The sequence below is a fragment of the Dendrobium catenatum genome, unplaced genomic scaffold (genome assembly GCF_001605985.2).
Source record: "Dendrobium catenatum unplaced genomic scaffold, ASM160598v2 fragScaff_scaffold_1557, whole genome shotgun sequence".
In the NCBI taxonomy this organism is placed as follows: domain Eukaryota; kingdom Viridiplantae; phylum Streptophyta; class Magnoliopsida; order Asparagales; family Orchidaceae; genus Dendrobium; species Dendrobium catenatum.
The window spans coordinates 8,741,737-8,806,001 of NW_021320019.1; the positions used below are offsets into that span (position 1 = coordinate 8,741,737).

A 64,265-nucleotide genomic window follows, 5' to 3' on the forward strand; every position below is an offset into this window, starting at 1 on the left:
AACCGGTCAAACCATGAACCTCTCCTTTTTTCGGTTCATTGTCCAGTCCAGTTTTCACAACCTTGTTGATTATTACATCTTTTGGATATTTTTTTTGTTGATGAATTACATGGGTGAAAGTAGATGGTTTGGTCATCCTGGGATTTTCTTACATACGTGATATGGTTGAATCATTATAAAAATTAGTTTAACTTGTTCTATATGTAATTCTTATATTTAAAATCATAATCAATAATGTGATATTGAGTTTGAAGATTATATAAAATGATAGATGAAACAAATTGAGTGGGTAATAGTCATTATCCAATATCCACGTAGGAGGAGAATTATCTTTTTCCATCCAATTTGATTTTAATGTTATGACATTATGCCTGATGCATACCTTCCATTCTCCTTAACATCATTAAAACTAGTGGCATGTGTGATTTAAAGAATTTTTAAGATCCTTTGATAAGCAGTTAAATGCTTAAAAATCTTCATAACGGATGGCCATAATTGCATGAGAAAATTACAGTTTCAAAATGTCGAGACTTTCAAATGACTTGTGATTGAAAATAGGATTTGTTGATGATTTGTTGCATTATTGGACTGTTTTGATTGTCAAAATACATAGGTAAATTAAACTTTTAAAAGAACTTTTATATACCATTTGATATTCCGTGTTATCCACATACTCGATGAATTGTTAAAGCGTCATGAAAATTGATGAATTTAATTGCTTATGTAATATCAATAATGCACAAATGCTGACCTTTCCGTCAGTTTTGAACTTGTAAATGCATGACATCATCTGTTCATCTGTTTTTAAACTTGTAAGGACCAAACGTTTTCATGACATCTCATAAATTTCCATTATGCACGCCCATGCATGGTTATTATATATTTCTCTTTTTTCTAAATGTGCATCTCATGCATGGTTATTATATGTTTATCTTTTTTTTTTAATGAGCATCTACATGCATATCTGTGATCACACCTGATCTCTGCTTGTTAGTTTTGTATGGTTCATTACATCCTGCACAAAAATGGGCACAAAAATGGGTATTTGAGAACCTATTGCTTACCTGTTTGCTCTTTGTTCAGCGAATTATACAAACAAAAGAAAATGTTGAGAAGAAGCAAGCCTTGACATATGAGGAAATGGAAGCAGAGCGTGAGGAGGTAATGAAATTTGTTGTATTATGGATTCTTTAATATATGTGTCTCGGGTCATGACTATTTTTTAACAATATTGAGCATTTCAAAGGCTTGTTATTTATTGCTGCTTTCGTTAATGGCTGATGCAAGCCCGAGTCTACAATCATTTTGTTGCATATGGTACTACAATTAAGTTCTTAAGTGCTTTTGAATTCATTCTCTCTCTCAATATTAATACTATAGCTGACGCATAAAATTGTGTGATTTTAGTTCGTGCTAGTATCAAGTTAGACCCTGATATTAACATAAATTTAATTTGTTCACCGAAATTGCTTGTTCAAAGTTTGGTTCATAGGCTGTGTAAAGTTTTATCAGTTTGGTTCTTTTTGGCGGTTACTATGTTAAATATTTTAGCAGCATCAAGTTCATCAAAACCGGCTTTGCTGGTCTCAAGCATAGATGAGAATTATTATGAAGGCATTTTTTGGTCTAAGGAAATTAATAATAAAGAGCAGAGAATTTTTTTTGTTTAATTTTAATTATTCTTGAAAAGACGTGATTTGATATCACATGAATTCATTTGATGTGTATTAATAAGAAAAAATGTGCGTTTTCAAGTTGTGTTGAAGTTATTAAAGGTATTTATGAATACGATATGTAGATTTTGCCTTGGCATGCAGTTGCAAAATTAAGAGATAAGAATACGATAAGACAATTTAGAAATTATCACAATAACACTATATATGCTGTAATTAAAATCCAAAATTTAATATATAAAAAGTTCACCAAGAGTTATCGTTCTCACTCACAGTCAATCTAGGGTTTTAGCGGAGAGAAGCTTTCAGCACACTAAACGACACCACTAAGATGGTAGCAACAACAACGACTTTGATCCAAGAGAAGGTCGTCGGTGGTGGAGGAGTGGATCGTCCGATGAGAAGCCAAGGTGCTCGGGGTTCTTGAATCTCAATCGTCTCGGCGAGGCAGTAAATGATGCGGTTTACGTAGCTTTCTACCGAGTCTTCGTTCTCAATCCAGTTTGTACAAAGGTGACTAGAGGATGTCGATTTCTCCACGTGTGTTGTAGGCAAAACAGTGGTCGATCTCAGGATCGGCCATACAACAATGAGGAGAAAGAGGGAGGATCTTGTCTTCTTCTTTTGGCTTCAATGCTCATGAGGGAACTGGGGTTCCCAAGGGAAGAGAAACAATGGAAGGAGAAGAGGGGGAGATGGTTTGGATGAGGGGGGAGAAGGGGTCGGTTTAGGTTAGAGACTAGGTTGGAGGGAAAATCTGAAGTTAATTTCAGATTTCCCTAGTTTAATTGGGTTAAAGGAATATCAAATTATGAATTTGAAATTAAGGATTTGAGAAGGAAAGTTGGGAGTAATAGGGCTTTAATTGGAGCTTTGATTTAAGCTTCAATTAGGGAATTAATGATGGGGGCGGGTGTAATAGGTGAGAGGGGGGTGGGGGCATGGGCACGGGGCCGACGACAATTAGTGAGAGGGAGGGATTTTAGGGAGAGGTTTAAAGTTTCCTAAATTAGTTATCTAATTTAGGACTAGAAATATTAAATCGCATCTAATTTAAATTTAAATTAGAATGAGATTTAAAACTTTCCAAAATTAGAAAGAGTCATTAAATAAAATATTTGAAATTCAAATATTGGATTAATTTCAAATAAAGATACTTCCCAAAATTAACAAGAGTATTTAGGAAAGTTTTTAAGGGAGGTTTGAATTTTGAAATTCAAAATTCATGGGATTTGGGAAGGAGTGGTGGTGGCGCCCAAGGGCCGACAGGTCTATAGTGGTGGTCGGGTAGGAGAAGGTGAGAGGGGCGATGGGGTGGAGTAGGCCGGTGGTTTGGGGAAGAGGGGGAGATCGGAGGAGTAAAGAGGAACAAGAATTAGAGCTGCTAACTTTGGACCCTTCCGAAGGTTGACAAGTATTGCGATTTCTCACACCTTGGGTCTTCTTATTCTCCCAAACACTCAACTTTTGAGGGAGACAAAGAAAACTCAAAATTTTATTAATCAATCATCATCCAAATACATAAAAAGGGGCCATATTAATACTTTCCAAAATTAGAAAGAGTCATTAAAGAAAATATTTGAAATTCAAATATAGGATTAATTTCAAATAAAGATGCTTCACAAAATTAACAAGAGTATTTTAGGAAAGTATTTAAGGGGGTTTGAATTTTGAAATTCAAAATTCATGGGATGGGAAGGAGTGGTGGTGGCGCCCAAGGGTCGACGGGTCTATAGGAGTGGTCGGGTAGGAGAAGGTGAGAGGGGTGGTGGGGTGGAGTAAGCCGGTGGTTTGGGGAAGAGAGGGGGAGATCGGAGGAGTAAAGAGGAACAAGAATTAGAGCCGCGAACTTTGGACCCTTCCGAAGGTTGACAAGAATTGCGATTTCCCACACCTTGGGTCTTGTTCTTCTCCCAAACACTCAACTTTTGAGGGAGACAAAGAAAACTCAAAATTTTATTAATCAATCATCATCCAAATATATAAGAAGGGGCCATATATATAGGCCTTGACATGACTAAAGGAAATAGACTAGAATGCCCCTTGGGCTACAAAAGCAAACAAACTACCCATGGGGGTAAAAACGGAAATAAAAAAATAACTAGTACATAAAGTGCATCAAAAGTAAAGGCTCTCCATCATGGCCATTGATCTCCGATGTTTCCTCTGATAAACGCGTCAGAATCTCTTGTCGATGTCCCCATCATAATATGAAGGAATTAGAAAGGAAAGTAGATAGACCAAAGTTAACATTGGTAAAGCTTGTATAAAAAGATTTATGAACAATAAATTTAACATATAAAGTAGTATTCAACAAGATTGAATGAAGAACTTGGATTCATAAAGCCTATTCAAAATTGTTTGGATAAATTTAATGATGATGATTATGAGGATGACGAAGTTTTTGACAGTATGTTTTAGTTTTTGTTTTAAACAGTTAATTTTTTAGGCCTTTTTACCACAGCATCATAAAAATTTCGTCCATAAACAGTTGTTCTGATTGTCCTTCCCATCGTGCTTCACTCGTTACTATAATGCGCTTCACAATATGCTTTTGGTATTTTTATGCAGAGGGAAGGGTCTGCAAGGGAATTGCTTTGCTTCTAACATTCATGCCTCTGATTGCTTTTAGTAGCACTCATGTCCAATGTTATAATACTGGATAGGAAATTTGATTGCTTATTCAGTCTAAAGTGAAGTGTTTCAGCTGGTCTGTTTAATAAAAAGGAGCAGTATTATGAACTCTAAAGATCACGTCATCACTAACAATTTATTTTAACCTTATTCAGCGGCACCCCTCCCCTACCCATGCATTACTTGTAGCTGCCATTATCATAATTTTTAAATCATGTAAACTTCGAATCTTAAGCTTCACAATGCCATTTTGCATGTGCAAGACAGGCAGAGATGAAGATCGGTAACTGCACAGTTCTCAGGGATCAAATAAACAACATGAAAACAGGGGAAATAGTTTCACTATATACCCATTAGGCTTAGCAGAAAGGCCAAAAGAGGTGAAATAACATAGTTTGCTTTTACTTGCAAACGTTAATCTTCTAATCAAAACTAGAATTTACTTGTTATATGGAGGGATTATAATGTCTAGCGTTGAAGAAGCAGCGGCTAAAAAGCCTGGATTGTTTATTCATTCCATGGCTATGTACGGAAAAATGATGTCTATAAATAGGAAATTGTAGAATGTACAAGGAGAGAAATAATTATATTGCATGGACAACAGCCCCACATTATACATATATATATTCCATTCTAGTACTAAATACTCCTTCAAATTACTAATCCGTGGGAGTGCAGGCCTTCCCTTTTTCATTTTTGCTACATGTAGTAATACAATAATTGAATAAATGGGCAATCAATCCATTTAATATGCTTGAGCTGATTTTGTTTATTCTTTTCTTATTTTCACCAAGTCATCAATCCGTGGGATTTTGTATTCTGAACACCCTCAAATTGAATGGTTGAGATCTACCATTCAAAGTTTACATATAATATTTTTGAATGCAGAATTGTAAAGAACTTGGTGAATATGTCGGCGAGTCGACTACCTTTAGGAACATATCGAGTACAAATTAATCAACTTTTTAAATTTTTCTCTGATGAAATGTTTATCGAATTCTACATGTTTGGTTCGAGCATATTGTATTGAATTATGGGTAATGCTGATGCCTAAATTTATTATCACAGGATATTCTCATAGGTCATTCCCATTTGATTTTTAATTTTTCTAGTATAACTTTGATCCATAAAAGCTTATTAGTATCTTGAACTTACTCTTGATTTGGATTTTGCACTTGGGCTTGAGACTATGTTTCTTGCTTCTCCATGTTACTAGATTTTCTCTCATAAGTGTGCAATATTCTGAAGTGGATCTCTTATCCACTGGTAATCCCGCATAGTTAACATCAGTATTTGCTTGCTTCTAGACCCGTGGAGCAGCCTACTACTGTGTGCCCATCAATGATTCAAGAGTAATAGACAGTTAAAAAATTCATGCTTCCATATCCCATGTAAGATTTTCTAAGGGTGGTCCTATATAGCCATCTGCGGATCTTGTTGAGATAAAAATATTTCTTGATGAATGCTGTAGTTCCTTCTAACAGTTGACAATGAGAGAAATTCTAACTCTCCAATATGCAAATTTAGATTCAATTTATAGCTCTTCTTACCTGCCTTGAACATTGCAAATTACTCAATCACTAGAAAAAAAATCTTTAACAGAAATTTGACATTTGTTTTGCGTTGACAGGAGGAGGTGCAGGCTGATAGTGAAAGTGATGACGATGAACAGCAAATTTACAACCCTCTCAAACTTCCTATGGGCTGGGATGGGAAGCCTATCCCCTATTGGCTTTATAAACTTCATGGTCTTGGCCAGGTATGCATTTTTTCGGGACTTGTAATTTAATCACATTTTATAAGTTTTTTAAATAGTTCCACTATTAACATCATTATCTTTTAGTTAAACTGATGCTTATAAGATAAGCATTTGAAGTTCTTTATTCCATGTTCTAATAGTGATGTCTTCATTTGTAATTTATTATGATAATCTTTTATAAAAATATCTATGAAAGTTAGTTTCAGGTTCGCACCTCCCTAGCCTGCTCCTAATGCTGGAGTCTTAGTTGTATGACTTGCTTAGTTTGTGCTCTCTTTTGTGCATGCCCATTGATAGAGGAAAAATTACTTCTTGTTTATTATTTAATATAAGATCCTTTCATATATAATAGAGTATTATTCAATAGTGGATCCTTCTATGTATAATATAGGAATCAATACGATAGGATAAGGTACAATTAAATAGACATGCATTGGTGGCTATATTTAAAAAAAATCTAAAATAATATTTCCTGCTCTATAGTCCTTGAGATGAATCATATATATTAATTAGTTTCAGTTTGTCACTTAGCTTGGAAAACTAAAGTGGTCCCAAAATAATGATCTTTGATAGCACCACATCTCGATGAAGTGGCAATCAACCTCAATATATTTTATTATTTTATGAAACACATGATTACTAATAATGTATTTGCAACAATATCTCCATAATTTAAGATTATGAGTTGTTCAATTACAAAATTAAATTCCCCCTACGAGGCCTTAACTCTCTTCATCTGACAATTAGAGTGTTATGACCATATATTTTGCCCCAACATTTTATCTTGATGCCATTGTTTGTTTCTTACTTTTCCATATAGCCAAGTTGACTTTCACAAATAGGCATCGCTATCAAATGAATCACTATTGTTAACATCTAAAAAGCTTTGACATTAAGATGTCCATTCTTTGTGTATAGTAGTTCTTTCTCAATGACTTCTTGATATGTCTGAGGATACACAAAGCATCTTCCTTGATCGAGAGTTGTTGACTCACAACACTTACAATAAAGGAGATCTTGTTCTAATGATGGAAAAATCAATTTACCATCCAACCTCCTATAATCAAAGAAATACACCAGCAATAGGATGAGAACTGAGTGTCATACAGGATAAAGTGCTACACCATGGGAATCACCTCTTGAATCCTATATGGGATAAAGTGTTATATGACAGGAGCCATCACTTGAATCTATATGGGCCACTTATAGAATATTATCTATCTGGTGGATGATTTTGGGATAAGGATACTAACGAAGATGTTCGTTACTTAAGTGGGGGAGATTATGAAATCCCTTTAGTAGAAAAAAACTAATCTCTTAAACATCAAGGTGCCTTTTGATGTAATGCTTAAAATTTCATTAATAAACTCCATAGTTAAGTATGCTCGTATTGAAGAAATATTGGAATGAGTGACATTCTAAGAAGTTAATTAACATGACAAAATTGTGAGGCTATTAAACCAATGAGAGGCATCTTAAAAAATCATCTGCTTATTTGCATCCTTATGAGTGTCAGCGTGCTTACAATCTAACACTCAAGTCCTCTCAAGCTTGGTGGTGTATTTTCTTTATGATTGGAAAATTCTTTATTTGTTATTTTGTTGTACTATTTCCAAAGTATTTGATAGTTCGTAATTATCATTTTTTTTTATATAACCTTATTTTGATCACTCCTTTTAAGTAGGATGTCATTTATATAGCCTGCCAAGATAATAAAACTAGATGAATTGTCTCTGGCAAAGAGGAGTAATTTGTTTTATTTCTATAGAGGCTAACTTTAGTAAGAACTTTTCAAAATTCATCAAATCAACAGATTTAGTGACTCAAGAGTGATCATCAACTAAAGTAACGAAGTATTTGAATCCTTGGTGGGTGTGGATGAGACTAATATCTATTAGAACTCGATGTGGAAGATGAAAAAGACACTCAATAATGTTCACCAAGCTGATTCAACTTCAATATGGAGGAGAAAGGAACAAACTCTTGCAGGATAACCTAAACAATAACTCTATTAATTCAACGTGCTGGTGGAAAAGCAAGCAAACAAAACAACATTTACGTGTTTTGCAATAGATTTCACCAGCTTAAACATATCATCCAATTGTTTTCGTTGTATTGAGTTCTTGAAACACACTATGAGATGGATAAATGTTGCAGAGCAGCTGTGAGTATTAGTAAGATAGTAAATGAATGATAAATTAATAGAAAATTTGGAAATATATGAAACAAATTAGGATGGATATGCTCTTAGATGTGATATATATCTTTTTCTAGACAGGAGTGAGTAGGAACATAAGTACCAATGACAACTAAGAGAGAAGACATGTTTATGGAGGTGAATAATTGGCGATTACCTGTGGCATACTCGCATGTGAAGAGGCATTTGTCTAGAATCTAGATGGTATTAATGAAGCGTCAACAACAAAACCAGAAATTGAAATGGCATGGGAGGTAGACTCAAATATTTGAAAGTGAAATAAAGATCATAATCTTCCTAAGATAAACTAATCGATTTAGAAGAAGTGGTGCGAGTGGATGTAAAAATAATACTCATAAAGCGGTTAGAGGCAATGAGGCATATAAGGAGTAGTGGAGGGATATCCAAACTTGGCCAATAATATTCTGAGAGATGATTTGTACGGCTGCAATACGTGCAATTGGGAAAATTTCTTTACTCCATGACAACCATAACCACTAGATGCCCTTAGCAATGGTAGATTATTTAGAAACCAATAGAGAGGGAATCAAAAGCTCAATGACTCGAAGAATTTGGGAAGAGAGCATTTGCAATGCAACGACTTCAAGAATTAACCATCATCCAAGATTTTAAGTGCTGGAGAGTATAAAGTTTAGAGAGGAATTTTGCGAAAAAAAACTGAATATTGATATTAAAGATCATAGCTATTTTGTAATATCAGGAAGTATTGTAACTCTTTTTTTTCTTATTAAATATTAGTATGAGATATAACATAATTAGGTAAATTTCAAGAAAGTTTTTTGTAATTTTTAAATATATGATAACAATAAATTTATATGGGAATTAGTGTTCAGGATGAGTTGATAATTATAATGCTAATATTAATTACTTATCATTCTTAATTTTTTTTATGTTGCTAAAGATCTGATATTTGAATAATAAGTTGTTTAAATAACAAATTGATCATTTCTATAATAACTAGTTATTTTATATCAAGTCAAGAATTTCAGATATTTACTAAATATTTTATAAGAATATATACTTGTATGAAGCCATGTTCATCTCAATTCTAACAATTTAATGATGAAAGAATCAAGGTTCATCTGAATTAATAATTATGATAAATATTCTACTGTTACTAAAATATAATTTTAAATTTATTTAATTTAAAATATGATATTTAATGTCATGATGTTTATTTACATCTTTTTAAATTATGTAACTTAAAATATGATGTTTATTTAATGATTTGTTTAAGATATTAATTTTCTCACGTGTACAGATAGTTCTTATTTTATATCACAGCAAAAGTTTTTTTTTTTTTTTTTCGTAGCCATATAATTTTTTTAATGCTTACTATTATATTCCATGATAGAATGAATAATCGGGATATATTTGTATTTAAAAATAACAAATGTTTTCGCGCCATTTTTCCTGGCATGATTTAACTTTTTTTAATGACTTTGGTATGTTTAAGTTCAAATTAATTCTAAATTAGTTTTGATTTAAAATTTTTGTTTATGTTGTATTAACCATCCAACGTGTTTAAGATGCAGACTAATTCTCTTGGTTTTTAAGAGTTTTACCATATATTATTTCTTTTTTTAATTAAAAAATGGAAGAAAAAAGGAAATGGAAAAAAAAACCCTTAACCATACCAAAATAAAATGAGAAAAAACATGGCCTAAGCATTTTTATTTTTGTATTAAGTTAGAGCGGACAAATTTTATGGTACTGTTAGTTGAATTTTCAAATTTTTATATTATGTCTTGCTATGTTATCTTTTTATTTCCCTGCATCTCGCTCATTCTTTCTGCTATCACCTGATATAACATCTATATCAGGCTTGCAACCCATGTTCATTATGTAGTTTGGTATTGTATGCGTTTATCTCAATGCTTCATATGGTTTTTGGAATTGGGGTGCATATACATTGAAAGAAAATGTTTTGCATCTTTTTACACGACTAGAGGCACTGAACTTGGGAATGCTTGCATCTACCTTATCATTATTTTTGCAGTTTTATGGATATTTTGTTTCATTGATCATATTTGATTATCTGCTTACAGCATTTGTTGGCTTTACGAAGTTGACTGCACTGGATCTTCATGTAATATTTCTTCTTATTCTCTATAAGAATTTTAACTATCAAATTGCACTCCATATTTTTCGGTAAATGTTTTCATGTAATATTTTGGGAAAAGAGGTTTCTTAATTCAAACTTTACCCTGGGAAGCTATGTTCCCTATTTGGTAATTGACTAACATTTAGTGCATATTTTTCATATGCTTTGCACTATTTTAGTATTATGCAATTAACAGTTGTCCACTGCGCTTCTCATTTCTACACGCTAAGTTGCTGAGTTCTGCTTCAGGAATTTAAGTGTGAAATATGTGGAAATCACAGTTATTGGGGCCGCCGTGCTTTTGAGCGCCATTTCAAGGAGTGGCGACATCAACATGGAATGCGGTGCCTTGGTATACCTAACACCAAGAATTTCAATGAAATTACTTCTATTCAGGTGCGTTTTTAAAGGTGGTATTGTAGAACAAATCTCCGAGTTATCATGTTTAATAAACCATAAAATTTAGTAAATATGAGCTCTTTTACATATTGATTCCTTGTTTGTGAAATTAAATATAGTTTGACATCTGATTTTCTTTGTATGAAATGTCATATGTGACTTTGCGGTTCTATAATGCCTTAATCTGATAAAATGTCTGTGAAGTAATTTGTGGTTTCTACATCGATCTATTATTATTGCTACTAATAATAATATATCGTTATTATTTTACTGTTATTATTATTACGACTTTTACTATAATAATAATTATTATTACTACTAATTATAGTTTCCGCTCAAATAATGTTGTTCACTCATCCCAAAGCACTCCAGTGATTTTTCATTTTTTTAACCATTCAATTGTATTTCATTTGCATCATATAGGTCCAAGTCACCTTGACATACACCTTTATTGCTTTTTAATCATTTTAATATCCTCCAGAATTCCTTACAACAGAATAATGGTTTTCTACGAGAAATTATTTTGTGCAGACATCGAATCGGTCGGAGACCAATGAGAGCGCGCCACATCACCCAGTGCACAGCAACAATACACAACAAAAAAAATGACGTTGCACGCTCTCATTCGTCTCTGGACGCTGTCTGTCTGCACAGAATAATTGATCGGTTTTGTAAATAATCAATTCAAATGTCGTTTTCTCAGCCGAGCTGGTGAAAAGTGTGATATCATGTTTAATCGCCTTTTTTTCTGCACTTCGTGTATGCAGGAAGCAAAGGAGCTGTGGGAAAGAATACAGGAAAAGCAAGGATTGAACAAATGGCGACCTGACCTTGAAGAAGAATATGAAGACAAAGAGGGCAACATCTACAATAAGAAAACCTACACAGATCTGCAGCGCCAGGGCCTGATCTAGGCCACATCTTCTTTTAGCAAGTTGTCTCTGCTCCTTAAACTTGGTCTTGGTTTTGTAGTAGGAACCTGTAGGGGACAATTTGTGTCTTGTATCATATTGGAGGACTCTTTAAGTGTTCTTCAATTTCATTTTAGGCTTGAAATCTTGTAGAATTGTGCTTCTTGGAACCAGTACCATGATAAAGTTAAGAGTTTAATGAAAGGAATGCTGTTTAGGAACATTTTCCAATAGGTTGTTGTACAAATATTTTGTGATCCAATTGCTCTCTGGTCATCATGTCGCCTTCATTTTGAATCTCGTATGTTGTTTATGGAGGTGAGAGTCGAAGGCTTCATTTGGGACAGCTTTCGTTATGTTTTTTAAAGTGATTTTTTAGTATAAAATTTTGTAAATCAAGAAAATTTTGTACTATAAAGCTGTTTTAGAAAACAATAAAAAAATTGTCCCAAAGGGAGCTGAACTTTATTTATAAATTGCTTTAGTCTGCTGATGTGTGAAGCATTCTTTTGTCATTTAATTAGACTGTTATGGCTAATCCTTTTTAGGTCTCATTTGGTTGTTTGTAGATGAATAGGAAATTTATGAAAATATTAATTTTTATTCATTTATTTTGCGTAAATTATTTTATTTGAGGGATTTTTTAGATATTTATCATCATAAAAAATCATATTCATTTCTAAGTATATTACTTTTTCAAAATGCAGTAAATATTTAATAAATATTCAACAAAAATTCATTAAATACTCATCAAATACTCACAATTGAGAATTTGTTGAGTATTTATTATGTATTTACAAATACGCAGTAAATAAATAATAAATACTAAGTAATATGGACGATTCTCTATGTCTGCACTCTGCAAGTCCACATAGAATAATTTCTCCTTAAATGAAGTCTTACTTTGATTATATATTTTTTTATGATTTTTTTTTTTCATACAAAGCTATTAAAATGTGATAGCACTAAAAAAAACTATTATTTGATTTATATTAAAAGAAATTTTATATAACTCCTCTTAATTTTTAAAATATTAATTTCGAATAACAATTTTACAATCATTTTTATTTAAAAAAAAAAACTACAATATGATGAAATAGACCCTAAAACTCTCTTCTTTAATTGCCCATAACCAACTTTATTTCCCATATCATTCATCATTCAATTACTTCCATCAATAAAATTATGAACTTTCCTCTTCTGCACTAAGAGTTTCATACTTCTTAGTCCTTAGTCCTTACTCCTTACCATACATAAAGAAAGCAAATAAATGAACCTATTTGCTGGTTTTTGGAATTGAAGGGTCTTGCTGTAATTCCAATAAATATTGCATGGAAAATGAAAAATGCCCTTGCAACAACACTCAAAAAAGAAAGGTAAACACTGCCAGGTATCACAGTCAGGTCTCATAGCTTAATTAATCAAATTTCTCAGTTAGTTCCAGCTGTTCAATAAAATAGGACAGCACATTGGACAAAATATTACATGAATGCATTGCTATGATTATGGTCTCATTTGGGACGATTTTTTTACTGCTTCTTAAAATAACTTTTTAATACAAAAGTTTTTTTTTCTGTATTAGAAAGTTGTTTTTAGAAGCAAAAAAAAACTGTTCCAAATGAAGCCTATGATAGATATATATACATAAATAAATAAATAAATAAATTGAAATCTAAGTTGTCTTAGGCTTTATTTCCGATAGTTTTTTAATTACTTTTTTAAAATAATTTTTTAATTAAAAAAATTTACTAAAAAAATACTTTAAAAAATAGTATGAAAGCTCTTCCAAACAAATGACAGTAGAAGAAGAGTAATGCAAGCAAAATAATTTTTTACTTATCAAAGTACTGGAGTGAAAAATAAAATAAAATTATTACAGTCTTCGCTCTCAGGACAGGATTCTTTTGTAATTTATTAGTTATCATATTAGCTGTTTGCAACTACGTAGCTCCCTCAACTAGTTTTATCTGGATGGATGTTTTGCCCTTTTTATGCTACCTTGAATGACAATCCTCGCTGAATCAGTCCATTTTAGTTGCTATTTTTTGGGTTATTCTAAGCTCTGTTATTTTATTTTCTTTCAAACTATTTTCATTCATATTAGTGGTCCCTGGCTATAACTCTTTATGTAATATTTTGACCACGGAGTGGCCCTCTAATTATTGTGTCCGGACACCGAATGCATGCAGATGCCAATAAAAAAAGGTCACGTCACTGGACGTTCGGTACCGGGCTCGGTATCACTCGGTATGCTCGATATAGAGTCCGGACACAATAATTTTTCCAACTTTACACAAAAAAATATACCCTATTCATAAATGGCACTTAGACTTCAAAATCTTTCAGAAATAGTTCGGGAATAGGCCCGATGATTAACCTGACTCAATTTATTCGATTTTACATTTATCTTAGCTTTATCAGAGCGATTTTATCCAGCTTATGGAGAGATTATTCTGTGCAGAGACCAGATGGCAAAAATCATCCGGATTTGCTATTTTTTTGCTGTGTTTTTGCAAATACTCAACAAAATGATAACAAATATATGATTATGAATGCACTTTTATTGAGTATTTGCTGCATTTTTACAAAAGGGCAGAAAAATGCAACAAATATCCTAAACATATCAAATCTCAAATTAGCAGGATATTTGTTGCGCTTTTATTGCCCTTTTGTAAAAACACAATAAATATTCAGCAAAAGTGCATTCATAATTGTATATTTGTTATCCTTTTACTGAGTATTTACAAAAGAACAGTAAAAGGGCAGCAAATTTGGACGATTCTCACCATCCGATCTCCGCATAAAATAATTTCTCAACTCTTATGAGGGATCATTGCTTACTAAAAAAAATTTAATTTTTATATTTAAAAATTACTTTAAGAAGCAGGTAGAAAGCCTTCCCAAACGAAGTCTTAGATTTGATTTGTGACAACCTTCTTATTACTTTTAGAGTAGTTTTTTTTTCACAAAATTTTTAAAAAATTGTCTCAAATAAAACCTTTTGCTAAACTTTTAATTTAAAACTTCTTGATCAATTATATTGGTTCAATTGAATTGTATTGGTTGAAGAGCAAATTAGATTTAAAAATATTTATGTGAGTTACCGATTGAAATCCTTTCTTTTTGTAGTATAAATTTTCATTCTAACATTCTCAATATCTTATTATTTTCATGATTTTTTGGTAATTTTTTAAATTTATTGTTTAAGAAATTATAAAAATAAATTACATAAATAAAATGAGATTCGTTTTTGACATTTTTTCATGTAAAATAAAATTTATTCTTAAAAAATTAGTCCAATGAGGCGGAATCTGACCCGAACTCTGTCCCAGCCTTTCAAGAATCTCGACCCTCGAGCTCGACCTTCGAGCCCTTGATCCCGCGGATATCTGGCTCGTAGGGAAAGGCTGCGCACGCGGCCGAGAAGGAAATCCCGACGCTGCGTCGCCGCCGGCAGCGTCGGAGATCAGGCTGACGTCTTTCCGGCAAGGTATGGCCCTTTTAATCGAATTCCTCACTTTTTCTTTTTCTTGGGGTACAAAGTCTTCTTTCCTCTTCTCTATTGTCAATAGTTCGAGAAATTCTGTACTTTTGTTTGGGTTCTTTTATGTTAGATCTTCTTTTTCTGTTCCTAATAAAGGAATTTTTTTTATTGCTGTAAAAAATTGGTTCTACATCGTCGTGATCACATTAGGATTGCACAATGCCTGTAGTAGGTTGTTACGTTGTGCATCTACTATTGATTTGTTCTCTCTCTTTTTTTTTTTTTTTTTTTTTTTTTGATTGATCTTGTTATTTTTTTTTCACCTGTTATTTGTAAATCTGATCTGCCTCCCGGTCGCCTGGGGTAAATGGAGAAAAAATACTGTAGGGTTTCTAGGTGATAGTAAAGATGGAAAAATAAAAAAATAAAGAAGAGATAGAAGACTACACTAAGAAAAATATGTGATCTGTAAGCTACAAATTGCGAAGAATTCATAAATAGAATTAGTCCATAATTCTTTTTATTGGATCTTTGATGATTACTGTTGGAAACTAAAAAATCTTAATAAATTCAGGACTTGATCCCCAAAATCATTTGATAAAAGGAAAACATAATAGGATTTATTATAGGATTAAATTGGAATATTTTTTATATGATTTGACGGTGATATTCCCATCTTTTGGACATCCATGTCTCAAAGCAGCTGCATTTCCATATTATCTAGAAATTAGTTGTCCTCTTATCCATTCAGAGGCCATTTGTAAGATCCAACACCGTTGAAGTAAAGGTCTGGAGAGAGGAATCTATTTCTTTTGATAGAATATTTGTCTCCTCAGTTTGCACACTAAAGTGAGCTGTTTGCCTGGCAGCATAAATCTGATATTTATTTATTTATTTTTGTTTTTTTTTTCTAACTCCTAAATCATTCAATTTGTATTTTGAATATCCTTTTTTATTTGCTGGAGAAGTCGTCAATTTGTTACCATCAAATGAAAGATATGTCTTATGGTATCTTAAATCAGTTGATAATCGTCTTCTTTATATGACTTTTTTTTTTTGTTTTTCGTTGAATGTTTATCAGCTTTATTTCTATAGTTTTGTCCTTTAGTCCTCCCAAACTTTCGTCTTTAGTTGTCTCAAAATATTCCGTTGTCTACTCAACCCTTTTACTACATTCACTCGAGTTGAAACCTCTAGTGATTGGACTTTGAGCATAAGGCATCTCTCTTCTTTTTGTAAGTTATCAGAAGATATTTCCTTTTTCTTATCTACAATTTCTTTGTCAGATTGATTATTTGACTTTAATATCTACCACCTCATCATCTTCCTAACTTGTTATTCTAATTTTCCTCATTCATAGAAGCTCTATGAGTTATTACTACAAGAATTTCATATTATTGTTTTACCAATGATTTTCTTTGCCATATAAATCAGTTTTTTTTTTTCATTATAGTAGATTTTTGCTTAAAAAACATCCATACTTGGTGGAGCAATAAATTGTTTTTTTGTTCTAAATTTTACATGCATCTTGTTCTTGATGTTTTTTTCTCGTTTCTTTGAATGAAAAAAATTGATTAAGTTCTTTTGCAAAGTTTACCTATCTTCTATGAAAAAAATTGATTAAGTTCTTTTGCAAAGTTTACCTATCTTCTACATGCCGCAATTATTGGAAATGTGATTATCACCATTCACATTTGATGCGTGCTAATGTATATGTAAATCTGTTTTAAGGTTTGAGGGTGGTGAGGTGGCATGAAGCAAGAATATTGTTGAAAATATTAGGTGAAACACTATACTTGTTTGAATTTTGGGTCAACTTGATATAAACTCAAGTCATTTTGAGTTGAGTTACAAGCCTTATTAATTATTATTAGCTCGAAAAAATTGTTAGCCTATTTTGAGTTTAGGGCAACTCATTAGAAATTTGATTCAAATCAACTGTCATATATATGTGTAATATTTTTGATAAGAATACAATTCTATGACGTTTCAAAAATATTTATATTTATTTTTAATTAAAAATTAAATATTACTTGAAAAACCAAACATAATCATATTTTTTATGTGCTGTTTAATTTGAGCTATTTTAACTTTGCTCAAATTTATGTTTAAGTCATAATAATATTATTGAGTTATTTTTTATAATTTGAAGCATAACGTGATTTCATTTTGAGTTAACTCAGAATCAAAATTGACTCTAATTGAAAATCCAATTAGAGTTTATTTTGAGTTAGACTAAACTTAGGGGCTGTTTGGTATGCAGAATTAGCAGGGTAAAGTAATCAATTTACATGTATTTTGTAAATTAGGTCGTTTTGTTGGTTTTGAGGGGAACAAAAAGTAATTCCTCAGAAGCATCAACGGTGTATTACGACGGGCCGTTCGCGTGACTTCAAAACCCGCTCAAATTGAGCGGGTTATAAAATCTCTCGCACAAAATACTGCCATTGCCTGTCGCTTGCCATTGCCTGTCGAGGATTTGCTTTTCCTCTTCTGCATTTATTCGTTGTTGTTCTGCTGCGCGTGAAGTAGAGTTCTAAAAGAGCCGAAGCTTCTCCACCTCCTCCTGCGACGTTGTTCCTGTCGGATCTGAAGTCACGCCTCCGGCTTTCCGCGTAAGAGGTTCTTGAAAGCAAGTTTGGCTTCAATCTCTTAACTGAAGGAGAGAAGAGGCTCGGATGGCTGATGAGAATAGGGAATGAAGAAGAAAAGTTGCAGAAGAAGGTGAAAAAAGAAAAAAAATTTGAATCTATTTCTTAAGTATCCTATAGTGTTGGCGCTGTGTCTCTTTCAGCCGGCATTTTAAGCTTTTGGAAGGATGATCCATTTGTGTGGGTTGCCGGTAAATTATTGGTCGATATAAATACAGGGCTACCCTTGCGGCGCAGGAAGATTGGGAAGCTTGGCTTGGATTTTTACGTTTCGATTGGATTTCTGATTGATTCCTATTTACCTGGTCAATTCATTGTTTCTATGCATAATTGGTGAGGAGAAACCCTAATAGAGATCTGAGAAAGTCATGATGCGTAGGAAAATAGCTGTTTTTGTGTCTGGTCTGTATGGGAGATGTAATTTTCTCTGACGATTAGTCAAGACTGTCTCAAGCCATGATAGTTCTATCATAAGGTTCTGCAGGTAATGGATTGATGCTAATTTAAATCTTTTTCAGGTTTTCTGTGTATATTTTCAACTGGAATTCCTGATTTGTTTCTCAGATTTTGAAGTTTTTGAGTGTGTATTTTTATGTGCCGTTAATATGATAAATGTGATATAAATGCAGATTTTGCTAATTGCATTTTTATATTGCTATTGAGGATGCATGTCATCTAGTTTATCATGGACTTCTCTACTGTTTAGTTTTAAAAGATTTGGAAATCTGCTTGTGAACCGAGGATTTTGTCTAGATTTTGAGTTGCCTTGTTTATTTAATATAGTTGTGCATGTCATTTTGCAGTGTCATTTAATACAATCATTAGCCTTTTAGCATTTATTTGGTGTCAGCTTTGAGCATTAAGAATTCTCCTTTGTTCATTTCAGTTTATTGCACCTTTTGCCACAACTTCTAGCCATGTCACATTGTTAGCTTTCATCTGCCCATTTTCCTTCTGGATCCTTCCACACTATCATCAATACTTTCCTTGGAGATGAATCTTCTATCTAATTTATATGCCCAAATGATCGAAGACAACTTCACATTATATAGAGTTTAGTGGTTATTTTTGTTTTCTTTCATTCATGCTTGTAGTAATGAGAATAGAACTTAAAAGGCTTCGTTTGGGATGGATTTCTTCCTGCTTCTTAAAACATCTTTTTAGCATTAAAATTTTAGTTGTAACCCAATGCATGAAGCTTTTGGCTTTTGCTAATACAGAACCTAGGGTGGAGTTAATTTACTCAACCTTAACCTTATATTTGTGTAAAGATTTTCTCCATTACTCAAATTCATCAGCTTTGTATCATTAAATTTTTTTCTTTTTTCACATTCTTCTGTAATTTTAAAATATCTTCTACCTTTTGTCTGATTGCTTGTTTGTGTTGCATATTTTATGGTATTGAATGGTAGTTAGATTTCATTTACATTTTTAACATTGGCAAAATTTTAGACCATAGAAACAACTTTTTTGATGGTTCAAATCCATGGAATGTATTTTAAATGAATGCAACTTTGTTTTTTTGACCGATGTTTGCCTTTAATGCAATCTAAAATAAAGGATGATTAATAAAGTTCATGCAAAAAGTTTTTATGCTCTGAAAAGCATGGTATTCGTTTTATGAGACACATAAATAATTTATTGAAACTCCACTTAAGAAATACTTTCGACTCCCTATGTTACATGGTAAACTTCAAGAAAGTAACTTAAGGGTAGGATGTGATATGACGATAAAATTCATAATATTATGATATTATCTAGACTTAATATTCCAAGCATATCATATCATTGGGCATCCTATTGTTGATTATATGACTATCTTGATAATGGTTTTAAGATTTAGGTATAAATCTCAAATATGCATGTTCTGTATGCAATCTTGGTCATTTATGTATATGAGATGACTTTATCTTTTGATTGATAGATAATTCCTGTGATATAAAACAATCACTTCTGTCTCTAATTGAAGAAGTTAATCATATTGTCAAGATATTTTTTTAGGATGTTTTACCCCTTATTAGAAAAGTGAAAGAAAAAGAGATTTATTTTCCCCTCTGAGTTAACATTCATACATTAGATATAGGGTGCATTTGCGTGGTTTAGCTGTAATATTGAACCATTGGCACAAACTTCACCTTGGAGATGATGTACTATTTGAAATTGTTGGATTTTATTTGATTTCAGTTGCTATTAAATGATTGTATTGACATTTCACATTATATTTGTTTCTGGTTGTTTTATAAATGAGAACTTTTGGTATTAAAAGCTACTCCTTTGTGTTTCTATCTAGATAAGATTATGTGGGATTTCATTGGAGAAGGTGCTTTCTGCTGATATCCATTTTCGGGATAGTGCTTGTGCAACTATTGAAATTGTTGAAAAAGGATGGATTCTGATGATAATGTCCTCCTTAAAGGTTATTTTTTCCATTCTTTATACGTCTTCTGATGGTTTATTACGATAGTGAAAAAGTAGTAGGTGCATGTTATGCACACTGTTCAAGTGAGCTCAGAGCAAGTTGATGTTGCTGATCAAATTTTCACATGATGTGTTGTTGCTTTGTTTTTGCAGAGCATGGGTTCTGGGCCCTTTTATCTATTACTTTTAGCTTTGGATAGTAGCTTCTCTAAACTTTTGAATCCCCCTCAAATTTTTCATATGTTTGTGTTGATTCGTCGCTATTCACAGAACTTGGTGCAGAAGATAATGTATTTTTAGCGTTGTATGGAAATAATGAGATTACTGTTACTGCTAATCCATATTTCTTTACAACTATAAATATATGATGAGAGTTTTGTGCAAGAATGTTGTTATTTCATTTACTCTTTCAATGTAAGCTTGGCGTGTGATCCCATCCTTGTTTCCCAAGTGAAAAATTCTCTAGCTGCCAAATGCTCTCTCATCTGCCACCTTATAGTATCATTGTACTATCTTCACTGGTTTATATTGTAATTTATATAACGTAAGCTCAGATTTCATTTAGTTGAACTAGTAATATATGTATAGCTAAATAACTTCAGCCGGCTCAGTATGTTATTAGCTTGGATTTGTTATTGGCTGCCAACCTTGTGTTAATGCTCACTGATGATTGGAGTTTGATAATTATGATGTAGTTGAGAAGTTGAAGAATACTATTAAATTTTGAACTAACATGAAAACATGGTTTGTTTAATTCTGTATCTAGACTTATCTTTTGTAAAGATTTGTCTTTGGTGAGCAATTCAATGCTTTTAGGGTTTATCGTCATCTAAATAATTTATGTTTTAATGAACAGACTTCATGCTAATTTTTGTTGTTGTAATTCATATTTGATAGGTACATACGAGGGCAATTTTGAAAGTCAACATATCTAAAATTAAATTAACACTCAACCTTCTTGATCACATGAACGGACTTGATAACAAATTTTAATGGATATTAGGCTTTAGGTGTCACTTTGAAGACATTGAGCTAAATTGGAGTCCTAAGTTGACATGCTAAAAAGCGCTAGAGACCCAAATGTAGGATCTTATGAATGTTGCTAAGTATGGCTTAAACCTCAAGGAGCTAGATGTAATTTACCCTTTTTTGCTTTATATATGATGTATGTATGTTGTGTTTAGGGATGTACACCCTTGGCTCTTACATATATCATTGGCTCTATCAAACACTATCGTTGTCATGTCCCAAGTACTAGGTGAAAAAAGTATAGGTTTGCATTAGGTAGTTGACAACCAACGTAAAAATTGTCGAATAATAACGAGATGAATTTTTTAATGCATTGTGTTAATGCTAGAATGTTCACCGGAAGTGACATGTTGTATGGCGTGAATACCCGAGAAATGTGCAAGGTTCATTGCACCGGTGCCTTGGTGTAGTGTTAAATAGGTAAGGTGATGCAGGACTAAAAATGTTTTAGATGAATGCGATAAGAATTTGCACAATTTAGATAAGAGCAAAAACAATTAAGACTGTTAGCCCCTAATGATCATAGAAAATGTAAGAGGGGTAGCTACGCTTAGGCCAAATCACATGTGAAGAACTTAAATCATCAAAGCAATTAAGAATCTCAACAAAAAATGAATTAAGTAGTCATTCAATAAAATTCCTACGTTAACAATGAAATTAGATACATAGAAAGTAAACTCAATTCCTACGATTACTAAACAGAGGGCGAAGCACGACTCCTTGCGATTGGATCACCACCTACAAGATTAGCGGAATAAGAAGATAAATGAATAGGGGAAGAAGTTCACCCTTGTTGATGTCCGGAAACAATTTGCCATTGGACGTTGGCAAGTTGTTTGTCGATAGCTTCAGAAAGTGTGAAGATGATGCAATCCAAATATTCTTCAATGGAGTTATCGACCTCCAGGTTGACGTCGAAGAAGGTTGAGTAGAGAATGTTGACGTTCCATTGCTCGTCGTAAGCAAATCCGGAATCAAGTTCAGGATCGGACATTCATGTGTGGAAAGAGATGTAGGCGGACGGCTTATGATCTTCCCTCGTCTTGAGAGAGAGCAAACTCAAGAGACTAGAAGATGATTTGAGAGAGAAGGTGAGCAAGGGGTTCGTCCAAGATTAGGAGGACCAACCGTTGTTATAAGAGTTTATGTTTGGAGAGAAAGAAGTTTAAAATCTGAAGTTAATTCTCAGATTTTAAAATTGGAGGGATTTGGGTAGTGGTATTTCAATTTAATTCCAAGAAAAGAAAAGGGGAATTAATGGAGAGGGAGAGAGAAATAGGGTTTGAATTGTTTCCAAGAGAGAGAGGCTTGCTTTGGAATTAATTCCAAAAGAAAAAGAGGTGAGATTGGAAAGAAATAAAGGAGGTGGGGACCTTGGGGATTTTTTGCCAAGAGAGAGAGAGGGGTGACTTGAATTCTTTCCAAGACAGTAACTTGGATTTTGGAAATAATTTCCAATGGAATCCAAGAAGGGTCCGGCGGCAATAGGGTGAGGGAGGTGTGATTTAAGGAGGTATTCAATGTTTTCTTAAATTAATAAATTAAATTTGGAATGAAATATTTCATTACAATTTAATTCAAAATTCAAATAGGCTATGAATTAGAAAGTTTCCTAAAATAGAATTTATAATTTAGGTAACTATTTCAAATTCAAATATATTTGAATTTGCTCATTAAGAGAGTTACCTAAAATATGATAAGCTAATTTAGGAAAGGCTTGATGGTAAGTTGAAGATGGAGGGAAAACCAAGGGGAGGGGCCAATGGTATAGAGCTAGCCGATGGTGAGGGTGAATGGCTATGGTGGCCAGCAGCTTAGGGGTGGTGGAATCCTTGGCCGACAGCTAGTAGGCGAAGGGAAGAGGGGGAAGAAAGATAGAGAAGAAAGAACCACGAACCCAGACACTTCTAAGGTTGGTGAGTGATCTGGTTCTCTCTCTAAGGGATCTCTCTTCAATCTCTGTCAATCTCTCACAAGAACTCAAACACGGAAAAATTTTTATCATTTATTCATTAACCATGAAAAGAGAACATAAGAGCTATATATAGCCTCATACAAAGGACTCAAAAAAATAAAAGACAACTATGCCCTTTGAGCTTACACTTGACCACCCTTAAGGGGTAAAGGGGAAAACAACTAAAGCAAATACAAACATAAATAAATAAAAGACAAATACATATGACAACTTAAAAATACATCAGCATGATTGTGGCCGTAGATCGGCGGTCACGCCTTTGATTACTTTCTAGGCTCCGATGTCCCCATCACAAGGGTTCCCACATCATGGATGGATGTGGGCAAATAAGCTAGACCATGAAACTTGAATTAGAATAGGAACTTGAAATATAGGTTCTCTTAAGAGCAAATTAGTGAAATTAGTATATATTATGGTTTATAGGCATATAAATTTTCTATGCATTTAAAAAACTAAATTGGTTGGAGAGAAAGCTAAGGAGATTGATAGTTTTGGATTTAAACTTTGGTATTCTAGTAGGAGTTGTTCTAGAAATAGTGTAGATGTGATTATAAATCTGAGTTTGAAGGATAATGTTATAAAATTAATATGATTTGAGATAGAATTATAGCTTTGAAGATTATTGTTGATGTTAAGATTATTAATATTATAAGGGCTTATGCTCCTTAAGTAGGTTTAAATATATGTTTAAAGTTAAAATTTTGAAATGACATAGAAGAATTAATGCAAAAAATATCTCTTGAAGAAATAGTTTTTATTGGAAGAGATTTAAATGGACATGTTGGTAGAGAGGTATATGATTTTAAAAGCATATATGATGACTATGAGTTTAGAGCAACCAATGAATGTGGTCAGACAATATTAGATTTTGCTTTAGCTTATGATTTTATAATTGCTAATACAATTTTTTAAGATAAGAGATGAACATCTCATCACATATAAAAATGGATATAGTAAAATTTAGATTAATTATTTTCTTATAAGAAAAATAAATCGTTCAGATTGCAAATATTATAAAGTTATTCAAAGTGAAAGTTTATATACCCAGCATAATTTATTAGTTTTGGACTTTAAGATAAAGGGTTAGAATATGAAAAATAAATTGAAGTGTTGTTCTAGGATTAGATGAGGGGTATTTCAAGAACACAAATAAAAATATTTTTGAAAGTAAAATTCGAGATCTTATGATTTTATTTGTGCGTGAGAAAGCAAATGTTATGTGGAAAAAAGTAGCTAGTGATATTAAGAATGTTGCAAAGGACGTGGTAGGAGCCTAGGAGTATCAGAAGGAAAAACTCATAATAATTAAAATAATTGGTGGTGGAATCAAAATGTACAAGAAAAAATAAAAAAATTAGAAGATTTATTATAAAAATTAGTTTCAATGTAAATATAAAGAGGTCTGTAAGGAGTATAAGAAAGTAATATGCAATGCAAAGATTTTAGCTTTTAATGATTTTTATAATATATTAGGTATTAAGAAGAGAGAAAGATATATGTATGAGTTAGCCAAACTAAGAGATAGGAGCTGTAAAGATTTAGTTCAAGTGAAGTGCATTAATTGTGAAAATCAAAAAGTGCTTTAGTAGAAGTGGATATTCAACAAAGTTGGATGAGATGTTTTACTAAGCTTTTCAATGTAGATTGTGAGAATACGATTGACTTTAGTAACCTTAACACTCACGAAAATAGATAGATTTATTTTTATTGACGTATTAATAAAACTGAGGTTAGAGAGGCTTTAAAGAAAATGAAGTGTGAAAATTGTTGGACATGATGATATTCCAATAGTGGTGTGAAAATGTTTAGGAGATGAAAAAATTTTCTTGGCTTACTAAACTTTTTAATATTATTTTGAAGACTAAAAATATGCTAGATGAGTGGAGAATGAGTGTGTTAATTTCCATTTTTAAGAATAAAGGTGATGTACAAGATTGTGCGAATTATAGAGGAATTAAGTTAATGTGTCATACTTTAAAATTTTGGGAGAGAGTTATGAAGCATAAACTACGTCATGATACTAATGTTTCTCAAAATCAATTTGGATTCATGCCGGGTAGGTCTACTATGGAAGCCATACATTTTGAGGTGTGTTTTTGTACTTTGGGACTTGATTTTATTGCATCTATTTTCTTATTTTCCACTATTTTCATATATCATTTAGATGTTTTTATTGTAAGATAGAATATTGCTATTATTTACCTGCTAAAATTCTTAATTTCTCATTTACGCAATTTTGTGTCCGTGAGGCTTACGCCTCAGACCGCCTCGAGGCTTACGCCTCGCCTCACAGACGAAAACCGCCTCGAGGCTTAATTACGCAATTTTAAACCTTGGAGTAGATCTAAATCAAATACATTGAGTGTAATTTTAGTAGTAATAGATCTAGTGGGGGAATTGTGACTTTGGGTGATCAAGGCATTAATAAGAGTACACGTTTTAGATATCTTGGATCTATTATCCAGAGCGATGGTGAAATAGATGAGGATATTATTAGTAGAATTCAAGTTGGATGGTTGAAGTGGATGAATGCATTGGGCTTGTTATGTGATAGAAAAGTATCCCTCAAACGTATGGGAAAAATCTATAAGATGGTGGTGAGACATGCAATGCTTTATGACGTAGAATGTTGGCCATTAAAATAGAAACATATTATTAAGTTAAGTGTTACAGAAATGAGGATGCTTAGGTGGATGAGTGGCTTTACTCTTAGAGACAGGATACAAAACGAACATATACGTGAAAAGGTCGGAGTAGCTCCAGTGGCAAATAAGATTAGAGAGAGTTGTCTTAGATGGTTTGGTTACATAAAACGGTGGCCTTTCGATGACCTAGTTAGGAGAGTAGATGTATTAGATTTGTCTTATGTTAAGAAAGGTAGAGGTAGACCTAAGTAGACTCGGTTGAAAATATTAGAAATGAACTTTCTTTATTAGATTTAAATGAGAATTTGACTCTTAACAGGCAAAATGAAGAAAATGGATTCATGTAAGCCGACCCCACATAGTGGGATGAAGGCTTGATGTTGTTGTTGTCATCATCGTTGTCGTTAGCTCATCAGAGGCATATAATGTAATCTCGTATCTATTCATTTGCTGCTCTAAATCTTTGTTGAATGTGCTTCTTGTGGAAGCAAATGAAGGTTTTAAAATCAAATGCTGCAATGCTAAAATTTCAGTGCTGCTTGTCATTTGGACCTGATACTGAAATTTTTATGCTGTAGTATTTTGTCATTAGTTTTTTTGTATCTCAGATTAGGTTGTTTGAAATTTCTTGGTTTCCCAATTTCATCCCACATATTCTTTATTTTAATGCTTTCATTTGTTTTTCTAAAAATTGTGTTACCTTGTGATGTTTCTTACCGCAGGGGGGTCGCATACATCTTCTAGTGCCATAAGCACTCCCGAAGAAAATGGAAATACAAATGATTTTACCAAGGCTCAAAGTTCGCATGCGTTCCTCAAATCCTGTTCTAAAATGGAACTTGTTCATGCAACTCTTGAGAAAGAGAAGAAACAACCCAATTGTTCAAAATTTAAGATGGGTGATGAATTATCAAAATCAATTGCCAAATGCAAGAAACAGGACTTAAAGAAGCACACTTTGAATCATTTAGCTTCCACCTGCAGTCAAACTTATAAGCAACCGAGAAAGGATAAGCATCCTGTTCGGCTTTCTACTACAGATGCCTCTCTGGAACATGAAAGCACTTGGACTTGTAAAAATTCTGCTTGTAAGGCTATTCTCAGTTCAGCGGATATATTCTGTAAGAGGTGCTCGTGTTGCATTTGCCATCTCTTTGATGACAACAAGGACCCCAGCCTTTGGTTGGTTTGCACTTCTGAATCTGGTGGTGGGGATTGGTGTGGATTATCTTGCCACATAGAGTGTGCGCTTCAGTGCCAAAAGGCGGGGGTTGTTGATCTTGGGCATTCCATGCAGCTTGATGGAAGTTATTGCTGTGCTTCTTGTGGAAAGGTCTCTGGCATAATAGGGTAAGTATGCATATCCTTCCAGTCAGGACTCAATAAGTTTATCTGAATGTTACTTCAAAAGGTTTTTTTTTTTCCAGTAGGTTGGAGTTGCATTTTCAATGGCACTGCATAAGTATTCCTAAATGCTTGTGAATTAAAACATGCAGATTTTAACAAATGTCGCATAAAACTTAAGTTAGAACTGTTGTCCCATAAGCCACCCCCAATGGGCATGGACGGTGTTACTTGTTGCACTGTGTGAAAAATTCTATTGAAGGAAGATAATATGAATTCTCTTGGAAGGCAAGGGTGATAATTCACGTGAGCTTCAAGAAAAGACTGTAGAAGAGCCACTCTAGGAAAGAAACACTTGATTTATACTAGTCAATTTCTATCTAAGCTTGCGTCCACTTTCCAAAGCATCCTTGAAAAAATTTCACTAAGATGGCTTCTTAAATGTCGAAGCACTTAGACCTTGCACTTCTTCCCATATCGTGGGAAGATTCTTGATCTTTTTCTCGGCTAGAGATTAGCCCTCACAAATTATTCTAATAAAGGTTCCCAATAAACCATTACTAAGAGAAGTAGAGAGAAGCAAATGCTAGAGAAACTAGCTTAGTCACAAAAATAAAAGAAAATCTTAAAAGATAGAAAACTTGTTATTCTAACGTTGATTTGCTAAACCTTACAAAAGTTTTTTTTTTGTAAATAATGAAGAAAGTTAAGATAAGGTCGTAACTTTTAAAAAGGAGGATTAAGAACAATAAAACATGGAAGGGAACTCCCACCAAGTGAGCCTAAGAGCACTTAACAAGAATTATTCAAATTTATTTAAATTTGAAATATTGTTGCAATGTTGCATGATATATTAAGTTCTTGATTCATTGTATCCACTGATAGATTATCTGTTCCTTTTGATAAAGTTGAAGCAATTAAGGATTAGCTAAAACCTGTTAACATTCATTATATTTAAAGCTATCATCTTTAGCTACTTTTTAATGACATGATTTATTAAGGCGTTTTGTATGCCTTGATAATAATTACAAATTGCCCTAAATAAGTGATAATTTAAATGGAAAAATCTACTGTGTGTGCTTTTAATGATACTAAAGAGAGGCTTACTGATTGTGATGCTCCAGAATTTAATTTGAAAGAATTATTTTTATTATTTTTTAATAAACAACAAAATAGATTCTATAATTTAAAACATCAATGTACACATCTGTATTCATTCCCAAAAATCATATACACTACGTAAGATTATAACAAAAAGAAATAGAACCTGAAGAATCCTGATCAGCTTCACATTCTTGATCCCTTGCCCTGACCTGAAATCATTTAACCACATATAATGAGCTTAAAAAGTCCAGCTGGTCACTAAAATTTACAACTGAATTCAAAGCACGGTAAAGGAGCAATATGCATGTCAACAGTCAAATCATTACAGTTACATTCATATGATCATTGAATCAGTGCAAGATTAGTAAAACTCAAATGCAGTAGCAGTAGAACCTGTAAATAATAAAATACTACAGTACAAAAATTAGTAAAGTTGTAAACTAGCATGAGTGTCAAATCTATAAATCAATTGTCGTATCAGTGATACCAATCAATAGAGAAATTGGATAAAGTATCAAATCAAAACATCAGTCTTTGAAATCAAATCAAAATATCAGTAAAAACTTTTGAAATCAAATCAATATAATAAAATCATATAGGAATATACACATATTATCCATATATTTTATAACACGTACTCAATACATCACATGCTTAATATCAATACAGTGAATCAATAGTATTAAATATCATCAGTGTCTATATCAGCAACAATCCAGTAGGAGCAGTAGAATAATCCGTACAGTAACAATAAATCCGTACAATAATAAAAATAATGCCTAAAAACATGCATTTTAGTAGTCACACTAAACAAGTAAGGAGTCCTGACTATCACAGTGCTTTTGAGTGTTAGTAGATCATTGGCTCGGTAAATAGAGTCGTCACTTTTTGCCCGTCACCATAATAATCTCTTTATAACTCCCAATCAGTGTATCACGTGAATTAGTAGAGGATAACACCAAACCACAATATTTAAAGGAAAGCTTGTCGGCCCACCATCCTGTATTGGTCAATCAGTCTCCAACCAATAGGTCAGTCAGTCTTTACTTGTTTGTTTCACACACGCATATTATTATCACAATATTATAACAGTAATAGCGACCAACTATTACTCAAGCACATATCCACATCTATTTTCAATGCATTGCAACAAATAATGTATAATTAAGCTTAATTAAGAAGATGTCTAAATGTCATAATGGTAGAAAATAAGTAATCCTATTTGGAAAAAATGTACATTTTCAGAAAATTACCAAATTACCAGGAATTGAATAAAATAATATTTTTAAGACTTTTATTGTACTGCACTACTATTTTTAGAAATCAAAATAAATTCTGAGGTAGACAAAAATCGTTATATTTTCATAATCACTTAGTAAAAAATTTCAAATAAATATTCAAAATGCTCATAATCACGATCTCTATAACATACAAAAAGTTACGCGGTGAAAGTTTTGTCAATAAAAAGTTATTCGCATTTTTCGGTAACGAAAATACAAATTTGGGCGGGAAAATACTAAAAACACAAAATCTTTAAAATCAGAAATAGGGTATAGATTCCTTACAGTGAGACGAGAAAATCTTTCAACTGGCCTGAGGGACGAAAATCACAACGCGGCCTCCAAATCTCAAGCTTTTCTTTTTTCTCTTCTCTTTCTCTCACATTTCCTCTTTTCATTTCTCTGTTTGCAGAATTCTTAAGGAAAAAGGGATTTAAAAAGACTTTAAGTGACTTGAGATATTTTAGAATATAATAGTAATATAATATTATATAATTCAATTAATCAATTTCTTTAATAGAAAATTTATATAAATCAATTTATGACATAAAAAATTACTGAAAAATATTTATAAAATAAAACATGTTATTTAAAAAATATAGGTGAAATTGGTTGCAAATCAGACACATAACGGTCTCGAAATTCTCACTTGTACCGACAGTTACAAATTTCTTAGGGATTTTTTTCAGTGCCCAAAAAATACAAAAAAATTTGTGCAAGTAAAATACTACGATCAAAATACTATAGCGAAGACGGTTTATGATTTGGAGTTATAATGACTCCAAAAAAAAATGATAAAGTCAAAATACGGGCTATTACACTAATACACTTACTCGTAGACTATTTAATTTTATGTAAGTTTGTGACGTTTCTTGTGATGCTTCCGATAAAGGAATTGGAGGGGTGAGTCGAGATAGACATCTAATTGCGTATGAGAAATTAAATGATAAAAGATAGAAATATTTTAATTATGATATATAATTTTTTTGACTTTGTGCAATCACTTTGATATTGGAGGTATTATTTGTTGTCCAATGACTTCTTTTTAATCAAGCTTTAAATTATCTAAATTCTTAAAAAGAAATTATGATATAGGCATGCAAATGAGTTAAATTTTTATAAGAGTAAACATTTGTACTAAAATTTGTACTGGAATTGAAATTAAACCTATTTATGCTTTAACTAAGGTGGTTGTTATTTTACACACCATGTTGGTGATAGTGCTTGCTTTGATCATATTAAATAAGACTGGAAATCATAAGGATTTCAATGAGATCTAATTTGTTTTCAATGCTTAATAAGGATTTTATCATTTAGGATCACTTTGTTTTAGGGGAACTAAAATTTTCATGTTCGCCACATCCTTGATGGATTTTATTATCTTTAAGTAGTGCTACCTAGTATTTTGGTTGTAATAAAACTGCTGCTATCATTAAGGATATATTTTACTAGCTAAGATTGAAAAGAGATGTTGCACGCTAGATTTATAATCCATAATTTGCTAAACAGCTAAAAGAAATAAACATAATATTGGGCTTTACTCACTATTGCCTATTGCATGTAAACTTTTGGAGGATATTAAGTGAACTTCATTTTAGGATTACCATGAACTCTAACGGAAAATGATTCTGTATTTTTAATTATTGATCTCTTTTAAAAAGGGCTCACTTTATTCTTATGTTTTAAAACTCTTGATGTGTCTTAATAAACAAAATTATGTTTGGATGGAGTAATTAAACTACATGTATTACTTAAAACGATTTTATGTGACAGATGTAAAATTTATGAGTTGCTTTTAGAAATCTCTGTGGAAGAGAAATAGGAACCCAACTAAAGTTTTCAACTATTTGTTGTCATAAATTGATAAGCAAATTGAGATAGTTAATAAGTTATGGGTGATCTGTTATGCTACTGATTAAAGAGCACTCATCTAATTAAGATTTGATACTACTTATGTTGACTTTGCATAAAATTCATTTGTTAATAAGTCTACATGCAGATCTTATTGATTTTCCTGTTGAGTCCATGCTTTGTGAATTTCCACAATTAGTTACCAAACATATGCATAATCTCCATGAAGATAAATTGGTTTATTATGCAATTAAAAAAACTGTAGCTGATATGAACATAAGACATTTGAAATTCAAGCTAGATGATAAGATAATAGTGCGTTCTAATTATGAAAGCTTTCCTATGAGAGCCTTTAAAACATCATTTGCAAGAAAAACAAAATCATATAAAATTTTACGTTACATTAGGATGAATGCTTATAAACTTAATCTGTAGAAGCAGCCATATCAGTCTAGTCATCAATATATTTGATTTTTTTTATGAACCAGTAATTGATATTGTGAATTTTTCTTTCATCGCATCTCCTTATGAATTCACTTCCAACATCTTAGAAAGATTTACCTATCTTGTTCCTGAAACAATTTTAAATGATGAGATTATATCCATAACTGATTATGGATTTTAAAGATATTTTATAAATTAGTATGATTGACTTATTTGTGATGATACATGGATTTCCTCCAGGAACTGTAACAAATATGCTCTAATGACTTATTTGACAAATATAAAATGCTCAATTCATTGGAGATAATTTTTCCAAGTAGATTGATTTGTTGGAATTATAAGTGTATACGCATTGTTAAAAAAGAAATTGAGGTGAATATTATGAGTTTTATATGTATTTTTTTCTAGTTTATTTTGTTAAAAAAAAAATGTTTATGTTGATCTTATTGAGAACTGTTTGTATTTTCTAGTGCTTTGATCACCTTAATAGATTTTGTTTACTGCTGCTAGTTATTTCAATTCAGTTGTTGAATTTTCTAGTTTAAATGCTTGCATTCCAAGTTTCAACACAAAACCAAACCTTTGTTTTGTCTATCCACTGATTTGGAAATTCATTGTTGCTAACCTTGGGTTGTGCTAAATGTCTTTCCTTATTGACTTGTTGTTTTGCTCCTTTGTGACAAACAATGTAGCTGGTTTGCATATCTGGCATTATAGCTATTTATGGTTGCTACCCTCTTCATGTTTCCTTTTGAAATTGTTTCCTTCCTGAGATTGTAGCTGTGATTAATTATTAGGTTCATTTTTTGGCAAGGCACTACAATAAAAAATCACTAATTGCTGGAATGGAATTTTAAAAGCTGAAATTTTACTATTTAGCTGAAACTATAACTGCGCTGTTCTGCTGGAATTTAAATGTGTTGAATTGAAACTTGCATAATTAGGTCAAATGTGCTGAATTGGAATCACGTTTGATCAAATTTACTATAATATGAATTTCTATCACTTGCATGAATTTCAATTGTGTTTTTTACTTGATTCTTATTCTAGTAAATAAGTTCTTAGGTCATTGGTGTATTGTCTGAAATGATTTATATCATATTTTTTATTTTCATAAAAATAATTAGTAGTTTTGGAAAAATTGCTTGTGTTCTGGAGTGCTTGTAGCATGGTTTTTTACATCATCTTTATGTGTGCATTAAAAGGCTTAGCCCTTAGGGCATCTTACATTTGATTTAGTGTCAAAAATTAAAATTTTGTCATAATATCAACTACAAGTTCGGCTCAATATCAAGTTGATTTAATATCAACAACAAAATACAATTCTAGAAATCTTGTAAAAAATGGAGGGAATGAACTGAAATTTTTGGAAACTGCTCATTCATAAACTAACAAACAAGAAATTTATTTTAATGCTCTACATGCGCATGTCAATTTAAATATTATATCATGTAAACTGTAGGAAAATTAATGATGCAGGACTGAATGATCAAGTCTTGCAAAGAGAGATTTCTTGCTAGAATTTATTAAAACGCAGCAACTTAAACTTTGCAAAACAGTAAGAATGGTAGGCTATTTGAATTAGAAATATGTGAAGTTACTTGAACACTTGCATGTAATGGCTTGACATTGCAAAGGATATGATAATTGAGACATAACTCATGTAAATCAGCACAAGCACAACATTCAACAAAGGACAGTGCAAGTGAGGTCCTTTCTCTAAAATTTAAGTAGAACTAAGAGTGGATAAAATAACAAATTTGCAACGATGTTACCAAGAAGGAAGGCTAACCAAGTATCTAACTAAGAGGAGAATAATTAAGAAGAATGGTTTAGATACTTAGCTCAATAATAACGTAGTTGGGATTCTTGATGGCTAACTTCATATACTTGCTTCTCTTGCAAAATGCTCTTAGATTTCTATGGGATTCATCTTTGATGTTGGCTGAATTTAAATGTAAATGCTCACTGTTTTCTCCTTTGAGTGTGACTGATATGAGAGAGAAACGTAGTTGCTGGGAGAAGAAATGAAATAGAAGAGGGAAGGGGAAGGGGTCGGCCAGCTTGGGACAGTGGAACGTAGACAAGGCGACATTAAGTGGAGCTTAGGGAATTACTTGGGAATTAATGACATCACATGGGATTAGGGAAAAGTAATTAAGGGAAGTTTGACCAATTAATTATAAGTTTTGAATTATAATTAATTGTGCATAGATAAGTGGGGGAATTAATGTTTCTCTTTAGAAGGGGAAAAGTTGAAATTTACTGAGGGTTACTTGGGAAGATGAAATGTGGTTTGGAAATCTCACAAATTAAATGAAAATCCGAATTGATTTCCACATTAATTATGCTTGGGAATACCAAAGGTTCAAGTGCATTTAATGTTGGAATATTAAGGGTTGCAAGAGAAGATGAAAGAGCATTTGTTGTTGGTGGTGAGACAAAATTTTGTGGACTGTAGGGGCTGCCAGTGGAGGTGGGAGACGCTTGCCAGGTGCAGGAGATGGGGGTTGGGCGTTTGGCTAGATAAAAACCGAGAGCCCAAAGGCTGTTGGGTGATGTTTTGCCTTCTTCAAGGACTTCTCACGCTCACACAATCAATTCTCCAAGAAAACAAGATCACACAAAATTAGAATTTTATAACATAAACATCCAAACATTACATGAGGGGGGTGGAGCCATATATATAGGCCCAAACAAAGGGAATAACCAAAAGACAACAATGCCCATGACACATCACATAAGTTGAGGGCAAAACAGGAAATAAATAAAAGACAACAATACCCCTCAATAACAACCACAACATAAACAACTAAGAGGAGCAAAACAGGGAACAAACTAATAACATAAATAAGTCTCATACAAACAACAAAAACTAGAAATAAAAGGACTCAATCACGGGTGTAGATCGTCGACCTTTCCTACGATAAACTCTACGTGGTCCAATGCCCTCATCATTCTCCCGGGGTGGAAGAAAACTCGACCCTGTCAAGTAAGCAGTGCGTGAACTCTCGTACATGTCCAATAAGTCTTGATCAATCTTCTACAGCTCCTCTCTATCAAGCCAAGTATCTTCCGTCTCTGGTTTATTCTTCCATCTAACTAGATATCTATGTTTTCCTCCATCCTTGGTAGAGATGATTTCATCATTCAAGATAGTGTCAATTCTATTCGTTTGAGTTGATGTGGGTAATTTTGGAAGTGGAGGTAGGCTAGGGTGTTCACTGAGTGGGTTCACACAAGGCTCAATAAATGGATTTGATCTGTTAAAATCAGGGCCCTCGTAAGCTACTAGATCCTCTATGTTGAAGGAGGGACTTATGCCAAATTCTGATGGGAGATCCACCACATAAGCGTTGTCGTTAATCTTCTTTATCTCCTTGAATGGTCTGATACTCTTAGCATGCAGTTTTCTAATAGTCCCTTTCGGGAACTGTTTTGGACGAATCCGAACTATCACATAGTCCCCAATTTCAAATGTCCTGAATCGTTTCTTACTATCAGCTTGAAGTTTATAGGTTGCATTGCTTTGATTAATTCTAGAGAAATCTCTTTATGCAATTCATGCATATGGGATGCAAATGCAGATGCTGACTCACTAACTCTGGACATAGGATTCATAGGGATCAAATCTATGGGTTGCCTAGGTTTAAAATCATAAACTATTTCAAAAGGACTTAGGCCCGTGGTGCGATTCACAAAATTATTGTAGGCACATTCAGCAATAGACAACTTAGAATCCCAGTCTCTTATATGTTCATCCACTTATTTTCTAAGGAGATTTATTACATAGGCCAGATCTGTTACATTTATTCTCCTAACCGAGTCATTGGAAGGTCAATATTTTATGTGACCAAACCATCTAAGCCGACTCTCTCTAATCTTATCCGCCAGTAGTGCCACTCCAACCTTTTCACGTATATACTCATTTCACATTATGTCTCTAAGAGTACAACCACTCATCCACCTAAGCATCCTCATCTCTGCAACACTTAATTTTATGCTGCTTTATGGCCAACATTCTGTGCCATAAAACATTGCAGGTCTCACCACCATCTTATAGAATTTTCTATTAAGTTTGAGGGGCATTTTTCTATCACACAACAGACTCGATGCATTCCTCCACTTTACCATCCAACTTGAATTCTACAAATAATATTGATGCAGACATCGGCACGAAGATTTGGCGCATCTATCACAGGAGGCGTCGTAAATCGACGGTTATAATTTAAATTGTTATTTATGAGTTATTTTCAGAATTTTAGCTCTTCTTTTATGTTATTTCCTGTTTTACCCCTAGGTTAGTTTATGTGAGTGTTGTGGCCCAATGAGCAATTTTGTAATTTTAAGTTTTTCTTATGTTGTGGCCTATATATAGGGCCTTAAGCTATTGTAATGATGATGAAGAATTGATATTAAAAATTTGTGTCCAACAATTGTGCTCTTGTGAGAGGACGATAGTGGGATTTCTATGGAGAGGAATTGGAGTTTTCACCAGTCGCAGGATGGGTCCGGGCTCGTGACTTGAAGTCCCTTGGAGAAGGTCAAAGCATCACCCGTCAGTCTTCGGAAGAATCCAAGGCTCGCGATTTTTATTTTCTATCGTTTATTTCTATCTTTCATTTTATCTCTTGTTTTTATTCCTTCTTGTTGTTTCTAGTCGTTTATCTTCTTCCTCTACCTCCGTCCACCATCGTCGTCTCCATTCTCACCTTGCCACTGGCCCCTTGGTGGTCTCCTCTCCTTTAATGCTTCATTAAGGGATTTGATAACATGCTATTAATTTTGGGAAGAGTTTCAAAATTTCAAATTCAACAAATTTGAAATTTGAATTCTTTCCTAATTTATCATTCTATTTGTGGAAAGTTACTAAATCCATTTTATTTGGATTTCAAATTCAAATAGGATTTATTTGTTTCTTTCCTAAATCCTAATCCCAAATTAAGTAACCACAATTGAGTGCATTAAACCCATATTCCCCTTTGGATGCCGCCGGCCCACCTCACCTCCACCTTGGCTTTAATTAATATTTATTTCCCTAAGCTAATTATCACTTTTGGAAACAATTTCAATTCCCGTAACAGTTTTATTCCTCACATCCAAATCCTGAAATCTCCTTTTAATTGCTTCCATTAGTATTATTCTCAATATTGGACAGTTTGAGTTATTTCCAAATCACAGAATTCTTATTTGGATGGAAAATCCCACGTCCCCACCTCATTTAATTCCTCCCCAACTCTTCTTGGAAATATTTCCAATCTCAGCCACCTCTCCTTAGCCGAATTCTCCCTGGACCTTTATTTCCTCACTATTTTCCCTAATTCATATCCCAGATTTACGGAATTGAATTTTCCCTCAGCTTTCCTTGTATCCTGCCGCCCCTTCTCCTCTCTAATTCATCAGATATTTCTATTCGTTTTCACCGTCTCCCTCCTCCTCTTAATATTACCTGCTTAAAACTTTCTCAGGTTTTGAATAAGAAAACCTGAAGAAAATCCTTGCTTGGAAACAATTCAGAACCTTATTATCCCTCTCCAAAACTGCAGCCACCTACCTTGCTTCCAACGCCTCCCTTTCAGTCGTTCTCCACCACAGCGTGAAACCATCTGTTACCCCTCCAAACCTTGTTCTCCCAAGCACTGAAATTCGGTATTTCTCTCAGATTTTGAATAAAAATCTGAGGCTGTTTTCAGATTTTAAGAGAAGAGGTGTGGAGCTTGCAACCTCTCTCCTACCAAAAGAAAATCTGAGATTTTTCTCAGGTTTTGGGCAAAGAAGTCCGAATTTCCTTCAGATTTTGGAGAGGTGATCCTCTCCCTAGCAAAGCCGTTTTCCGTTCTACATCAAATATCCCCATCTATTTCACCATTACTTTGAACAATAGACATGAGATATCTAAAATTTGTACTCTTTTTAATGGCGTGATCGCCCAAAGTCACAATGCCCTACAAGATCTATTACTATTAAGATTACATTCCATGTATTTGATTTTAGATCTACTCAAATGAAAACTTTTAGACTCTAAGATTAACCTCCATAATTCAAGATTTTCTTCAACTCTCTCTAGAGTCTTATCAACAAGAAGAATATCATCAACTAAAAGTATACACCAAGGTACATTATCTTGCAAATGTCTAGTAAGAACATCTATGACTAAAGCAAAAAGATATGGGCTTAAAGCTGATCCTTGTTGTAATCCAACTGAAATAGGAAAATACTTGGTCAAACCACCTTGTATTTGAATACAAGAAACAACACTTGCATACTTATCTTCAATGACTTGAATAATATAAATACTATTAACTCTTTTTTTTTTTCTAGAACTTTTCATAACACTTTTATTGGAACTTTATCATATTGCTTTCTCTAAATCAATAGATATCATATATAGATCCTCCTTATTTTATCTATGCTTCTCCATCAAACCTCTCAATAAATGTATAGCTTCCATAGTTGACCTACTCAGCATGGATCCAAATTGATTTTGAGAAACATTAGTATCACGTCATAACCTATGCTCAATTTTGAATATTTTTTGCATGATATTTTACTCATATGAACTCTAGAGCGGCTAACATCCTACATTTGTTAAGTAGCATGCTACTAATTACTAAATAGAGAGCTCAGGCCAAGCTCAATTGATCAAGTTGAATATGAACTTAATCTTTTGTGTGCTAGAATTGAGTAATAACTTATAATTTTTTTTAAATTTTTTATTAACAAAATTTTAACCATATTTAACTTTTTAAATTGATGCTAGATATTTAAAGCGCAATGTTGGTTTGGCTTATGTAAAAAAGTCTACTAAAATGGCAAAGCCTTTGGATCTCCTTTCTTTTCTCTGGAGCGTTACTTTATCCACATGATTCATCATCGTGATCTCTTAATCTAAAAACGTGTTTACTACACTTGAATAACTTTGTTAATCATAAAAATGGAAGTGTATGAATTGATCAAAACAATTTGAAGCTCAGCTAAGATTGCCTTGATCCAAATGCTGTTCACCTGAGAAAACAGTTGATATTGAGATTGTTGCACATTTGCATTTACAAGTCATTGAACAGCAGAAAAATGATCGCAGTATTTAAAAAAAAGCTGTCCTGCTACCGCTGAAATCCTTTTATTCATATGTTTATAGTTGAGAAGACTATTAAGCCTATCTATTTTTCAACTTCTCATGTACATAGGTACGAAATTACCTACAATAATAGGTTTAACTCAATATCAGGTGCTTTGTTTATGTTCTGGGGACTTGCATATTGCATTTTTTTTGCTTGACTTGATTCAAGCTAAGTTTATTTCATGTTTTATCACCAAAACGGATACTAAGTTTGATGTACTTTGATCTAATATTGATTTATTGATCAGAAAAAGGCTTTTAAAATAAATACACCTAGAAGAATCTACATAATTATTACGTCCTCACTGGATTAAATTTATAATTATTTTGTTAGGATGCTTCATCAACATATATGACAGCTCATCCATGTTGAACATCATCATCATCCTCATCCCAACTTCTTAAGAGTCACCTCATTTAAATACTTTTGAATCACTGTTCAACATTTTAGCATTGCCTTGCTACAATTATTTTTTTACCATTTTAGCATTAACACCCTCCTCATTGCCTTTTTTTTCTCGATTGTGCATCCAATTAGCCATCTCACTCCCACTTTTTCTGCAGTGGTATAGTTATTCTACGCTTTGACGTTCGCCACATATATTGGTTGTTTGGGCCTTTTTTTGTTATTTTCTCAACACCTACAACGTGCAGAGTAGGACTATATCCAGTTTATTATCATTTTCCGTCAAGATACTCTCTATAGAGCAGCTGATAGGCGCCTCTCCTTTTTGAGAAGTATGCCAAGTAGTTATACTTTTGCCCATCTTCCCAATTCAGCCAATCGACTTTGATTTCTCTATTCAACCCATATATGTTGCAGAAAATTGTTTCATTTCCATCAAATCATGTCGGTAAAAATTGCATGTAAGAGAATTTATTGTAGAGAAAAAGATCACATAAAATTTATCTTAAAAACATCAAAGCTAAGTTTGAATTGATGGTTAGCAGGACCATGAAACAATTTCTAATATTAAACAGAATAATCGGCAATAATTGTAATGAATAGCTATAGCTTGCATGGGGGCTTGAGTTTCAGACATTTCAAAGTTTCATATTTTCTTTCTAGGGGATTTATGTGCACTCAAATATGGGAAAAAGAAACATAATATTACATCTGAAAGCAAATGATAGCATTCAGCTTTAGTGTTGGTTTCTTGGAGAAACTCTCGGACAATTTGGCTAAGAAGCAGGCATTGTAATGCATATATAGCTCTACAAATATTTGGAGTCGTGGTGATGCCTTTTGCTTCTTGCAGATGCTGGAAGAAGCAGCTGGCAGTTGCAAAAGAAGCTCGCCGAGTAGATATTCTTTGCTACCGAATATATTTGAGTTACAGGCTTCTAGATGGTACTTCCCAGTTTAAAGAATTGCACAACATTGTAGAAGATGCAAAGGCAAAACTGGAGACTGAAGTTGGTCCCTTGAATGGAGTGTCGGCCAGGATGGCACGTGGGCTTGTAAGCAGGCTTCCTGTCTCCAGAGATGTGCAAAAACTATGTTCGCTTGGAATTGAGAAGGCAGAAGAGTGGCTCAAGTCTGCTTGTTTCTCAGTTACAAAGCAAAAAGGTACACTTCCAGGAACTTACCGTATTTTTCGAGTTTTGGCTAATTTATGGCCTTTAAGTTTGAAGAATGTTACCTTATCTTGCAGATTCACTTCCTGCTGCATGTAGATTCCAATTTGAGGAGATAACATCATCTTCTCTTTTAATTGTTTTAAAAGAACCATTCTCTTCGGCACCTTGTGCCATTAAGGGTTACAAGCTCTGGTACTGCAAGAACAGGGATCAGATTTACCAGAAAGAACCTGTCATAATCCCCAGGGCACAGCGAAGGATTCTGGTTCCAAACCTTCAGCCGTGCACGGAGTATGCTTTCCGGATTATTTCCTTCACTGTAGAAGGAGATTTGGGCCACTCTGAAGCCAGGTGCTTCACCAAGAGTGTGGAGATAATTCACAAAGAAACGGAGCAAGCTGGTACAGAAGGGTGCTCATCAAGTGGCAAGAGAGATTCCAAGGCCCCGCATACTGGGTCATCTGGATTCAAAGTCCGAAATCTGGGGAAGATTTTACGCCTTGCTTGGGCCCAAGAAGAGGGTTGCTATGATGAGTTCTACAAGGATGACCTAGAAGAAGAATCCTGTGATGGGAGCGGTGCAGTGAAGCCTGACAATGGTGAAGAGGATCAAGCAGAGCCCTTTGTTGTCCGTCAACTTGATTTGAACGTGGCATCAGTTCCTGATCTTAATGATGATCTGCCTCCACCTATGGAGTCCTCTCCAGAGAATGGATGCACTTCACAGAAGAATGGCCTTATAAGGTCAAACGGTAGTGGAGATTCCCAGACTTATGTGATCAGGGCGGGTGGTGAAATCCCAGCTGTTGAGTCTCACCCAGATTGCAGAAAACTATCACAACATCGACATGATGAAACCTGCGATGGCGACAGCACTTTGGTCAGCGGGGCATCCCTCAGATTCTCCCATGATTCTGGTCAGCTGGATGACAACTATGAATACTGTGTCAAGGTGATAAGATGGTTGGAGTGTTCGGGGCACATCGAGAATGCCTTCCGCATGAAGTTCTTGACATGGTTCAGCCTCAGGTCCACCGAGCAAGAGCGCCGGGTGGTCGTCACATTCATTCGAACCCTCATCGAAGAGCCTAGTAGTTTGGCAGGTCAGTTGCTGGATTCCTTTTCTGAGATTGTTAGCTGCAAGAGGTCACGCAATGGCTTCTGCAGTAAGCTCTGGCATTGACAATAGACACTTTGATAGGAAGCTTACACTTTACTAACAAATAGTGAGCATCGGCCTTGGAGGTAAACATCAAAACTGCTTCAACTTATGGTTCTGCCTATATTTCCTAATTGTGATTGTTTTTCCAGTAGTTGCAGCCAGCGGTCCTGGAAGTAACAGGACAATTTTTTTTTATATATATAATTTCTCTAGAGCTGGGCGCTGATTGATAGTCGATTGATGATTTGTATTTCATTATATTTTTCAAATTAACGTGTGGCCACTCATTTTCTGTCTTTTTTTGCTATATCTTTCTGTGTATGACCTTTTGAGAATCACAGTGTAGTAGCAGTTATAGCTTTGTTCAGTTCAAAGCCATTTACATCTACATAAGTGAAATTCAAAATTATTGCAGGGAGTAGTAGGCTCAGCTTTTGCAGTATTTTATTGCTAGGCTACTGGCAGTGAGTGGCTATTATTTTCTTATTGTGGCTTTTTCTATCAATTGCTTTGAGACTCTCTTGATGAACAGCTTACTTGGCCTCATTACATAGGATTTCGAAACAGATTACTTGTGCTGTTGTTAAATCAACTCATCCAACTTAGGCTTCATTTGGGATGGCTTTTTTACTGCTTTTTAAAGCAATTTTTTAGTACAAAAAAATTAATTTTTATATTTAAAAGCTGCTTTAAAAAGCAATAAGAAAGCCGTACCAAATGAAGGCTTAGTTTTGAGTGATTTTGATTTTAAGGGATTACTCTTTAAGGTTCATTTATTTACAAATTCATAATCATGATGATCAGCAATCAGAACTCTATGGGATGATAGGATTTGTTAAGGACACAAAGGTACATTGATCATTGGAGAGAGCATGTAAGTATGAGTTGTTTGTGTTCATTTATGTATTGAACAAGGACTACAATTTAGAAGGTTCTATTACTAAATAAGCAAGTTTAAACATTGTTTAGTTTTTGTAATTTATTTTAAATCCATGGATTTATTTATTTAGTTTATGCTAAAATTCTATTCAGGGATTTTAACACTAGCTTTTCCATTGGAGTTGGACGCCGCATTTATGTCCTTAACAAAAACTCTGATGCTGGTTATAGATTTTTTAGCTCAAGAGTAATTTATTTTGTTTGAATTTAGCCTTTCTTTTGGACAGCTTTCTTATTGCTTTTTAAGATAACTTATTAGTTAAAAATTTTCTTTTCAAATTAAAAAATTGCTTTAAGAAATAGAAAAAAAAGCTGTCCCAAACGAAGCCTTAGTGGTTTCATCTCAACTTTGTCTTGAAGGGAAAGCAATCGACAACAGGAGGTGGCTGCTTGGATGAAACAAACAGGTAATTTGTTTGATTTTTTATTTACAATTTTCTTTAAAAAAACTTATTTTTGAAAAGTGTATTAGACTGTTAATTAGCTTTGCATAGCTCCAGACAGCTTTGTTGGTAGTCATTAATTTTGTGCATAGGGTTGTAGGACTGAAATAGTGAAATTTGTATAAAATCAGTAAGTATGGTATCAGCAACAATGGTATGCTGAAGGTAATCGTTGAAATTCAGGTTTGCTGAAATTAACTTCTGGAATTCAGTCTAGGTGCTGAATTTATGGGCTGCTGTAGTTGAAGTTTGCAGATTTCAGAAAATAGTAAGAAAAAAAAGGAGGAAAAAGAAAAGGAGGTAGACAAGAAATTTTGAAACAGAAGTGGGATAGTATTGAATGAAAAAAAGTGCAATTGAGATTGCTTACAAAAGAAAAAGAAGACAGAGGAGAATAAATTCCTAACAATGTGAGATATCCAAACGATGCTATAGGAAATAATAAAAATTTTATATAATTGAAAACTCATATTTGTTTTGTTTATGGTAGCAAATTTATGCATGTTATCCATGTATAAATTGTTGATTCATTGGGTATGGATTATAATAGCATATTTTATGATCATTAACAAGGAGGAAGGGTATTGAGAAAGGTGAAATAAGTCATAAATGAGGGATAGACCTGCATATGAAATACAAAGACCTAACGAGATAAGCTCATATTTTTGATATTCTAAAAGTTTGGAATTCTAACCCAACCTTGAATTAGAAAGCAGCTTCTAATTTTAAAAGTTGGAAATTCAGATCCAACTTTAAATTAAAAATCTGGAATGGTTCAAAATCTTATGACTATCATATGACTTCTATAAATTTATTGAACAGTAAACAAAAAAAAAATGATGTTATGTATATCTTATGTCTAGTATAAAATTTTGTGTGTTTTCAATTGACCACAAACATGTTTATTTTTTCTTAAATATTTCTTGTATATTTTATTGAGTTCTAGATCATTAGCAATAGTTATATTGTAGGTAAGTGGAAGAAACCAGTGGAGTAGTAGTTAGGGCAATAGACTCTTTAGTGTACATATATTTTTTGGTTGTATAAAGGGGTCTGAGTGAGAGTTGTACAGACTTTTGAGTTTGTAAGTAAATTTTAAAAGTTAGTAAAGCTCTATTTCAATTGAGATATGAATTTTATTTGAGGTATATTACATATGCTTCTTGTTATGAAGTATAAAGCTTGATATGTTATGATATGTTAGGATATTTTGAATAGACTACTTCCTAATTCCAATAGAGGTATTTTAGAATAGGTGTTAATAAGGAGTTTTGTTTAGATTCGTCTTCTCTGTTACACTCCAAGTTGATTATGGGGGGTCAAAAGGTGTGACATATATGAGCACAATTAACTTTTGAGTTTCTAATGAGATTTCAACTATTACACAAAAGATGCCTCGATTATTTTGAGAGTTTAGTTTTTTTTTTTTTTTAAGGGTTTCATAGAGCTTGAGCCTGCTCACAAATCAGCTCGACTCATTTACACCCCTACCTGACATCATGCCTTTGTGGCTCATCATTCTTGATCTGAGTCTTAGCTGTGCTTTAGGCATTTTAAAACTGCCTGAGTTATAGAAGTATTTTCTGGTAATGCTCTATCTGCTGTGTTGGCCATGCCTTCGGTTTTCACAACCGAGGTTCTTCTTCTTATCGATTTAAGTTGCGCTCCATCTCCATATGCAGCCTTTCGAATTTTTCTATAGGCAGATTTTGCTTGGCCCCTCCTCGCCAGCAACTGCGACAGCTCCCATCATGGCCCTCAAGGTCTCCAAGGATTTTTGTGCCATTCGAGTTATTGCCTGTAAATTAATTTTGTCGAAAGCTATAGTGTTATTCTAATTTGATTATAAAAACTAATTTTTCATTGCAATAATTTCTGAAAAATAATAACTAAACAGAGATATGACAAGATCCAAAAATCTATAATTTTTTTTTTCAGAGATTCAGGTTTCGTTTGGGACAGCTTTCTCATTGTTTTTTAAAGCTGCTTTCTAGTACAAAATTTGTAGTTTCAAAAAATTTTATACTAAAAGTTGTTTTATAAGAAGCAGTAAGAAAGACATCCCAAATGAAACTCCAAATAAGGCAAATTATTAGGTTCGGACACCGGACGGGGAGAACCGTCCGGTTTTCTCTTTGTCTTACATTAAAAGCACAGTCAAAGCATAACTGCTCTTTTATTGTAGACAGAGACAAAAATCGGACGGTTATCTTCGTTCAATATTCTCACCTAATGATTTCTCCTCAAACATAGCATCAATGGGAGGAATGACTTCCATGAGGGTCGCAACATGATCCCAAAAAAAAGCTGCCTTTCTCTGACGGATAAAGAAACGAAAAAAGTCAGCAATTCGTTGCTACTCTTCTACGATTGACTGAGAAAGCCTTCCTACACTTATACTACAAGAAAAGCAGCAAAAGCAAGATATTGGGATTAGAATCCTGTTGATTTACACTTGTTATTCTAAAAATTTAAGATTTGGGAAGATGGGCACTTAGAACATGGGAGCTTGTGTAGTATAATCGAGTTTCCAGTTCAAAAAAATGCCAAGTACAACACCAACTGCATTTCAATGCAGATTTGTTATGATTCTCTTTTGATTCCCTCTATTATTTCTAAGAACATTGCCACCTATGCTGATTCTTTCTCTCGATTGTGAGTTCCAAAAAGGAAAAGAAAACAATTTCATTCTTTTATCCAGATTTCAAAGGGAAAAAATGATGAATTATCATTTTGATAATGATATCCTCTTTAATATATAAGGCCATTATTTTATAAACTTAATTAGGCTAAACCGTTTAGTACCTATGAGTGAATATAGGCTTCGTTTGTAACGGCTTTCTTACTACTTTTTAAAACAGATTTTTAGTACAAAAGTTAAAAATTTTGTACTCAAAAGCTGCTTTAAGAAGCAATAAAAAAGTCGTCCCAAACAAAATCATAATTTCATGCAACTATAGATGCAAATATTCAATGTGTTGTAGTTGGACCATTTAACATTACCAACCAAAAAAAAAATTTGTGTAATAACATATCCCAAAAATTTAAGCCATCTCTTTCTATTTCAACTGTAATGATCAGAAGGAAAATCTTTTACACCTATTCAAATCAACATATTTTTTAAACCATCTCCATCTATGTGATATATTTCACAAGGATGAAATCAGTAGAATTTAATGCTATTGATGCATTGTTGGAGGAATTGGATAAGCAACTGGCATAACATAAGGAGCATGCCCAGGAGGAATCATGACAGGAGTACCAACGGCAGCAGAAACCATATGACCTGGAACTGGATGTCCCATAGGTGTTCCATATATTCCCATAGCAGGAATATTTGGCTGTGGGGGCTGATTAATGAAGGATCCTACAGCTGGTGCAGAATTCACAATGCCCTGACCAGTGATAGGCCCTTGCGACGTAGGTGCGTCGCCACCATTTACATTTGTAATGTCATGGATGCTTGATCTGCGTCGATCTCTATTAATTGAATTTAGGCGGATGAAATACTTCTGGGCATGGCTTGCAACTTGAGTAGGGGTTCTCGACACGACAAAATTCCTCGATATGCTTCTCCAATCACCTTTGCCAAACTTCTCAAGGCCGAGTAGAAACAATCTGTCAATAAGAGATGTTATGTTTGATTGACAATCATAAGGAAGGTTTCTGTTTGGAAAAATCAAAATGATCAAAAAATGGAAGATAAATTAGTGTTTTAAACATGTGACCATGTCAATTATGTTTAGAATTACTAAGTTGTAAGTTTAATTTTTCCCTACGAAGACAATTGGTATGCAAATTTAATTGTGGAGTTTCTAAGAGGACTTTTTATTATGTGTGGATATCCTGTCCACAGTAAAAGCGTAATCAACACGCAACTGCTACAGTAACTGTGCTTTGACTGCAGACAGAAAGAAAATCGGACGGTTCTCTCCGTCCGGTGTCCGCAAAGAATAATCTCTCCCTAAGAAAGATCAAAATTTGTGAATTATTTCATTAAAGGTACTTTAAAGATTTTGTTGTAATTTCAATTAACTTTTTTTTTTTCTTTATAACAAGAGGGGTGTAGTCATTAAGTAGCAATAAAGGAATTATGGATTAATTCTCCACAATCAAACAATAGAGAAATCAATAGTAATAGGACGTAAGCATCAATTGTGTGAACTTGTCTTTGTTTTTTTTTTTTTTTCTTTTTATGCATCGTTCTTCTTTGCTGCTTTCTGCCATTTTTCACTCTGAGTGATGAATCAGGTTCACCTATCCTCAACAAGAACTGCATTTTCTATGTTCTTAATGCTACTTCTATATCAGAATGACAAGAAAGTCGGATTAATTTGCAGGAGTAGAAACACTTGTTTCATATTAGAAAAGAACAAGAACAGTGAAGCAATGGAGGAGATATTTTACTTTTTGAAAACACAACTGTGATGAAACAGGCATCCTTCAATCAAGAATTATAAACCTAGTTAATCTGATTTAGAGGGCTACAAAATAAACATTAAAACCATTGAAGGTAAATGAAACCATATCTTGTAAAGCATAACGTAAAATTAATAGAACTTCCAAACAAATCTCCAGTTGAAAGTGTTCAATTTGCTCTTCCACAACTATTGCAGCTAAAAAAAAAAAAAACTAACATTTCAACATGCCATGGCAAGCATTCAATAATGTTCAACAAATCAGTAAAACAAGAAATAAAATCAATGATTTCCTTTTCTAGACCGTCCGTTCTCAAACTTGGATATAAGCACGTAAGCAGTCTTACCTAGAAATCTAAAAAATCATAATCTTCCAATAACTTAGAGAACGCCCTGGATACCAAATTTTAAAAATATATCTAATTCGCTCGATTTATCCCAGCTAACACCTAGGAATTAACCCAAAAAAAACCCACAATTTTACAATCATCAATAAAAAGAAAGACAAGCTGGCGCTAATAACTAACCTATGCTCTTCTTCAGTCCAAGGAATTCCCTTCTTCCGCTCCAGATCAGATTTAGAACCGCCCTTACACTGCCCTCCCGAATCAAATCCTCCAGTCCCCGCCTTCCGATCGGAAAATCCGGAGTGCTTTTTCCCTGCCTGCTCGCCGCTTCTTGGGGACGAAGATGAATCATCAGCGTATCGCGGAATCGGAACCCTACCGCCATCGATGGCGTTTACATCCTCTACCAACAATCCATAGTGCTTTTTAACTTCAACCATCGTCTTGCCCGGAACCCTAGCACCCACCGCCTCCAGCCACCGATCCTCCGCCGCCGTTGCCGGCGCTGCGCCCTCGTCATTCGTTGGATAAGGTACCGTCGCCAAAGCGTTCTCGAATGCCTTCTCGTCCTCTCGGCTCCACCGCGCCGCTTCTACTACTCCGGCCGACGCCGGCAAGGACATCTCTACGAGGTACCGGAGCCGTTGAGGAAAGAGGATTACGAGATTCGAATCAGGAGCGAAGCGTGCAGTCCTCTTGCTTTGTTTTGATTAGCTAACTGCCTTCCTTGTTTCGGCGGTGGCCACTGACGACAAAGGAGGGAGAGAGAGAGAGAGAGAAGAAGCCGCGAAAGAACGGCGGACGCCAACGTAATACGCCGGTCATTCCTGTCAACGTGGCAATTTATCGATTCGGATATTTTGCATTTACGCCATAAAAAAATGCATAATTACGCCTGCTGATTTTCCTTACATATTTATACAGATGTTGTTAACATTTTGTAAATTTAAAGTTTTAAAATTTTAAAAATAGTTTTGAAAAATCTAAAGATTCGATTGATATTTACACTAAAGCTTGCTTCAAGGCAGCGTTTTAACTGCTTTCTAAAATAATTTTAATTATTTTTTTAATAAAAAAGTTATTTTAAAAACAGTAAAAAAGTCTCAAACAAAATTATGTGAAGCTTAAATTATTTATTTATTTATTCAATTAAATTAAAAGAAAAATGAACCACTAATCTAGATCTTCACAATTTGCAAATTGAATAAAAATTGTGTTATTATTGTGATCAAATTATTAGGAATTTAAAATTAGACATTCTATTATTAAGAATCTAAAATTTTACATTCTAGAAGAAGAGATAACCCTAAAATATTTGGAATTTTTTTAAGTATTTAAAGTTTTGTAGTTAAGGTTTCGCTTGGGACGAGTTCTGTATTAATTCTTAAAGCAATTTTTTAGTACAAAAAAAATTAATTTTTTGTATTAAAATGCTGCTTTAAGAGCAGTAAGATAGCTATACCAAACAAAGCCTAAATTTGGGTGTTTTGAAAAATGGTGGCAATTTGGTAATTTCATGTTTTTAATAGTTTTGCAGTTTCGTAGATTTTTTTAGCGAATTTTCAAAGTTGTTTGCATGATATCATATTTGATTGAATTTGGGCAAAGAAAAGAATTTTTATATTTATTTTGAATGTTTATTGGTGGGAGCAAATTACATACATATAAGTTTCGGACGACTTTCTTACTACTTCTTAAAACAGCTTTCTATTATAAAAAAAAAAAAATTATACTAAAAATTTACTTTAAGAAGTAAGAAAGTCTTCCCAAACAAACTTAGAAATGAGAGTGAATTATGGCTACTCGTCCTCTTCTAACAACTAATTTTTGCTATATTTTAATAGCTAATTTAATATTTATTATGTAGTTTGACCAATTTTCTTCGCATCAATTGGTGGAATATTTCAATTTAGGATTGTCTTATGTTCCCTACATCTAAGAGATGTTCCAAGCCTAAGTTCCCTCAAGAAAACGAGCAATTATTATGTCAGGTCACCTGACGCGTCCATAGACCAATAATCACGCGCCACGTCACCTGAAACTCGGTATTGAGCACTCCAGTATCACTCGGTATATGTCCAGATTTCTCGTTTTTTGTCTGAACGTAATAATTACTCCAAAAAAGTCCTATCTCGTTTCAAAGTAGGCTAGTTCAAAGTTTTTCTTTTGTTCAAAATCTTTATTTTAGTAATATTTTTGTCTTTTAGTTGCCTTGAACACCATAAGAATTTTTCTTTATACATTTTTATTTTTTGTATATGTGTGATGAATGAGAAAATTTAGATATCCCAACTATTGAGAGAACTCTTCATTTCACCCAAAATCTTTATGTCAATTTACCTTAACATCACAATTTTTGACACGACCCGAAACACGACCTGAACCCGACTCAGAAAAATCCGGGTTCGGATCAACCCGAATCCGAAACGAGTCGGGTTCGGGTTCAACAAATCAACCTGTTTTAAAAATCGGGTCAGGTTCGGGTTGACCCAGCAACCCGAATTTGACCCGAAACTCATATTTGATCCGAAAATCCGAGATTAACCCTTTTTTTACCCGATTTTGACCCGAAAATCAAATATTGATCTGATTTTTTACCCGAAAATTAGCAATTTTAGGTTAACTTCAGGTCATTCGTGTCGGGTCGGGTTGACCCCGACCCGAATTGGGTCAGGTTCGGGTTGACCCGAATAGTGTTGGGTAAGTTCGGATCAGTTCCGAGTTCGACCCAAACCCGACCCGCTGACCCGAATTCACACCCCTAACATCACAAATACATTTTTTGAGAGAGAAGAGAAGGAGAAACCCCCTTCTTAGTGATGTGAGACGAAATTATATCTAAGTTAGTAGATATTTGCTAAATATTATGAGTGTGCATAAAGCGATTAATAGGTCGTCATTAAAACTTTCTATAGGCATGTAAAAATGGATTTTAATTCAAAATTTTGAAAATTTATAAAAATGTATTAATTGGTTTTTGCACGAATGAAGTATTATTGGACATATTTCTATCTGTAAATTCATCCACTCATACATTGTTCGAAACTCTTCTTTAATTTCATGAGGCTTAAATTTATGTAATAGATAGGAATCATACCTAATCAAGGCATTGATGGATCATCCTTAAGTGCATTTGCTAATTAAACATTTGTTAATTAATATCATTAAAGATGATTTTTAATAATATGAAAATATAATAGGTTAAAATTATATAGATACACAAAAGAATTCATTGATGTGAACAAAGCGTCCCGACATAAGAATTTTCTAGATGAAGTCTAACAAGTTGTTATAGCAGAAAAGCCTTTTTTTATTGGATAAAACTCACGAAGGGGCCTACAGATTAATATAAGAAAACGGTTACAAGTACTTAAAGAATCAAGAGCTCGTCTAAAAATACATCATTTGAATTAAAATCTAAAGAGCTTATGATCGTACTAATACAATAATACAACCAAGAAAAGAAAAAGCCAGACAACCAAAGTAAGGCCAAAAGGAAGCCCTCCATAGGAAAACCAGAAACTCAAAAGTGAGCAAAAACCCAGTTGGTGAAACAAATCAATTAGCACGAACAACTAACAGAAAACACAACCTACAACGAAAAAGAGTCGGCTCTGAAAAACTAAGAAGCATTCAGATCTAAAACCAACGGATGAAGCAACTGGCCAGCAAAAAGGCCCAACCAAGAGCACCCCAGCCAAAAACCAAACCACAACACCATAACCGAACCCCAAAGCCCCCATTCAGATCACAAACACCCCAAAAACTAATACTTGCTACCTTTTTTGGCCCAAATTAGGGTACATGTCTAGAAAAGGAATAAGTACAATTTTAAAAAATTTGGAGCATTGCTCGGACCTTATAGGTTGAGAGAGCATCAAGCTTGCTTTCCTCTTAGTAGTTAGCTATTCAATTAATTAACCTCTCAATAATTTAAAATCATTAAATAAAATCAATAAAATTTATTATTATCAAAGCATTTGTGAAATATTTAGAACATCTGATAAATTTAAACTTGAAATTTAAAAAAAAAAAATTGCTAATGGGAGATATATAATGGTTAAGGATTGAGGAAAAAATCATATAAATAATTTATTATAGAAATTTTGTGGGAAAATCTTTAAAAAATAATGTGTGGCCCTCTTTTAAGATATATTTATGTCCTTAAAATCAATCTATGCCATAGATTGAGATTTATTTTTAGATGAAATGAATCTATAAATAGTTATTTAATATTGATATAATTTATGAAAATATCTAGATATCCTTAATGTAATTTTCGTTTGCACTAATCTCGGTGTAAATCTAAGGACTTATAGGCCCATCTTGAAAGAAATTGGATCTATATATATTTACACAGTTTTTTTGCTATTTTTTTTGTTAAAATACATAAATCTAGGTATGAAAAGGTTGTATGCTGCTTTAACCCTAAATATATTATAGTAAGAGTTAGGCTTCGTTTGGGACGGTTTTCTTACTGCTTCTTAAATCAACTTTTTAGTATAAAAATTAAAATTTATGTCTAAAAAGCTGTTTTAAGAAGCAGTAACAAAGTCATCCCCTTGCTGCTTCTTAAAGCAGCTTTTTAGTACAAAAATTAAAAATTTGTACTAAAAAATTGTTTTAAGTAGTAAGAAAGCCGTCCCAAATGAAGCCTTAGGCTTCGTTTGGTACAGCTTTTCTATTACTTCTTAAAGCAGCATTCGAGTACAAAAATTTCAACTTTTGTATTATAAAACTATTTTAAGAAGCAGTAAGAAAGTCGTCCCAAACAAAACTTTAGTCCATGATAGCTTTCTCAATATTGCTTTATTTTTTATCCTGCAACTATAGTTCTTTTTAGCTATTGCTTTCTCCCTATTTTAAAAAATCTCTGTGCTATGAAGCTGCTTTTTATAAAAACTTTCAAGAAAGTTACTTTCCTCGTAAGAACTTTACAACAATCTTATATAAAAAGTTACAGTCATCCTAAACCAATTCTAAGTTATCTTCTTCTTATTTTGTAAACAAAAGAGTACTATCTCCCATAAAATATATTTAAAACTATAAAACCTTATAAATAAAAAAGAAGCTATAATTTTCTTTTGATAAAAGAATCGAACCAAAAAAATAAGAACATACATAAGTGACAAATCCCATAAATAAACATTAATTTTCTTTCATATGGATGACAGACTACTTTAATATTTCGGATGAAAAAGAAAAAGTTTCGCAGAAAAAAAAAATCTATAAATTAATTGGTGATAAATTTTATTTAGGTGATGAATTACATTCAAAAAATAATATGACATTTTTATTAAGCTATCTAAGATATAACTGTTCTTAAATTTTTAATGTAAATATTTAAATTTTGAGGACTTGAGAAAAAAAAAGGCACGGAATGCCCTATCTCCAATGAAAATATCATTCGTATGTATATAATTACATGTTGCGAGGATCATTTTTTAAATATATTTAGTGTATTTAATCACAATTATATATATCTTATCGATCTCAATCTATTGGTTGGGAGTTTTGACTATCAATTAAGAGGCCTTGAGTAAGGGGCGGACCTATGCTCGGTTGAGGGTGGGCCTATCCTAAAAATTTAAATAAATTAATTTTAGTAATGATATTTTATGTAATTCATTGGCAAGCTTATTTTACCTAAATAAGATTTTTTTTTTTTTAATATTCATAAAAGTTGTATCAGACACAACTGAAACTTCTAAGCTTTGTTTAAAGTAGAAAATTATACACAATAGTTAAAATTTATATAGATTTATTACTTTAGCATTAAATTTGCCAGTTGTTACTGCTATAGTTGAGATATCATTTTCTGTAATGAGAATTATCAAAGATTGATTGCGTAGTAGAATATATGATGATTGGCTAAACGACGTTCTTTTGCCTTATATTGAAAAAGATATATTCAATTTGATTCCGAATGAAATTATAATGCAATATTATAAAAAAAACGGAAAATAGATTGACAAGCTTGAAATCATTTTTCAATTTATCAATCATAATCAAATACAAAATATTTTTTGTTTGAATATGTATTCATTTTGTTTTTCTAAGTAGTAGTCCATTTGTATGAAAATTTTGTCCTCCCTTAAATTTGAGGTTGGTACCACCCTTATCTTGAGTTTGAGTCTTGCATATGTGATATACATGTGAATTTGCTTTAATTGACCTAAATGTTCACAAAAAATTTAATCACAACTCTATGAGATTTAGTTATAGAGATTTGAGTGAATTATATCTTAAAGGTTGTGGTTTCTAAGTTTTAGAGTAATTGATTAGAAGAAAAATAAATTTAAGGTTAAATTTTAAAGAATTCAAAACTATCGTATTTGTTCATTTTTACGTAAGTTTAATTAGTCAAATTTGATGGATTTGTAATACATTGTAAATGTCATTGCGAGAAGAATCATTGTAGGCTCATCATAATCACTCCCACAACATCGCGTTCATAACATTCCTACCACCTCTAATGCCATCACGATGCTCATGATGCTTGCAGGAAAATTATTACATGTGGAGTCCATACGGGAAGAAGCATCCGGATTTACTACGTATTTGTTGAGTATTTATTTATAAATTCTTAGCAAATACTCAATAAATATTCAGCAAATCACAAATAATCAGCAAATACTTACAAAATACTCACAAATAACTAGTAAATACTCAACAAATCTAGACTGTTCTCTCCATCCAGACTCCGCACGTAATAATTTCTCGATGTTTGCATGCCCTAGGTAAGTTTTATAATTTTATTTTTTTCTTATTATTGACTTTAATTAATTAAATATATTATATTTATTTTATTTTTAATTTTAAACAATTGCAATCAAATATTAGTAACTATAATTGGTTGCTAAGCCTTGCAAGTGAAGAAGAAGTTTTCTTATTACTGAATTATAGGCCATTCAATGTCTTTATTTCCTTACAAGTATTTGTGCATTAGTAATGCTAGACTGTGAGGTTGCATTTAAGAAAAAGAAATGACCACATAGTTACGTACGTACGTTTGGGTATTTAGGCTTCCTTTTTCTACACGTTCTTTCTCCTCTTTTTATTTCTTTTAGGATCAGCACAATAGCTTAATTATATTTTTGTTAATTAATTTTCTTAATAATAACATACTTATTAGTTTTTATATATTATTAGTTATCTAAATTTAATTATTAAAATAGTATTAAATAAAGAATTATTATTAGATTTTTTTTTTTTTTTTGCCAATCTTAATAATTGGTATGTACCTTTTTTAGTACGTAAGTATCAAATATTTTAATTTTATTTTTGTTATGGGCTAAAATAAATTAAAATAAACTTGAGTATAAATATGATATGGATCTTTAGTCTAAACAATTATTCTTTTATTTTTTTATATCTCATCCATTTTTTTTTAATGGAAATAAATTCTCTCCAACCTAATTTTCGATTAATTTTTTATTTAAAATAGCAATTAAATATTGATTCCATTAATGACGAGAAGACGCCGTTTGGCTGACGTGTTGGCTTCTCTATATCTTACTATTAGGCGCCGCGAACATTATCTGCAGCTCCTTTATCTGATTGGTTGGTGGCGCGCCGCATTGTCTATTTCTCTCTGATTCCAACCAATCACTCACCACTTGCTGATTACGACCTCAGCCGCCGTCGCAGCCTACAGTTACTTATCCATTCGCTTTGGGTTTTTTGCAGCATTGGGCCTCATTTTTCTGAATTGTCAGTTCAGCTCCTTTTTTCCCTAAGGACCCCACCAAAAAAAAACCTTGTCCTTGCTTTATATATATTGTGCTGCTTTTTTATTCATCAGTAACAAAAATTTAATTGTAATTAATAAATGATTAATATTAATAATTTTTATTTAGCATAGTAATTATATAAAAAAAGCCTTATGATTATTTTAAATGTTTAAATTTATAATTATTTTTAATTTATAATACATTTTTAAAATTTTAATTTACAATTTAATAATTATTATAAATTTTTTATTTTTTTCTAGTATAATATTTATAATAAAAATTGCTTTATGATTATTTTAAATTGAAGCTATGACTAATTATTAATAGAAATTTTAGGTATTATAAATTTTTGTTAGGATTTATTTTATTTTCTTATTTTGATGAAAATTAAGGTTAGGATTTGCTTCAATTGAAATTTTAGATTCGAGATGTGACATACAATGATAGAATAAAAGTACCATAAGATGTAACATACTAATATTAGTATATATAAAAATAGAGAGAAAGAAGGGTAAAAAGAGATGCAAAGAAAAAGCTAATGGGCACCAAGCTATTATTTGTTGCCATTCATTAGATGCTTACATACACTTTTTCTTTTGTCTGTCTAGATTTGTATGGTACCAAGTAGCTTATATGCATAATATCAAGAGAGAGGTTATGATCTTAGTTTTGAATAAGAATTAGATACATATAAGATATATAAAAAAAATTATATGAAAACTTAAGAATTTCATTAGCTATTGGGAATAAAGTGAATTTTGCTTTTGAGTTTAAAGAAGATGTTGATATAATATAAAAAGAGCTGAATCATGGTATATGTATCTTACAATGATGCTAGTAATGATTTTGAGGTGTTCATGATTCTTTAGGGGCCTATAATGATGTGATGTCCCAGAATCTAATTTGAAAGAATTATTTTTTTAATCTTTTAATAAGCAACACCGGTGCTATCTAACTTCATTTATCAAAAATAAATAACAAAAAAAATTCTAGAATTCAAAACATCTATATTCCTTTCCTAAAAAATTATATATAATACTCATGATCTATATAATCATATCATAACAGTTCTGTCCTTAGTACAAAAACATAGCTAAAATTAAAAAAAAAAAAAAAAAAAAAACCTTGAACCTGAAGGAATCTTAATCAATCTCACACTCCTGCTCGATTGCCCTGACATGAAATAGCCATATATAATGAGATCAAAAGCCTAGCTGACAACCAAACCTATAATTGAACTCAACATAAGGCAAATGAGCAATATGCATGTCAATAATAAAATTATAATCATAACAGTTATATGATCATGAATATGTATAGAAACAGTAAAGCTTACATGCAATAATAATAGAATAAGTGAATAGTAATAGTAATATAGTGATCAGCTATTGCTCAACTACATATACAAACTCCTTTTCAATGCATTGTAGTGAATATTCGCGGCAGCAGAGAAATATATAGTTTAACGTCTTAGCATTGTACGATGATCAATCACACAAGCATATAAGAGAGAGAGAGAGAGTAGCATTTGTAAGAGACACTAGAGTTTTTATGTGGAAACCCCTGAAAAGTGGGAAAAATCACGGGGGTCTAACCAAGTTTGAATGAATCCACTAGTATTTACATTCAATTACACATGAGGTCCTTCTTAGGGAAGGCATTGGCTTGATGGTACAAATGTACATCATATAGAGCGCATTACATGGTGAGAGTTACAATAATCAACATAGACATGTTTGTTTGTTTAGCATGACCATAATTGATAAGATAGAGGTTGGACAGATCATAGTTGGCAGTAGACCGGGGTCAGAAAGACCGTTGTCTAGTGATGGAGGTCGGAACGACCAAAGTAGGCAATGGAGGTCGAAAGGATCGAAGTCGGCAGGAGACAAGAATCCGAAAGATTGTAGTTGGCAGGAGACCGGGGGTTTGAAAGACCGTTCTCTGGTGATGGAGGTTGGAATGACCATAGTAGGCGACGGAGCTCAGAAGGATCATTGTCGACAGGAGACTGGAGTCTAAAAAATCGTTGTCTGGTAATGGAGATCAGAATGACCATAGTATGCGACGTAGGTTGGAAGGACTATAGCCGGTAGGAGACTAGGGTCCAAAAGACCAAAGTTGGCAAGAGATCGAGGTCAGAAAGACTGTTGTAGTAGGACGGTACTCTGGTAGAACTCTAGGTATCAGGTGGTTGCCCAGTAGAAGTCTAGGCCTCGAGTGGTGGTCAGATAGAAGTATGTGCCTCAAGTGGTGGTCCGGTAGAGCTCAGAGCCTCAAGTGGTGGTCCGGTAGAGGTGAGGGCCACAAATGGTGGTCCGGCAGAGCTTAGGGCTTCAAGTGATGGTTCGGCAGAGCAAGGACGTTAGGAAGTGGTTCGACGAAGGTGAGGGCGTGAAGTGGTGGTCCGGTGGAGCTCAGAGCTTCAAGTGGTGGTCTGGCCGAAACACGACATCAGGTGGTGGTCCTGCAGAGATGAGGGCCTCAAGTGATGGTCCGGCGGAGCAACAACATAAGGCGGTGGTCTGACAGAGGTGAGGGCCTGAAGTGGTGGTCCAGCGGAGGTGAGGGCCTGAAGTGGTGGTCCGACAGAGCTTAGAGCTTCAAGTGGTGATCCAACGAAGGTTTGTCGAAGGCGAGGGCCTCAAGTGGTGGTTCGGCAGAGCAACGACGTCAGACAGTGGTCCGGTTGAGGTGAAGGCCTAAAGTTGTGGTCTGGCAGACCTTAGAGCTTTAAGTGGTGGTCCGGCAGAGCAACGACATTAGGCGGTGGTCCGGCGGAGGTGAGGGTCTCAAGTGGTGGTCCAGCGGAGCAACAACATCAGGCGGTGGTCCAGCGGAGGTGAGGGCCTGAACTGGTCGTCTGGCGGAGCTCAAAGCTTCAGATGGTGGTCTGGCAGAGTAATGATGTCATGCGATGGTACGGTAGAGGTGAGGGCCTCAAGTGGTAGTTCGACGGAGAGACGATGTCAGGCGATGGTTCGGCAGAGGTGGGGTCCTGATGTGGTGGTCTGGCGGAGCTCAGAGCTTCAAGTGATGGTCTGGCAAAGGCGAGGGCCTCAGGCGGTGGTCCGACAGAACTCCGGCGGTGATTAAGGAGGAGCTTCTTCCTTCTCTTATTCTCTTCTTGCTTGGATCCCCTTTCAAGAGAAATGAGGGGTCTATTTATAGATTTATGGAGTGGCATGGCTCGTAAATAGATAAGAGATCAAGGGAAATTGGTTAGTGGTTGGATATACAACCGATATTGAATCCCTTGATTATAGACCGTTCGTCAGACATTTGAAGGTCTTAGTGATGTCGGAATTCGGCGATCTTGGGCTCATTGGATTTGTCTCATCGAGATGCTCGATTTGATTAGAAGCACATAATGTTTGAAAACCATTTGGTAATTCAAATTGTGATACAAACCTTCCAATAATGCTTCAGGTCTTTGATTTGAACTCATTTGGGATTGGATTGAGTTGAATTTGGTGTCGTCGGGTTTGCATTTTCGAGATGTTCAGTTTGACTATAAGTTTGTTGAAATCGGAGATCAGATAGTCCCAATTTTAATCTTGGAAGTTTCCAACTTGATTTTGCATCGAGATTCGTGTCCTATCAAAATAATTTTTTGATGATGTATCAATTCTAATTATTATGAATGAAATAATAAGTTAAAAAGAATTTTATAAATATTTTTAATCCATAAAAAAATTTACTGCTTGAATAATTGCCCATTGTAAGCGATAGGTGAAATGTTGCAATTTCACAAAAAAAATTTACATGTGCTTGAATGATTTTAAATTAAGTGTTTGTACTTTTTTTTCATGTAAATTTCTTTTCTTATAGGGTACTATTTGGATTAGATTAATTTTTTAAAAAATAAATATGAGAACAAACTAAAACTTACACTACAAAAAATAATGGCTATTAGGGCACCTTAAAGTGCCATAATATGTATCTATTAGGGCACATTATATATTAAGGCATCAAACAATGGTGTCACTTAGGTGGCCGTTGGCATAGGTCTAAGGGCATTTTTATATGTCTTAAAAACTAAGCTTTTAAGACATATAATTTTGATGGCATAATCTCCTTAACGACACCGATAAGGTGTCCTAATAGATAAGCTTTTCTAACACCTTCATATGATGGAATTTATTAATACATATGACAAATATTATATGTCATAATAGGCTAACTTTTCTAACACATTTATTTGACGGAATATGTTTTATAATAAGGCACATTTAAGTTTCCCTAAGATATATAATTTTCCAACACTTAAATTTAATGAAATAATTTTAATACAATGACATTATTATATGCCTCAATATATGTTATATTCAATATAAATTACATTCAATTATCAATTACTTATGTTGACTCATAATAATTCAATTGCAAATAATTAATCTAAAATCAAATTTCTAAAACTTTCAAGTACATATGAAAGCTTACATAAGATATTTTTCTTCAAATTAAAAAATTTTAAAATTACAAGAATTTTCCACCTTAAATATAACAGAAGTTCTACTACAATCTTCACATATATACATAATCAATCTATTACAATAAATACCTTCACAAAATAATACATGAAAAAAAAGCCCTTATCATGAGGGCAAATTCTTTACACAATATCAACCAAGTATTGGGATCTCTATTTCCAAACTTCAGTGGCATCCACTCCAGCCTACATCTGAAAAGATAATTTGAAATGTGAAAGACGATGCATACTCTCAGTTTCCAAAGGCCTGGGAATTAGCTGCCATGAAAACCATAAGCATATCAATGATGAGATCACGTTTTCTGCAGGAATTAAAAAAAAAATGAAGATTAGAACACATTTGAAGTTTAAAAAGTGAAATAAGTAAAAAATTACTGCCACCAAGCTATGAGTGACACCAAAAATTACGTTTGATTAGCCTGAATAATGCATGACCACAAAAACTTTCATCTAAACTTTTAGTGTCCTATTTCTACATACTTCATTACAAATGACAAGATATGGTCAATAAATTAAAAAATTTTAACACCCAAATTTCATATTTTATCACATAATTTAATAGTTATCTTCTTTTATGTTTTTTTTCTTTGCTGGCAACTACAAATAAAAAAATTTGAACAATTTCCAAAAGCACTACCTAATAGAATCCTAACCTAGCATGACTGTCCTAATAATATCATAAAAACGGTTCCGCATTGAAAGAAAAACAGAATAGCTTGTATCACAAAGAAATGTGTAAATTCATAAGAGAAAAGGTGGTAAGATTCGAACAATACTAAGTAATGCAAGACCACTACATAAGTGGTGGTGAGACAACGATCTTCTGTAGAGATGAAAGCTGTAGTGATTAGAAGTTTAGATAACTTTAGGTTCTGGTATTTCTAAAACATGTCTAACTTGCAATGTAGAATTAGATATGGCCAAGTGATGCAACAAACATATGGTTTTTAAGAACAGGATCTTCACCAACATTGATCAAAGCCACTCATAACAAATTAAGAAACCGGAAATAATGAGCAGCTAAATGCCATACATAAAACTGAACCTGCAATCAGCAACAGTATCCCAAGAAACAAAGTATATTTTACTTAAAGCAGTAAACGCTCATGAACATGATCAAATTGTTTTAATCACCATAAAAACAAGACAATAAAGAAAAATTTGACTTCTGTAGGACTTTGTAAGCATACCATCATGAGGACTTTGGCAAAAAGGGCAATCGCAATGGCAATTAATGAGGATCATTCGCATGGTTGCAGTGTCCAGCCAACTAGAGGATTCTGGCACTTGAACGAAAAACTCATCATGGCTAGGATTTCTACGCCTCTGTCGGAATCGTTCTCACTCCAGGATTCCTGATCTTAGGATATCGGCCGGCCTATCAACAATTGTAGCCTGTATTGGCTTCCTAGAACAGAGTTTTGAGCGCAAGAACTTCTTTGACCCTTTCCAAGATAGCAATGGGGATTTGTCTTCCAACTAGTACACTGCAACTACGCAATATGCTGCAAAAGCAAAACTAGTTGATCGAAGCAGATATCAACCATAAACAAAAGAGAGATCACAAGAATCACTTATGTTTATCACTGTTAAAAACTTTCCAAAAAGCAATGAAAGCTTCTAAAACATGGCTCAAACTACTCGAAAGTAATTACAAAAGTTGAGGACTCAGAAGGATTCAACATTACCTACATTAAAAATGAAAATAGTCACAGAAGTCTATTATATATATATATATATATATATATATCACACATCAGCAGTGACAAATGTTACTGCGGCATAAAAAAAGCAGAAAATTTATTCCCTTTTTTAATTTACTGAATTGGTAGCATTATGTTTTATCTGCTATTTTCCGATGCATAGATGATGATTTTGGGAAGAATTAAATCAACAAAATTGGGAAATTATTCAGTTGATTTTGACGTGGAAACAGTCCCAAAGAATAAAAAAGCTTCTTTTAAATTTGAACTGTAAATCGTTTGCTTATATGTTATTTTTAGTTTATTATAGGTATTTAATAAAAGCACTTCAGAATCATACAAGCTATTGATTTTTGAAAAATTCATCTTTGTGTTTCCCCCTTAGAATTAAATCAAAATATGACTTTCATGTACGAAAGAACCTGACGATGACACCTTTTATCTAGTGATAATTTTGAACTCAGTGGGAACTTTGACAAACTGCCCTCCTTCAAGTTGGATGTGCCTGATCTTGATTTCCCTAGTCCATCTAAGAAAAAAGAAAAGACAACTGAAAAGTCTTCCAAAGAACTTGTTAAAGGAAAAAAATAAGCAAAAAATGACAAACTCCATGGCATAATTCATGCATTTTTGCTGAATGTAGTTCTATTGGAACAGTTTCGATCTTGATTCAAAATCATTGGAGGATAAAAGACCTATAAATTTTTCTGATAAAAATGTACCAGAAATCCCTTCTAAGCATGAAATGAATCAAGTGTCATGTGATAATAACTCCACAAGCATCAACATAGCAAGGAGTTCAAATTTTGCATACTTATCATGTTTAACTACCACTTGAATCCATTCAGAAGATGGTCCTTCACATTTGAAATTCTTATGACTTTCCACCTTTTCAGACCAACGTTATGATTTTGCTCACAAGACCGAAGTATCTTTCGGCATAAGAGCTGATATTCCAAAAACTAGTGAGAAAAAAACTTGTGTTATTGCATCTAAACTAGTAGGTAGCAGAACAAAAATGAATAGCTCGAGAGAAGCAACAATTGTAGTAGAAATCATTCATGTACAAGAATCATAGGCAATTCTGGAGATTTGAATATTCTTGACAAAGAAATAAATATTTAATGTTGAATATAGGACTTGAAAATATGTTCATAAGTAAATCTAAAAAATAAGCAATAAAAATGATCCTACTTATATGTAAAGGGTTGCTCACCTTTCCTTGCAATTTCCTTTATATAGCATGTGTGCTGTGAAGTGTAATTAGAAAGTACCCAAATCATAATAACGTCACTTTCACTATACTCACAAGCACTTCGCTTGACATTTAGAGCATCTGAATATTCAATGTTATGCAGTATATTCTTCTAAAATATCATAAACAATATTAAAAGAAAAAATCAAACAAGCAAATGAGAAAATATCAAATAATATTAGTATAAATCTCAATCTTCATGCAGTAGAAAGCAAATAACATAAAAATAACCATTACGAACAACCTGAATTAAATTTTTACCAACATCTTCCAATAAGGTTCATGTTTCATGTTGTCATACTATATAAGAATATTCAAAAGTAGAAAGATAATGAAGAAAGAGTAACCATATAATCAAATACTATCAACATATAAAAAAAAAGTATAGTATATGTAAAACTGTTCAAATCAAAGTAGACTCTTCAAAAATCATTCTTGTTGTATATCAATCCTCTTCACGAACAACCTGAATTAAATTGATTACACAAATATAAGTAATTTAATTATATAATTAAAATTTTAAAATTAAAAATATACTTACTAATGCTTGAGGCCATGTAACATAAGTTCCAATTGCTTGTCCAATTGTTGTTAAAGTGCTGTACGGTCTAATCAAGTGTTCTTCCCAAATCACAGGAATGTTTATATGAACTGAACACCAATTTGGGCCTAATGGATAGTTACCAACCCTATGTGTAGGATCCATACTTTGAATATATCCAATTGCCACAATTTTAGTAGAATCAAGAACACTTTTGACTGCAACTTTAGTTCCAACCTATATATATGAAGTTTATAAGATCTAACAAAAATTTAAAACATATGAAAGATCAAAATATGACTATAAAAGTTCATAAGTAAATAATTTACTTACTTGAATAAGAGTACTGTTATTGAAAGAGTGTACATCACCATTTTGAGAATATTGAGTAGCTCTTAATTAAGGGGGTGGTATTAGTAGCTTGCTGTGTACTTTGCATATCCAACTTCATTTTAGCAATTACCTCACCCTGTTCTTGAACTTGTTTTTCCATTTTTTCGAAAGCTTCCTTGTAACCTTCTATTAATCGATAAGAACTACTTCGATTTGGGATTTCTCCCCATGAAACATAAGGAGTTACACCAAATCCATACATGCGAACTCTTCCA

The 64,265-nt window shown here is 33.2% G+C and overlaps 3 protein-coding genes across 5 annotated transcripts in view; 2 read left to right on the forward strand and 1 right to left on the reverse strand.

Annotated features, from left to right (window-relative positions):
- The window catches only part of LOC110113577 (splicing factor SF3a60 homolog), a 37,022-nt gene extending 25,062 nt beyond the window's left edge, over positions 1 to 11,960 (forward strand). For both annotated transcript variants that reach the window (XM_020846217.2, XM_028700564.1), the window contains 4 exons: positions 1,084 to 1,161; positions 5,938 to 6,066; positions 10,638 to 10,784; positions 11,555 to 11,960. In XM_020846217.2, the coding sequence (XP_020701876.1) occupies positions 1,084 to 1,161; positions 5,938 to 6,066; positions 10,638 to 10,784; positions 11,555 to 11,701 (501 nt within the window). In that variant the 3' untranslated portion in view covers positions 11,702 to 11,960. The remainder of the gene's footprint in view (positions 1 to 1,083; positions 1,162 to 5,937; positions 6,067 to 10,637; positions 10,785 to 11,554) is intronic.
- Positions 11,961 to 15,008: 3,048 nt separating this feature from the next.
- On the forward strand, positions 15,009 to 42,201 carry LOC110113557 (VIN3-like protein 1). Of its 2 annotated transcripts, XR_002305162.2 has the most exons (6): positions 15,009 to 15,188; positions 20,124 to 20,249; positions 26,623 to 27,250; positions 40,303 to 40,613; positions 40,699 to 41,869; positions 41,936 to 42,201. XR_002305162.2 is itself a non-coding variant. In XM_020846192.2 (5 exons), exons 2-5 carry the CDS (start codon positions 20,219 to 20,221, stop codon positions 41,805 to 41,807), a joined length of 2,079 nt encoding a protein of 692 aa, XP_020701851.1. In that variant the 5' UTR covers positions 15,009 to 15,188; positions 20,124 to 20,218; the 3' UTR covers positions 41,808 to 42,201. The 2 variants fall into 2 exon arrangements, 1 of the variants encoding a protein (XP_020701851.1); XM_020846192.2 differs by having other exon boundaries at positions 40,699 to 42,201.
- Positions 42,202 to 46,319: 4,118 nt separating this feature from the next.
- On the reverse strand, positions 46,320 to 48,749 carry LOC110113595 (transcription factor MYBS1). The gene is made up of 2 exons (XM_020846237.2): positions 48,114 to 48,749; positions 46,320 to 46,786 (listed from the first exon to the last, which is right to left on the reverse strand). Exons 1-2 carry the CDS (start codon positions 48,554 to 48,556, stop codon positions 46,348 to 46,350), a joined length of 882 nt encoding a protein of 293 aa, XP_020701896.1. The 5' UTR covers positions 48,557 to 48,749; the 3' UTR covers positions 46,320 to 46,347.
- Between the last annotated feature and the right edge of the window lie 15,516 nt (positions 48,750 to 64,265).

Excerpts from the sequence above, each read along its gene's own strand:
- LOC110113595 (XM_020846237.2), bottom strand. The coding sequence starts at position 48,556 with ATGTCCTTGCCGGCGTCGGCCGGAGTAGTAGAAGCGGCGCGGTGGAGC. Across the intron at positions 46,787-48,113 it reads TGGACTGAAGAAGAGCATAG|ATTGTTTCTACTCGGCCTTG; the intron begins GTTAGTTATTAG and ends TCTTATTGACAG.
- LOC110113557 (XM_020846192.2), top strand. The coding sequence starts at position 20,219 with ATGGATTCTGATGATAATGTCCTCCTTAAAG. Across the intron at positions 27,251-40,302 it reads AAGGTCTCTGGCATAATAGG|ATGCTGGAAGAAGCAGCTGG; the intron begins GTAAGTATGCAT and ends TGCTTCTTGCAG. Across the intron at positions 40,614-40,698 it reads CTCAGTTACAAAGCAAAAAG|ATTCACTTCCTGCTGCATGT; the intron begins GTACACTTCCAG and ends CTTATCTTGCAG.